At 37.8% G+C, this 60,948-nt stretch overlaps 1 protein-coding gene across 1 annotated transcript; it reads left to right on the top strand.

Annotated features, from left to right (window-relative positions):
- Positions 1-1,686: 1,686 nt before the first annotated feature.
- LOC111196431 (interferon-induced very large GTPase 1-like) lies at positions 1,687-36,539 on the top strand. Its single transcript, XM_049473440.1, has 5 exons — positions 1,687-1,893; positions 25,465-26,692; positions 27,008-28,105; positions 31,949-34,303; positions 36,523-36,539. The coding sequence occupies exons 1-5, from the start codon at positions 1,687-1,689 to the stop codon at positions 36,537-36,539; spliced, it is 4,905 nt and encodes a 1,634-aa protein (XP_049329397.1).
- Positions 36,540-60,948: the final 24,409 nt, after the last annotated feature.

Here is a 60,948-nt window from a genome sequence, read left to right as displayed (position 1 = left end):
GCTACTAGATCAAAAAGTTCTCTGACTTTTCTTACCTTTTCTTACCTGAATGAAATGAACAATAGTACACCTGATGATTAAACAAAGAATTTGGGAACAGTGGTTCATCCAATCCCAAGTGAGCCTCATTTTCCCTTTCTGCACTGAACAAACTCTATGCCTACTACATTGTAATGGGTAAAAAGGAGGAGCTAGCAAGAAAATACACTGGTTCCTGGCTTCTCTGCAGGTAATTGAATAAACAAGCTTTCTTGTGTGCAGTTTTTAAGACAACAAAGCAACAGTTTTACAAAGAATTTAGAGAAAATAAATATAAAATACAAAAGGAATTTACTGCTTTACAATAATAAAATGACGAATGACAAGGATTATCACCATATCATTATAATGTGTATTATTTAGTATAAGAGAGATTTATAATTTATGTTTATACTTTAGAATGAACAGAAACAGCATCACAGGTGTGTGAAGGGGGGTTTCTAGCCAATGGGGATTAAGCTCAGTCTTCATCAGGGCGTCTCTTGGCTCGCGCAGCTCCAAAAAAGCAACTACAAGAACTGACCTTAAAGCCTGCAGGCGCTTTGCACTCGCAGGATTTTAACGGTGGATCTAATCATTACATGGTGGAGGCACAGAAGCAAGACGGACGAAAAAAACTATATGACATGCACCAAGCCAAGGCAAGTGCTGATCGGTTTGTGCAGTGCGCATTAAGTCGAACAAGACTAATCACCTGAGTATTGATTTCACCTGTTCACTCCACTATATATACACATCCTAACTTTATTTAATAAAGTATTCATTTCTCATCTGTATGTGTCTGAGTTATGTCCAGCCATGACAAATTAACCAACTGATTTATTTGCACAGTGCAGTATGACTGTTGTCTGGTAAGATTGCTGTTAGTATAAAAAGTTAATATAAAAAGTCCAGTTATATATGTCATGGGGGAGTTTCCGGTTATGGCGGCTAGCTGAGAGGACGTGTGTTTATCAGCTCTGCTACCTTGTCAATTAAATCCTTTCTAAAACCTGTTTGGGGGACTGTTGTTTAATCCAGATTCATCACGAGACGAGAGATAATGCCAAACTTACAAAAGAAAACAAGCCAAAGCCACAAACAAACTCTACAATCCAAGCTGCTGGACTTCGCAACGCCGAGCAACATGTCTAGTGCTGGAACTACTAGCATAGCCATGGAGGCCGAGGGAACGGCTAACGCTAGTGTTAGCCAGGAACCCGAAGGCACAACAGGGGGCACAATCAACCCGGCGGCTACTGAAAGCTCACACGAGATAGCCGATACCATACTGCCAGCTATAGACAAAATGAAGTCGGAGTTTTCCACCAGATTCGACGGCATATTAATGGCTATCGAAAACGTGAGGAAAGATATCACGGACGAGTCACACAGGCGGAGACGAGGATTTCAACAACCGAAGACAATATCATCACGCTGCAAACTAAAGTGCAATCCCTGGAAGGTGAAAACAAAAGGCTGGAGGAAGAAGTAATAGACTTGGAGGCAAAAGCAAGGAGATCCAACTTAAAGTTAGTTGGTTTACCCGAGGGAGCAGAGGGCTCCGACGCGAGTGGTTTTCTCGAGAGTTGGATACCAGATGTGTTAGGAACGGAGCCCTCTACCACAAAATTCAAAATAGAGAGGGCTCACAGAGTTGGTCCAAGAATGGAGATCACCAATTCCCCAAGAACGGTGATAATGAAGTTTCTGAATTACAAGGATAAAGAAGCAGTGTTGAAAGCAGCCAAGGTGAAAGAGCAGATCCTCTATAAGAACCAGCCGGTGCGGTTCTACCAAGATCTAGCAGCAGGTGTTCACCGGAGGCGAAAGGAGTTTGACGGAGTGAGGCTGAAGAAGCTGAAGCAAGTGAAGGTAATGGACATCTTTAATAGAATCCGCCCATAGGTTACAATACCTAAAAGAATTGTACTGTTAAGGACTGCAAATACTAAGGTTTAGGTTATTATTGACAAAAGGTTGTTTTCTTCAAAAATGGACACTAGCCCTTATTCTTGGTTTAAGTTGTGACTCTATTTTAAATAACGAGTAGTAATTCTACATGTTCTTTTCAATCGGACATAATTTACTATTTAGTAAGGTGACGTGGTACGATATACAGTCCTAATAATTTATATATATTTTTGTAAAAATGTGTAGAAATAAGAGGCAGCAGACGTTAAATCTGGATTTTGGTAAGCAGTTTTGCTGATCCTCGTTTTAGAGAGGAACAGTTTGCTATTTGGGAAACCCTAAAGTTGGGGGTACTCAGTTTTTGGAAACTGAAAGGGAGTTCATGTTTGTTAGGGGTTGTAATTTGTTCTCTACCTTTTTTTTTTGCAGTTTTTTCTTTTTTTGTCATTGCAAAACATGAGTTGGGGTAAAAGTCAGGTTATCAGTTTAGACTTTTCTGCTTTTTGCATAATAGTGAAGGACTTTAAGAAATGGGGAAATCTGTTTCTTTATATGTAATATGTTTAAGGACCTAAACATTAAAATTACATCATGGAATTGCAGAGGGTTACGGAAACTAAAAAAGGTTAAACAAGTAATAAGTAGAATTAAACTAATGCAATCTAATGTGGTCTTTCTTCAAGAAACACATTTAATGCACAAAGAAGAGTTAAAAATTAAAAGAAGATGGAAAGGGAATATATCCTCAGCCCCCATTAACTCCCAAGCAAGGGGCGGTCATGATTTTGATTCAGGAGTCTATTCCATTAAAGGTGACTAAGCTAATTAAAGATAAGTTAGGACGATACATTATAATTCAAGGAACTCTACTAAAGGAGGAATTAATTCTATTGAATATTTATGCCCCAAATATAGACAAATCCTTCATTTTTTCAGAATCTATTTCTCACTTTATCTACACTCTCTGGAAGTTATATAATAGCAGGTGACTTTAACTGCACCTTAGACCCGGGGAGAGACAGGAGCTCAGGAGTAGACCAGTCACACCTAAGAAGTAGGGGGGTTATACACCATTTTATGAAAGAACTTAATCTAATAGATGTATGGAGGGTATATAACCCTAATGATACACCTTTTTCATGTTATTCCAGTACACACAAGACTTACTCTCGAATTGATTTATTTTTAATATCTGTAAACATAAAGCATAAAATTAAAGAATGCTCTTATGAAGCAATTGTAATTTCAGATCACGCCCCCAATTTCTTAGTGTATCGAAAGGCTAAATTGATGCAATGTACCTCAAGATGGCGATTTAAACAAAAATGGCTGGAGGATCCGAGCTTTGTCTCCTATTTGGATGAAAAAATAAAATACTATTTTGAAACAAATACATCAGAAACATCTGCTAGTACAAGGTGGGAAGCTTTTAAGGCATTTATTAGGGGCCAGATAATTAGTATCACTAGTAATAAAGCTAGGCAGATGTATCAGAAGGCTAAAATGTTGGAAGCAGAATTAAAACAGCTAGAACGGAATTACTACCATTCAAGGTCTCCTGAAGTGCACCAACAATTATTATTACTACACGCACAATATAATGAATTGTCAGCATCTAAAGCAGTGACAAGTCTATTGCGACTTAAACAAACTTTCTACAATCAGGGGGAAAAAGCAGGAAAAGTACTTGCCTTGCGTATTAAACAGTAGAATGCAGAATGGAAGGAGTATTATGTCGTTGCAGAATAATCAAGGGAAAGAAATTGTAGATCCAATTGAAATAAATGATATGTTTAGGACATTTTATGAAAAGCTCTATAGTTCAGAAATTACGCAGGATAACTCAAAATTAAAAGAGTTTCTAGAAAATATGCATTGACCCTCGATACCAGAAGCAACTAAAATTGATTTAGAGGAAGAAATAACTTTGAAAGAAATATCTACAGCAATTGATAGTATAAATGTAGGAAAAACACCAGGGCCAGATGGTCTGCCTATTGAAATATATAAAAAAAAAAACAAGAAAAGATTAAAAACTCCCCTTTTAGAAATGTTTAAGGAAGCATTTAGGGAGGGAATTCTTCCACCCTCTTTAAGAGGAGCTCTGATTACTTTACTTCCAAAACCATGTAAATTAAACAATAAATGTGAGAATCTGAGGCCAATTAGTCGGTTAAATTCTGACGTAAAGGTGTTATGCAAAGTCTTAGCGAGAAGTATTGATGAAATAATACCAGAGATATTAGGAAAGGATCAAAATGGTTTTATTATAGGCAGACAGGGCTTCCACAATGTTAGAAGATTGTTGAACATACTTTATTATCAAAAGAATGCCTCTGACACAGCTTTGCTAGCATTAGACGCTGAAAAGGCGTTTGACAGGGTGGAATGGCCATACCTATTTGAAATCCTTGAACGGTTTGGACTGGGAGAGAATTTTTGTAAATGGATACGTTTGCTGTATACAGAACCATATGCAGAAATACTGATCAATGGAAATATATCAAAATCTATTCAGGTGAAGCGAGGGTGTAGACAGGGGATCCTTTGTCCCCACTATTGTTTACTTTGGCTATAGAACCTCTTGCAATTGCAGTAAGAAATCATACCAGTATTTCCGGAATAACTATAGGAGAACAGGAACACCGTTGAGCATTATATGCAGACGATGTCATTCTTTTTCTAAAAGATCTGGAAACTTCTATTCCTGCTTTGCTGGAATTGAATAATAATTTTGGGGCAATCTCAGGTTATAAGATAAATAAATCTAAAACTTCTATAATGTTATTAAATCAAACAGAAAGGAAAAACCCACCAGAGGTGACACGCCAATTCAAAGTTGAGGAATGTTTTACATATTTAGGCATTCAAATTGTACCAAGTCAAGAAAATATAGTAGAAACTAACTACAAACACTAGAAGAGATTTCAAATTCACTTGACAGATGGATATCTATTCCAATGTCGCTAACAGGGAAAATTAACGTTCTTAAAATTAATATATTGCCGAAACTGCTGCATTTGTTTCAAAATCTGCCATTACCACCACCTAGTAATTTATTTTCTTACTTTTACTTACCCTTTTCCTTCGTTTTCTTTGGGGCAATAGACGATCTAGGCTGCGCATTTCACTGTTGTACCTACCCTATGAAAGAGGGGGGCTTAGGTGCCCCAATATTCTGTGGTATTATTGGGCAGCACAGATAAGGGGGTTAATGTTTTACTTTACAGAAAAGGATGCTCCTCTTTGGAGAGAGATGGAGGGCCATCTTTTGGGTGTACCTCTTCCCTTGTATCTCTATTCAGCTTCTAGTAAAAACCTAAAAAAAAAAATACTAAGAATCCTATAGTGAGAAACATGATTGCGGTGTTAAAAAAGTTAAAAAATACATTGGAGAAACGTCATCCCTCTCTCGGTTCAGTCCAATATGGGGTAACGATTCATTCTCAGCAGGGAGGTTAGATGGGGGGTTTAAAATTTGTGCTAAAAAAGGAATCCAAGCAATAGTGGATTTATACAAACCTGTATGTGAATGGCTTATGTCTTTTCAAGAAATAGCTGATAAATATGATATATCACGTAATCATTTTTTAAATACTTACAGTTGAGAAATTTTATTAAAACTCAGCAAAATCAGTCACTTTCCATCCCTGTTTTGTCCAAAATAGCAAAACTAATGGTTGAGAATGCTCAGGGGAGTGGCATTATTTATTTATTATTAATCCTCAGAAACATCCATAGAGCATGGAGAGGGGACCTACAGGAGGATATTTCCATTGAGGAGTGGGAGATGGCATGTACCAAAGCTCATTCACAGTTAATTCGCGACTCAAGCTATTGCAATACAATTGGCTATTACGTACATAACCCCTGAAAGGTTAAACAAATACAACAGTGCAGTGCCTGATGTATGTTCTAAGTGTGGTACAGAAAAGGGGACTCTTTTTCACTGTCTGTGGCAGTGCGTCCACATACGACAATACTGGGAGGCAGTGAGACACTATATCCAGGATATTCTAGAAATACCTCTCGATCCAAAGCTCTTCATACTGGGTGTATATCCAAGAAATTTTAAACTTAGACACAGACAACAACAGTTTTTAGATATTGGTATATTATTGGCTAAGAGAGTTATTGCTTTATTTTGGAAGAAAGTAAATGCGCCAGGGATAGCTAAATGGTTAGGGGAATTACTTACGCCATTAAAGGTAAATATTCTTCATTTTATGATATTTGGGGCCCATTCCTTTATTTCCTAGAGAACACAGATTTATCACATGTGTTACACGAGACAGTGACTGTATAAGTAATCCTCTGCAAAGTTTAAAATCGTTTAAAATATGTGTTTTCCCCTCCTGACGCAAAAAAGTTAGCTAAGGAAACAACGATAACCATAACACCCCTTACCTTAGAAACCCCTTTAAGAAAGAAACAATTTATTTATTTTATTTTTTTAAATATTATATATATATTTTTTTATTTTTTATTTTCTTTCATTTCCTTTTCGTGTTTTTAAGAGGGAAGGTTTGTTAAAATGTTTAGTGTTTAGCTGTGTTTTAAAACAGTGTTGTAAAAATCTAATTGTGATAAAACAATAAAGATAATGTTGGTAAAAAAAAAATATGTCATGGGTTTTCTGCAGCATTATCTCTTAATGCGAGGTTAAAGTTGAACCATGTTGAACTTTGATCGCAGTAGCTATGACTATGGGCGTGAGTGGAAAGCACCGCTTTCTGTGCTCCTCTATGACAGTGTCAAATTGCTCTGCCACTGTAGAAACAATTGAATCCAATGGGGGTCAGCGTACTGTAGTGCGCCTACCACGTGCAGTGTGCAAGCACTTTAAGTGCTCTGATTCTGGCCTTCCTCCTCCTGTTATCTCAATTTATGATTTTCCTGAACTTTAACCTTTCCCATGATTCCTAGCTGAAGCTGTTTTTTTGTTTCCAGTTAGAGTGTTTACATTATAAGAGAGTCAAAAACTGGGCGTTCATTGCTGCTTTATATAAAAAATATGGCCAGTAATACTAGGTGATTGCACAGTACAGGTGACATAAAAAATTGTGGTGACTTTTATAGGTATATATTTAAGTAAAATGAACATTTTGGTTATATTCTATAAACCACCACTGACAACATTTCTGCTAAGTTAAAAATACAAATATTGTCATTTAGAGCATTTATTTGCAGAAAATGAGAAATTTAATAAGGGGGTGGGGGCAAATGGCAGGTGGGGTGAAGTGCATGGAAAAAACAGTTCCAAACAATCTCTTAGAGGCTGGACTCTAGAAAAAAAACCTTCTTTGATGAGAAGCAAAGAAGAGCCTGAAGTTTGCAAAAGATCATAAGAATTGGACTATAGAGGACTGGAATAAGGTCATTTTCTCTGATGAGTCCAATGTTCAGCTTTGCTCAACATCTGGCCATCAAATGTTTAGATGGAGACCTGCAGAGGTGTACTTGCATTCACTGTGAAATTTGGTGGAGGATTGGTAATGATCAGGGGATGCTTCATCAAGGCTGGAATTGGGCAGGTTGGTATTTTTGAATGGCGCATGAATCAAGCCGCATACAAAGTTATCCTGAAAGAAAACTTGCTTCATGGCTGGGAACACTGGGGTTAACACGGGAAGCAGGTCACTAGGATTGTGTGGAACCTGAAATGCTTTGCTACCAAGAGTGTTGTCCAGAGGTGGAGCAGCCATTCCACCTGTTACTTCCCACCAGTGTAAATAGTGTATATAGTGTATAGTTTGATTTTGTGTGCTTTTGTTTTGTTTTGGTTTCTGTTTTTTGGGTGTTTTTTGCACAATAAACACTTTGAAAAGGGATCCTTACCTGTCTTCTGAGCCTTTTGGTGTCTCGCCAACCTAACCCTCTGGTAACCTCCTGACCTCTCATCCCCACACTACAACACGTTAATTTGACTGTTTCTCATTTTCTGCAAATAAATGCTCTAAATTATAATATTTTTATTTGGAATTTGGGAGAAATATCTGTAGTTTATAGAATAAAACAACAATGTTCATTTTACTTAACTATACTTATAGATAGTTAAATCAGAGAAACTGATTATTTTGAAGGGAGCAGCTCTAACAGTGTTTACGAAGCTGCTAGTGTTCAAAGCATGTACTTTCCAATAACAACGTAAAACGAGTAACAACGAGTTGTTGTTGTGGCACCCGACAATGGCACATGTTGAGCCTGAGCTCATATTAAAAGCACAAAGCCATTTCTTGGTTAGCTGTGCTGAAATGCTTGCGCAAGAGGAACCAAAAAAAACGAGCGGTGTTTCACTGCCTTACTTTTATGTTATTCGTCCCATAAAAAAAGAACAAAAGAAAATAAATTATTTAATTACTATTATTATTAGAAAAATAACAAGCGAAAATAAATCCAAAATGTTGACAAAAATATAATCTAACGAATTTAAAAAAAAAAAAGAAACGAAAAACTCCACACAACCAAAGAAAATGACTAAGACTTGTAATACTGAAAAAAAAAAAAAATGGAAAAAGCAAATTCACGTCTGGGGATGAAATTTAACAAACCAAACCACACTCAAAGGAAAAATGTATATATAAACAAAACAAAAGAATGGACAGAAACAACAATCTAATGACCGTTAAAATGGTATAAATATAACAGTTTAACAAATGGATTAAACAGCTTCACCAAGGAGGTAAAGAGAACACAGCAGCACCACAGAAACTGGAGCAGCTTTCTCCTTTGGAGAAAGAAAATACCATTCCAAGTTTAAATCGCTATAATATCTAACCAGTGAAAGGGAACAGTTTATAATTTTATATGGTGATTCTTTATGGATCTGTAAATAAAAAATAAATAAAAAGAAAATCGGAAAAGCAACTAAAAACATTCCTGTTTTTTACCATATGTTGACCATTACATGTTCAATTAAATAATTTTAAGTGTTTTCAATTAATTTTGTAAAGGCTTCTAAGTAATATTAATTCATCAGATTAAATGTTTTACCTTTTAAATCTTTATCTGATTTAAATTTGAATGAAACATGTTTAAGTGAAGGGTGTTCTGTTATCTTACCAACATATACTTGAACTTATATGCAATAAAAAGGCATTGTAAGAGCTAGCTGCTGTTTCATTTATTCAAATTCCTCCTCCATGGAAAAAGTGGGCCGGATTTGGGCATGAAACTCCCAGGCTGAAAAAGGGGCCCACTCCGGCCCTGACCACAACTGACCAGTGTCCAGCAGGATGGTGGGCAAAGTGAAAAGCAGCCTAAAGTTGCTTACACATTGCATGCAGTGTGCCACGTTGTTTTCTGCTCTGCTGGACGGTGGCCAGTTGTGGTTGTGCTGCTGTTTTCTAAAACCTGTCACCTCTGTGACCAGTGTACCAGTTTATACAGTATACCGGAGGGCAATTTAGAACCACATGCATTTTTCACATACAGAGGCACTGTGGAGTGCTGTGTAGAACAGGGCCGTCAAAGGAGCACAAAGGTCGCTAGATAATGCTAGCCAGTTAGCATAACAAGCTAATGCACTGCAGTGACTGGAGTGAGAGGAATAGAATTGCGCAATCAATCCACAGCTCAGAGAAAATATCCTCTCGTCGCCCAGACGAGCCTAGAATTGGTCCTGAGTCCGGAGTCACTTATTCAGCACAAGAGACAAAACTTTCTAAAACTCTGGATACGAGGAAGTAACTATAGGTCTGTTTAAATATATTACTACTGTAGCTTAAAGGATAATATTGATGCACACTGAGTTGAATTTATAAGTTTACTGGAGAAGGAAGGGAATTGTGGCTGATTTTAATACTGTAATGCCTCCAATTGCTTCAGAAAAACACTGTAAATGGATATTAAACTTGTGTCTGACTTGTGCAATAGAGCTTTTGAAAAAGGGCTCTAAAACACCATCGAACAGCATCTTTCTCTTTTGAGGAAATATTTATTTGTGTTTATCATCCATTTGGATGCTCTGTATCAGGATTAGCTACCTATCTAACTTGATGTGCCTATTAAACACATAGTACTGCACCTCAAAACAAGAAGAGAAAATAAAAACTGCACTGGGCTCAGTTTCCATAAAAGATTTTTATTATTAGAATAATTTTGCTAGGCACTGCTAGAACTGCTAGAGAGAGTGTTGTGTGTGATCAGGGTTGCCAGATCCAGAAAAATATCCTGATCTTTATCCTAGCTCAAAATTTAAGGTTGTCGCAAATGTTTGAAGCAAACAGGTTATATTTGGCAAAAGAACTGGGTAGAGTACACGTAAAACCTCTATTAATCTTACTTTGTTTTTATTGTATATTCAAATTCATACTGTTTGAAACATTTTGATTATAATGGTATTATTATTATAAATATTGCTAAATATTTATAATAATATATCAGCATATTATCAACCATATTGCAATTATTAATGTTTTTATAATAACTTTATTTTATAATTCGAGAAAAAGCATTTTCCATGGTCAGTAAATCACCAAATGCCAGTGCCATAATGATTTATTAGTGTTTCTTGTTGTAGTATCTGATGACTAAACATAATTTTCTGTTTGTGACATCCATGTTCTCCAAAGTTCACAATATGCCCTATATCTATTTCATTGCCCTGTTTTCTCTTTCCTACAAGCTCACGCATTTCTCCCATTTAGAAGTAGCCTGTGAAATTTGTATTTTCACCTGCAACTATTTTTTCAAACAAGCCCAATTTGACAAGAAAACTGCAAACCTGGCAGATCTGTGTGCGATGCTAGTTGAGAATAATTTCTTCAGATCAGGTCTGATTACATCCTGTAAACAAACTGCTATTCAGTGGTGAGAGACAGGGGGGTTCAGAAATGGGAATTTACAAAAAGTGGTTTAGAAGAAAAGGCTCTGAGCTAAGGGAAATGATCGACCGTTTGAGACTGAGCGGGATGTTGGCTGCAGAACTCCCCCCTGTAGGTGGTAGAGCTCGTTATAGACTTTTATTTTGAAATCTCGGTTTGCTGTCGCGCTACAGTCTGAGACTGATATAAGGCTGTGGAGACAGTGCAACTTTCATTCTCTGCTCTGAACTGATGGACAGCAGATGAGCAAACCAAGAAGAAAAGATGGCCTGTAGTGGTCCTAAGCAGAGACCTGCTGGGGTAATGTATATTATTTACCTACTTCATCATGAAAAGAAACATAGGATAAGCAATTGGTGATTTAATAAAGTCATAATTTAATTATTTATTTTGATGATTGTTTTGTTATATCTGAGAGCAGACGTTGGTATACATAGAGCTAACAGTTACAGTAAAGTTAGTTTCACTTTTGAAGTTTTTTGCATTATTTAGTTTTAGTTTTAGTAATATTTGCAAATTGTAGATTCATCAATGTAATTGTAGTTTTTTGCATCAATGAGGGAACACAACAAACTACTACCACAGTTTTTTACTGAAGATTGTATGTATTAAATCAGATTTAACAAAAATCCAGTTTGATTTGATGACGATTACTTCCAATGAGGATTGAATTCAATGCATTTATTTGATATTTAATTTATATAAAATAAGTGAACTGACTAATAAAAAAAATAAGCATTGCAATATGCAAGGAATAGCTGTACATGACAAAGTTGGTTTTAAATTATTACTTTTAATGATCATTGCGTTTAATGCATTTATTTAACTATTAAATTTATTATATAAAAAATAAACTGACTAATTAAAAAATAAGCCTTGTAATATGTAAGGATTATATATCTGTACATGATGATTTGATTTGAGACTATTACATTCATTGATAACTGAGTTTAATGCATTAGTTTGTATAAAATATAAATTAATAAATTAACTAAAAAGAAAATAAGGATTGTAATATGTAAGAGATATATGTTTGTAAAACGTAATGTTGGTTTTGCCATCATGAAATCACATTTGAGACAGTTTAATAGTTTTGTTCGTTTAATGTAATTGTGCCACGGTCCCTAAAAGAGCAGCACGCTGTTGGGAAGAGGAACAGATTAGAGCGCTCTTGTTGATGCTGGATTTTTGTTAAATATGATGTAATACATACAATCTTCAGTAAAAACTGCCGTTGTAAGCACGGTAATTTTAACGCCATTTTAGCGTTAATACCGAAAAACTGAGAGCACTTTCCAGTCAGAATGAAATACATGTACTTCTAGACCACCTCTACATTTATACACACTCATTTATTTACCTCCAAATTACTTCAGTGCATACAAACGCCTATTAATGTTCCAGGATAAGAATAGACTGCTTTAAGGAAAAAAAACACCAAAAGCTCTATATCCTTAGGATTCATACACATCAAAATAACGGGGATGTTTACCTTAAGTCATGGAGACAACTGCACACCCATTATTATTATTATGTAAAATTCGTACAACTCTATTATATATTGTATTTTATATAATCACAAATTCAATAGCATTTCAGCAACTGTGTATGACACAGCTAGGTGGCAGTAAACACACACACCCTTTATATTTACAATACAAGCCAAGTCTATTGCATATTAAATGTTATATATTTAAAACTTGATAGAATTTAAACCATATCATGCAGCTAGGTGGCAGTAAACACACACACACACTTTAGAATTTGGATTCACTGCCAATTCAAATGTATATTAAATATTATATATTTTAACTTTTATAGGAATTAAACCATATTGTAAATATAAAGAGTGTGTGTGTTTACTGCCACCTAGCTGCATCATACACACTTGGTATTAGTCTTCAGTGTGATATGGTTTAAATTCTTTTAATTTTTAAATATATAACATTTAATATGCAATAGACCTGGCTTGTATTGTAAATATAAAGGGTGTGTGTGTGTGTTTACTGCCACCTAGCTGCCACCTATTTTTTTCATCACATGTATCATGACAGAATTAAAAATTTAATCACTTAATTTGCTATTTAATTATTCACTCAAGCACAAGTAATTTGTGACCATAATCATGGTAATAATGTTAATCATTAAGGCCTGATTTGTCCAAGAAATTATAAACAATGCTCTGACACAGAGCCATCAACCTCCTAGGTTATGTGAAGCCCAGGGGCCTCATTTTTAAAACTCTGAGTAGCTTCTGGAGTGAAAGTGTGCGCACGCACAAAAACTAGGAAATGGGGTACGCCACGGAAGCATGTGTTGTTTGGCAGTTAGCTTGACAAAGCTTGTCAGATGGTAACTAAGTTGTTTCTTTCATTTCACTTAATAATTAATTGTTTTCCTTGTTTAGATAAGTTACATTTGTAAATTCACAATGTACATTCAAATTGCAAACACAAACAGAAATAAATAAAACAAATATAGAAATAAATACCACAAGTAAAAAATAAATTAAATTGAATTACTTTAAACTGTATGTATCAAAAATATATGTCAATCAATAAAAAAGACAAACATTAGCTTGTGTGTGTGTGTGTGTGTGTGTGTGTTTGTGTTCCTTTAAAGGAGCATTTGATTGCATTGCAGGACAGTAAGCATGTAAACATGCTCAGGGCTTAGGATTGCCCTCTTTTTTTAAAGCAATCTAAAAGATTGCTAAAAATTAAAAACTAAATGATTTACTTACCTCCTGCTGTACAGCATTACAGTACTGCAGCTCCTCATCTTGGTCTTCATCACTGGTGGTGGTGTCAAAGAACGATGTAGCCTCCTTGGCATATGTTGCTGGTGCTTCTGTGCTGGATGCTTCATGGATACATGCGGTGGGCTGTCTCACTTGCTGTTCGGCAGCATTTGCCATGGCTCGTTCTGCATTTTGCCCCTTGAATACTTCATCAGCAGGAAAAAAAAACTCAGTTTTTGAAACCTGGAATCCAAAGCAGCAGCGAGCAGGGTGATGTTTTGAGATTCAGGAGTAAGTCCTTCCCATTGTTCTGTGACCTGTTCTGCTGCATGAGTCTGGAATGACCTCACAGGTGCAGTCTCAGGTTCTGGCCTCTGTATGTTCTGCTTGAGTTTGTGCACAAGATGTGGAAGTGCAGAGAGTTTGACATATTGCTGTCCACTCAGAAACACTGTAGCTGATTGAAAGGGCTCAAGGAAACGGTTCAGCTCCTCAATCTGGTGCCACTGTTTTTAGATTTGAGGTCCAGGTAGTGTTTCTCTTTTGGAGTCACTGCTGGATCAGAGAGTGTGGCAGTCACCGACCATCTCTTTTCCTGTAGTCTGAACAACATGGCGTAGGTGCTGTTTCAGCGTGTACAGACATCTTGCATCAGCACCTTCTCTATGACATTCATTTGTTTCGGCTTGTCCTTCAACTTGGCGCATGAAAGTTTTTGAAGTGTTCTACAAGGCTTCTTGCAGCAGCAACACACTTTGGGATAGCCAGATAAATCCTCAGAGAGCTTTGAACAACCAAGTTAAGGGTGTGCTCAGCACAACACACTGATTCCCATCCATGCCTTTCCTACAAAATCTTCTATGCTGCAACATTATTAGCTTCATTGTCATGGACGACAGCTTTGATTTTCTCTGCTGTAGTGTCAAACTTGGTTATCACCTCCTCAATCCATTGTGCAATATTTGCAGCTGTATGTCTCTCCTCAAGGGGCATTGTTGTCAGGCGGTGGGACACCATTTTCCAATTCTTCCCAAGATAGTGGCATGTCACCCCATATAAGCTTCTGTTGCGATTCTTAGTTGTGAGTGCAATGCTCTCAGCCTCTTGCAGGGATTGCTTCATGTTGGCTTGACATCCTCATACTTTTTCTCCATTTGTTTGGTGAAGAAAGTTCTTGATGGAAGCTCATAATTGGGATGGAAAGTTAAAATCATTGCTTTAAAACTGGCATACTGCACTGTGCTCAGTGGGCGCAAGTCTGTGACTATCATGTTTAAAATGCTATTTGTTACTTCAGCTGCTTGCTCGGTTCTACATAATGGCGCTTTGTAAATAAAAGTCGTCCATCTAAGATTTATTGTTTATTTAAACTCCACAGTGCCCGTTGAAATAAACTAGCCACACATTAGGCAGTATTCCTAATAATCAGCACTCCACAGGGCTGTTAATCTTATTGATATCTAATAAGTTTAATTTACTTTGTCTCAGCTCCACCGCTCCATTCTGGGTGTCTTGGGCTGAGATGGTGCAGCATTCACGAGGTGCTATTGTGGTAGGCAAGAACCATGCTGTACCAAATACATGTCACCGAGTTGTTCTTGCTGTCAAGCCTAAAATGGCTCCCATACTTTGGACATTTTCTGTCTTTTCCTACTGCCCTTTTCTTCTTGTACGTTATCGCTATTTCGCCTCCCCCCTGCTCAACTAAAAACCTCCACCGCCTCCTTCTTTTTCTTTTGCGTGGGTGACGTAACGCTAAGTGCATTGTGTCAAAATTCAGCACGAAATTCTGTGCTGTGAGTTTTTGAATTAAATAAACGATTCCTCGAGGCACGGAAAATTACTTGTTATTTTTTTTTATTGAGTAACTCGAATTACTCAAGTAATCTTTTCACCCCTAACGTATATACAGTATATGGAATGTGTGGTGTGTTAGTGTGTTGTGAAGAGTGCTGTGTAGAGTGTATGTTGTGGCGTGTGATGTAGATTATGTATGTGGGTTGTGTTTATTCTGTGGTATGCTGTATGTGTTCTGTGGTGTGGAGTTTGCAGGGTGTGGGATGTGCGCTGTGTGTGGTAAAATGGTTGCTTTACTACTCTAGATGGTTGCTTTGGAGGTTGCTAAGATTTTGCATGGGAGATTCACATCCCAGGTATTTGGTAAGATGTTGCTAAGTGGTTGCTAGGCAGTTTCTATAATTTCTGAAGTGATTGATAAGCTGTTTCTTGGCAATTGCTAACGTATTCCAGGTGGTTGCTAAGGTGTTGCTAACTGGTTGCTAGGCAGTTGCTATCATTTCTGTAGTGGTAGCTAAGGTGTTTCTAACTGGTTGCTAGGCAGTTGCTAAGGTATTCCAAGTGGTTGCTAAGGTGTTGCTAACTGATAACTGATTGCTGTGGTGTGGTGTGGGAAGTGGAGTGTGTCTGGAGTGTTTGTAGTGTGGGGTGTGTGTAGTATGGGAATGGGGTGTGAAGTTTGTGTGGTGTGTGTAGTATGGTGTTAGGGGTGTGTGGAGTGTGGTTTGGGTTCTGTTGTGGGGTGTGGAGTGTGTAATCTAGTGTGTGGGTGTGTAATATGGAGTGTAGAGTGTCTGTGGGGTGTTTGTAGTGTGATGTGGAGTCTGTGGTGTGTGTAGTATGGGGAGTGTGATGTGGAGTGTTTATGTAGCTTGGGGTGGGGTGGGAAATGGAGTGTGTGTGTTTTGTGTAGTATGGTGTTAGGGGTGTGCGGAGTATGGTTTGGGTTCTGTTGTGGGATGTAAAGTGTGTATGTGTGTGTAGTCTGGTGTGCAAGGTATGATGTGGGGTGTGTATGTAGGCATGAAACATCTGGACCGTGAGGTTAACATTCACAGTGCCGGGTGGAAAAAATATGTGAACCTTTGGTTTTAATAACTGGATGACCCTCTTTTGGCAGCAACAACCTCAACCAAATGTTTCCTGTAGTTGCAGATCAGGAGAATTTTGAAGAAATTTAAGAAATACCAAAAGGAAAAGGGGAAAAAACACAATAAGACATTGTAACAAACAGTTATAAGGGAATAGTAAAAAGCCTTCAACTAAAAACTGACACATACACAGCAATCTTCCTTGCCTAAAATGGCAGTAAACTCAACATTTAGAGATGCATTTTTGGATAGTATTACAGAACTGTATAAAAAAATCATTAAAAAAGGTGCACAATAGGTGGGGACATCACAGTTATCTTTCCTCTGTATGGTCCAGAATTGGTTACCATATTTTTGCAAAAAAAAAAAAAAAAACTCTATCAGGTCTATCAGTTAGCTTCTGATTTCCACTGTTATTAATCTGTTTGCCAAGAGAAACTGCTTGTTTTTTAAATTTGTTCAGACATAGATAAGAATCTTTAATTCCCAATATAGCTACTAAGGGGTCTTGCACACTTATTAAACACTGAAGAAAAAAATATGAAACAGTGTTCATTCTTCGGTATTACATTTGCTGCATATGGGAGAAATCTCAGGGAAAATCGTATGTAATTTGGACTTGGAACAGTGAAGTCTGTGAACTATATTAAACTGCATCAATGTATGTATTGATTGAACACTTGATATTTTTTAGCGCATCTTCCCATTGTTCAGAAGTAATCTCTATACCAAGTTAATCCATCCATGCTTGTATGAAGGACTGTTGGACTGAATGATATTGTCCATATATGATATTATAAAAAACAGATAGTAAGAATCTTCTCCAAAGAAGAATGATGCGGTTTGGTTTTAAACTCAGTTAAGTGTGTTTTAAAAAAAAAATGCTGAATTTGTAAATATGCAAAAAAAATGTATTCTATTTATTTTGCAGTTGTTGGAATGTTGAATAGCAAAACTGTTGTCAATATAAAGATCTTCAATAGTTTTTATACCTTTACTTTTCCATTGCAAGAAGACAGCATTCTTCACTGCTGCTGGAAAGGTGTGGTTATTACATATGGAATTATCTATGTACATGTCGGGAGCTTTTTTAATATGTCTTGATTTGTCTCCAATTTTTCAGGGTATTGTAAATCATGAAATTATTGTAGTATAAAGATTTCTGTGTTTGGATCGGACTATTAAGTAAGCTTAATAAAGAGGTATTTTGACACAGAACTTTCAATGACCAGCCGAGAGGGAATTTCACATTCTTGATCTGATGGATGTTTCCGCCAAAACAAGAGAAAATTTAAATTTGCAGCCCAAAAACAAAACGACCTGCTGCTTTTATTCTACATAAATGCTTCTGTGAGATTCTGAGAGGCTGTTTTGTAATTCTATATGAATGTTTGAAATAACTCTGTGGGATGAAAACACCTGCAGATTGAAACAAATAGAGAAATCGAGTAAGAGTGACCATATTAATTGCATTGATTCTTCCCACCGTAAGTAAAGGTAGAGTTTTCCAAGCTGATATATTTTCCTTCAGCTGGTTAATTTTGTTCTGCCAATTCACTTTAATTAGTACTTCTGCTTTTTTGTTATCTCAATGCCCAAATATGTAAATCTTTCCAGTGCAAGTTTGAATGGAACTTTAGAAAATAACTGCATATCAATCTTTTTACCAAGAGGCATCATTTCACTTTTGTCCCAGTTTATTTTGTAGCCAGAGAAGGTGCCAAATGTATTAATTAAGTCAAGCACATGTGCATTGAGGTCCTCAGATTTGATATGAATAATATCACATCATCTGCATATAAATAAATGTTATGTAAAGAATTGTTGATGTTTATCACCGCAATGTCTGAACCGTTTCTGATGGCTGTAGCTAGAGGCTCAATACAAAGAGAGAACAGAAAAGGGGAAAGACCACAGCCTTGTCTAGTTCCTTTATAGAGGGAATGGAAGGAAAATATCATCATTGCTTATGACCAATGCTGTGGGTTGGGAATACAGGATCTTTATCCATCTTATTAACATAGGGCCAAAACCAAACTCGTGTAGTACTCGCAACATGTACTGTGTCTCTACTTGATCAAAAGCTTTCATAGTGTCACTGAATCTTCTTGATGTTTAAAATATAGGACATTAAACAGACGCCTTAGGTCAAAATGTATATGTCGACCTGGCATAAAGCCAGTCTGGTCCAGATGAATAATGGTTGTAATATCTTTGTTTAACCTGTTGGCTAGAATTTTGCTAATGAGCTTAGTTTCAATAGGAAGTAAAGAGATTGGTCGGTATACTGAGGCTTTCCCTCAGGGATTAAGGTGATATGGGAATTGTTCAAAAATGGGGGGAGTTTAAAATTTGACAGTGAATAATAAATAATACGTAGAAGAAGAGGACTGAGTTTTTTTTATTGTGTTTTTTGTAGAATTCTATGGTAAATTCATCTAGACCCGGGGCTTTGTTATTTGGAAAGTCCTTTATGGTTTCATTAAACTCTTCTAGTGTAATTTCTGCCTCAAGAACATCTATTACTTCGTTGCTGAGTTTGGGCAGACTCAAGCGTTCAAAAAAATTATTAATTATTTCAGATTTAACTCTAAATTCAGAGGTATATAGGTCGGTGTAATAATCTTTTAAAAGCTGATTAATTTTCACGGGATCTGTAATTACATTGCTGTTGGTTGAGTTGATTTTATGTATAGCTCGAGATGCCTGCATATGGCGCAGCTGCCTCGCCAACATTGTTTGCAGTTTGTTGCCCAGTTCTAAATGTTTCTGTTTAATTTTAAACATAAGGTTGGATATCTGCTTTGAGCTAATGATGTTGTACTCATGTTTGAGTGAAAGTATTTTATTTACTGTTTAAGGGGCTTCCTTGTACTCTTCCTCAAGTTCTGTGATCACTTTTTCTATATTTTTTAATTGCAATGCATATTCTCTTCTGGTTGAAATTTCGTACAATAAAATATACCCACAAATGACCGTTTTAATGGCTTCACATAGAGTTGAATCATCTACCTCACCAGTATCATTTGTGAATATTGCAAATGAAATGTTTTCATTCAGATATTACAAAAATTCTTGTCTTTGAGTAAAGCATTATTGACCAAAATATTTAATGTAAGTGATACAGGTGTATGGTCTGACATTAAGATAGGATGATTCACTTAGAGGAAATAATCAATTCTAGAGAGGGATTTATACACAGATGAGTAGAAGGAGTAGTTTTTACCTGTGGGAAATATAATCCTCCATATGTCAACCAGGTTCAAAGTGTTATTTAAAAAGATGTTGAAGTCTGTCACAACAGCAGGATGTGATGAATTCTTACATCTGTTTGATCTATATGCGGTATTTTGTTAGAAACATTTTTGAAAAATAAAGAATTATCAACATTTAATCATTAACTGACGTAATTGGAGTTGAATTAATGGAGCCTGAGGCAATGACGTATCTTCCACCAGGGTCTGTAATTTGACAGACACAGTTGAAAGGTATATATTTTTTGACCAAAATTGCTACTCCTCTAGAATTTCTTTGGAATGTAGACGGGTATATCGCACCAATCCAGTGTGTACACAATCTATTTTTTTCTGAATGTCTAATATGAGTCTCTTGCAGAAACATTATGTCCGCAGATAGATGTTTGAGATACGCAAAAACCTTTTAAGGGGGTTGAACATTCCATGAATGTTCCAAGAGATAATACGCAATCCCCCCACTGTGTGCAGATGTCTGATAATTCCTATCCGTCATAATATACCAATTATCTTTAAATGTACAGTTTTAGAGTCGCTGTGATGTAAAATAAAGGACTATGGCAAGTTAACTTGAGGCTTTAAAAATATATCCAACAAAAGAACAGAGATAGAGAAAGTATAGGTATACACAAACAACCTAACCAACTACTCACCCACCCACTTGGAGACACTTTCCCAAAATAAAGTGTTCATAGCAAAGGAAAAAAAATGCCAATGGACGTAGTCAGTGATGTCAGTAACGCGTTACTTAGTACTCTAATCTGACCCTGTTTTTCAGTAACGAGTAATCTAACGCGTTACTATTTCCAAACCAGTAATCAGATTTAAATTACTTATTTAAGTCACTGTGCGTTACTCTCTCTCTCTCTCTCTCCACCTCACTGACACACACACACACACACACACACACACACACCGCTCCCTTACCCATTCCCCCTCCGCTCTTCCCCAATCACACGCGTCTCGCTTTCTCCCCTGTCTCTCTCTCTCGCGCTCGGCGTGTCTTTAGTTTCCGCCCGTTTTCGTTTTTCGCCAGTTCTCGGGCTCCCTATCTCTTTATAAAGGCATTTTTTTTTCTGGCCGCGTCCCAATTCACTAGCCAGGGCAGCGGTCTGCCACAAATTTGATTGGCAGAGGAGAGCATTTGAAGATTTTACACCACACGTGATTGGAAGTTCAATGTGACGCAGAGCGCACATACCTAAAGACAAGAAAAGTTCCGGTGCTTTAAATGAACACTGTCAGAATTAAATCCTTCTCAGTAGTTGGGTCCGGTATGGGTCCGTATTGGACAACGTCTGGGTCCGGACCCGGACCGCAGTCTGCAAATATGTGATCCCTGGTCTAGACCATATACACGGTTCTGTTTTATAAAACCACTCCTTGCTGCCCTGCAGAGAACAACAAGTTCAGTGTTCAGTTTTACAGTGTTTAAATATGACAGGTCAAGAAAGACTTTCTTTATTTTCTATTTTTTTTTATAAAAACAAGTATTTATGTTTAGTAAAATCAAGAAAGACCATATTTTATTTTTTTATAAAAAAAATATATTTATGTTAAGTTAATTTTTTTATTTTTATATAAAAAAACTAATTTTTTTAGGAAATAGTTCAACTTAATAGAGATAAATTGTTGCTGTTAAAAATGCATTTTCCAATAAAGGGAGTATTGGCAAAACTGGTTATAGTTTTTATGTTAAGGCGGCACCGCGGCGGGAGGTGGTGTCTGCAGCTGCTGAAAGTAACTTATAAAGTAACTTGTAAAGTAACTTAGTTACTTTTAAAGTCAAGTAATCCATAAAGTAACTAAGTTACTTTTTAAAGGAGTAATCAGTAATCAGTAATCGGATTACTTTTTCAAAGTAACTTTACCATCACTGGACGTAGGGATCCAGGCTAACCGTGGATTTGAAGCCGTGGCAGGTCTCAGCGATCACCTTAACTGGAGCCGTGAAGTTATCCTCTCCAAGCAGTTTGGGAATGAGATTGGAGAAAAATTCTAGGTCGCCCCTGCTCTTCGTTCTCCTGGATACCTATGATTCGGATATTTTGCCTCCTATAGCGACCCTCCAGGTCCTCCATTTTAGCCAACAGGCGTTTATTGTCAGCGGCATTTGAGGAACACAAGTTCCAGTGCATGAATGTTTTGTCATGGTCATCCACAGCTTGATCTTTTTCCAGTACTCTAGTGTTTACAGTCGCCATCATCTTTTAAAGATTAGAAACAGAGCTTGACTCCCTTCTCAGTTAAAATTTAAAAAATGCTAAAAAAAAAAGGGAGGGGTAGTTTGAGAGAGGCACTGGGTGATGTATGGGTTTAGGGGCGGGGCAGAAGATAGAGCTGATTGGGCTGAGCAGTGTACCTCTGATAGCCGTGAGACTTCACCAGGACAGACATCAGACATCACCAGGGAGGTGATATTATCGATTGACTAATTTTTATATTGTGAGTGTCCGTGTACCAACACATCATCCACACCTATAGCACAGTTGAACCCGTGAGGGCGCTGCAGAGGCAGAAAAGACAAGATGGTCATTTCTGCAGAACTACAAGTCCAGGGGGTGGGGCTGGATCTAATCCAACTCCTCCTATGCTGTGTTTTCATTGGTCTGAAGCAGATCAGATCCTAACCCTAACCTTGGACTTATGGATGGAGTTGGATCAGATCCAGATCCAGTCACACCACCCTGGACTTGTGGTTCTGCAGTGAGTGGTATTTGGAAATGAAATTAAAAAAAAAAAAGATAAGGTGAAGTTTCTAAAAAGTTGAAGCAGGACTGGTATGTTTTATTACTTCAAAGGAACTTGTTTCAGCTATTAATGAACAAAAAATGGTTTAGGGTTTAGTGCCTCTGTAACACTTATACTTACAACACTTAATAACAGGGTATTAATGTTGTGTCATTTCAAAATAAAGGCTCCTAAAAATATCCAGTAATTAAAAAAATAATAATATATATTTAGAACGCTATTAAAGAAATACACCTGTTATCACAGAAAATGGTCACTTCATAATGATACCTCACTCCCTGTATTGAGAAGGCCAAACTACAGGAGTTGGTCATCAGAGAGTCATGTGACTGCAATCGAGGATAGTCCTCCATGCGCAAATTAATATTTAGTGATGGTCATTTTGAAGTTATTCGAAGCACTGTTAAAGCAATTGTGTTGATAAATGATTCAGTGTTGTGAATCTGATCCCATCTATTGTCCAGTCTAATGTCCTACAGGGAAAATGAATCCCGATTATTACGTTTTCATTAATGCTTTATTACAACGAAAATGTGTTGGATTAATATTTGAACACAAATAAACATTCCACTGACATGATTCTCCATTTTGTATTAACTATAAAAAACCTGAAATATGTCAAGTGAAAACAACAAAACATGTTTTTAGGTTCAACAAGAGTTTTTAAAAGAAAATAAATTAGTAATTTTAGGGCTGTTTAAAACGATTACAACATACAAAAGCAACTATAAAATAAGAAGTAACACAAAATCAGGTTTATTATAAGGTACATTTCTCTGAGAGATAGTTGAGATTTACATTTTAGAATTAATAAAATCTAGGTCACAGGTGTGAGCGAAGTTTCTAGCCAGTAAGGAGTAAGCTCTGTGGACACATCTGTCTCTCAAATGCGCAGCTCAGGAAAAGCAAATCCAGAGTCTGCTCCTATATCTTAGTCATCAACAAGCGGTGTACCTGGCTTAGGCCATCAAAAAAAACTAACTCACTAAGCCAAGTGCTGATTGGCTCGGTTCCTGACAGTTTTCATAGGTTATCACCATTTAAACATTCCTGTCCAGTTTCCCCAAACAAAACTAAAAAATATACTGAAAGGAGAATTTTAATTCTTGTCATGGCTAGCACAGAATACAGACACGTGCAGATACTGATAAAAACTTGTTTATTATAAAATAAACAGATGTAAGACGTAGTCGATACAGAAAAATGGGTAATCACCAATAACAAGAGCAATGAAGACAAAACCATACCATAAACGAGAGACAGTCCAGAGTTCATACACGAGAGATCCAATATCAGAGGTAATCCAAGAGGCAGTAGTGAAAACACAGTCCAGGTAATACACAAGCAATCCAAAATCAGAGACAAAGGCAATAATTGGCGTTGAGAAAACAAAGGGAAGGTCATACACAAGATGAACTGAAGACAAGAGATACAGAACGCTTTGTAATGAGGAGAACCTACAATACGCGGCGTGGGTGTTTGTGTGGAGTGCTCTTTTATAGTGCCAGTAATCAGTATTCGGGACTTCCTGGAGGAAGCAGGTGAGGTGTCACGTGATCAGGTGAGTGTGTGATGTCAGCGGGTGGTGCATTCTAGGTAGTGTAGTTGTTGACCTGAGAACCTCCGTTAGAGCTGGGTGTGGAAGGGACAGAGGAGCTAACAGCACCAGACGTGACAATTCTCCACAAAAAAACAAAGATTTCAGGAATATGCTCAATCCCATTAATATACCCAAAAGTCTATAGAATAAGTACCATTTATCTAAATAAGATTTACATATAATGCATGATTTCTAAATATTTTATAAAGTTTTTTTTTCCTTTTTTTTTTTTTTTAGAATGGAGGATCCAAGAAAATAGACGACCTCTTTGTAAGACTTGGCCTTGATGTGAACTTTTGGAACAAACTCACCAAAGGATGCTTCCTTGAATTATCCCCCTCATCAATACAGAACCAGGAGTCCAAAACTGAGAAGGATCTGGTTCACACTTTCATGCAAAGGCTTCTAACACTGGATTACACAGCAAAACATCTTTCTGTTAAAACTGAAGGACCAATACCAAAGTCTAAACACACAGCTGGAAAAGGTAGCTTTTAGAGGTGTGCCAAAAAATCGATTCACATAAGAATCTTGATTCTCATTTACTACGATTCAGAATCGATTTAAAATGTCCCAAAATCGATTCTGAGGGGCGGGTTTTAGACTGATTTTGGGCTGGGTATTTTTGTTGGACCTGGCAACCCTGGGGATAGCGCTTGTCCTTTCAAACGGAGATCTTCCAGACACACACAGAGCGTAGGTGTTTGAGAATCACCGGTAAGATGGCAGAACAAGCACTATATTACATTAGATTAACGTGTAGTTTCAATGTTTTATGGCAGAATGCTTCATAACAAGCATAAAAAAGATCGCTAGTAGTTAGTTTCAGTAACTGTTAGCTAGATAACTAGCTAACTTTCCAGTTCCACCTTAAATAACGCTACAGGTGGCAGCGGGCTGCAGCATTTAAGGCGGAACGGAAAAATACAATAAGCTAATCAGAGCTAATTTCAGCTCCTCATCACAGAGGAATTAAGGAATGGACCATATGAATTAATTTCTCCACCTCCTGCCCCCTTTCTGAAGAAATACAACGACCTTAAATTAACTAGTTAATCAGCAGCTGCTCCTGAACTTTAGCGCTCCACTGCTATCATCACATCAGCCCAGCAGCGTCACCTACACACCACCGCTAGTAGCTTGGTAATAAATCAGTGTTATTTATTATTTATTTATTGTTCATTAACGTCATTGTGATATCCCAGTGATTCCTCTGTCACTGAGGACCCACATTCCTGCACATTTTATTGTTTTTGTAACACATTACCTGCTCCAGGACCAGTGTATATTATGGAGGGTTTTTTTTTCAATAAGATTCATAAGCCAGAAGCAGAAATTTTTATAATTCAAATCGTTTTGAATCAAAAATCGATTTTGAATCGAATCGTGGCCCCCAAAATCGGAATCGAATCGAATCGTGAGATAGTAAACGATTCCCACCCCTAGTAGCTTTGTTGCATTTTTAAAGAAAAAGGCTGGAAACAAAGAAAACAAACTGACTCAAGTTCATCCAATGGATGTTCAGATGGCAGTGTTTTATTGTTCAGATAATTTTCTTCAGCAGATCATGGTAACTAAGCTCTCTCAGTGTCAGTATGCAGTTCCTCTGCTGCTTCCAAATCCTTTAACTGGAGATATTGAATTCCCTCTGTGGACGATTCGCCAGATCAGTAAGTACTGGAAGACCACGGATGCATCAGGAAAAGTCACCAGTAAGACCCTGCCCATGTACAAAGCTCAAACTCCAATGGTGGCATTCTTCAGGATTGGTTCAATTTTTTCATCCAAGTCTCAGCTGATGAACAGGCTGATCAATGAGAAGCACGACACGTTCTTCCACAGGGACTGTCCAGGCAGCAGCAGAGAGCGTCTACTGATGGATGGAGTGGTGGAGATCGCCTGGTACCTCCCATCTGGGAAAAGCACTGATCATTTCTCAGACTGTGTAGCGTTCTGTAATCTACATGGAGATTCCAGCATCAACGAGACTCAGATAAAGATTCTTACTGAAATGTCCTCTGTAAACGTTGCATTATTACCTCGTCTTGATGAAAACGACAACAATATGGTAATTGTACAAGAGCTTTTTGAGAGTTCAAAACCTCTAATTGTTGCTCTGACTGATGAAGAAGATGATAGTGAAGATGTGTGTGAGATCGGAGAGGGAAAATACAGAGTATCACTGAAGGGCAGAAACCAGTCTGATGTTTCTGTTGCTCTCAGAGAAGTTATCAAAAACTGCCTCTCAGAACAGCCTGTGACTTTCAGTGTGGAGAAGATAGCAGAACACCCAGAGAAGACAGAAGAACACACAGAGAAGACAGAAGAAGACACAGAGAAGACAGAAGAGCACACAGAGAAGACAGAACAGCACACAGAGGAGACAGAAGAGCACACAGAGGAGACAGAAGAACACACAGAGAAGACAGAAGAACACACAGAGAAGACAGAAGAAGACACAGAGAAGACAGAAGAGCACACAGAGAAGACAGAACAGCACACAGAGGAGACAGAAGAGCACACAGAGGAGACAGAAGAGCACACAGAGGAGACAGAAGAACACACAGAGAAGACAAAAGAACACACAGAGAAGACAGACAAAAACACAGAGAAGACAGAAGAACAGACAGAGAAGACAGAAGAACACACAGATGAGACAAAAGAGCACACAGAGAAGACAGAAGAACACACAGAGAAGACAGGCGAAAACACAGAGAAGACAGAAGAACACATGAAGGAGACAGAAGAACACATAGAGGAGACAGAAGAACACACAGAGAACACAGAAGAACACATAGAGGAGACAGAAGAACACACAGAGAAGACAGAAGAACACACAGAGAAGACAGAAGAACACATAGAGGAGACAGAAGAACACACAGAGAAGACAGAAGAACACATAGAGGAGACAGAAGAACACATAGAGGAGACAGAAGAACACACAGAGGTGACAGAAGAACACATGAAGGAGACAGAACACACAGAGAAGACAGAAGAACACACAGAGAAGACAGAAGAACACACAGAGGAGACAAAAGAGCACACAGAGAAGACAGAAGAACACATAGAGAAGACAGAAGAACACACAGAGAAGACAGAAGAACACACAGAGAAGACAGAAGAACACACAGAGAAGACAGAAGAACACACAGAGAAGACAAAAGAACACAGAGAGTTGAAGGTGGATGAGAATATTGAAGCCTGTCAGAATGCAAAGGAAGCTGCACAGGGGATGATGAGATTCCTGGAGAGAGAAGATCCATCAACAGTCAAAGAAAAATATCTGCCCTGCCAGGGGAAACTGTGGCATGACTGGAGCCAGAAAAACAAAGACTTGCGGCGACTCAAAAGTGAGAACATAGAATCTGAGAAAAGTGAGAAAGAGAAAGAGTTAAGAGAAATAAGAAAGAAACAGCTGGATCATGGTTTTAGTGACTTCATGGGCTTGTTTTTAGGGGGTTTAAGGTCACTGTCAGACAGTGAGAAAATGTATTTCCTCAAGTGGACGACAATCCTGCTGGATGACTTCACTTTAGACATACTTTCAAACATCCTTCAGGAGTACGACCAAAAATGGTCAGAAATGTTGGCTTTGCAGAGAACACACAAAAAAGAAAATGAAACTTTACAGAAAATGAAAACTGAACAACAAAATCTAGAAAAGATCTCAAACAAGCTTAATGCTGCCACATTCGGTTTGGAGCACATACTGAGAGAGATGGGTCAGATTTATGAAGCTTCAGTCTCTGAGAGAAGAGAGGATAGAGTGAAGGATGGAGATCTTACTTACCTTCCTGAACTTGCTGCTGAACTCATGATATCTGGCCACCCGATGGAGCTGATGGATGGTGATGCTGCTCATGTTCCTCTGGTCTGGGTTTCAGCAGTTCTGGATAAGGTCATCAGAAAACTGGGAGACCAGAGAGTCTTTGTGTTGTCAGTTCTGGGAATTCAGAGCTCGGGGAAATCCACCATGCTCAACGCCATGTTCGGACTCCAGTTTGCAGTCAGTGCTGGAAGATGCACCAGAGGAGCCTTCATGCAGCTGGTGAAAGTGTCTGATGAGATGAAGGGGGAACTGAAGTTTGACTACATTCTGGTTGTTGATACTGAAGGTCTCCGAGCTTTAGAACTGGCTGGAAAAGACACCATACATCATGATAATGAACTGGCAACATTTGTTGCAGGTCTTGGAAACATGACTTTGATCAACATCTTTGGAGAAAACCCATCAGAGATGCAGGACATCCTTCAGATTGTTGTTCAGGCCTTTATGAGGATGAAGAAGGTCAGACTGAATCCCAGCTGTGTGTTTGTTCATCAGAATGTTACTGATGTTGCAGCTGGAGAGAAAAACATGGAGGGAAGAAGACGATTACAAGAGAAACTGGATGAAATGACCAAGTTAGCTGCAGAAGATGAAGTCTATGATGCAGAATGTTTCAGTGATATCATTGCATTTGATGTACAGAAGGATGTGAAGTACTTCTCTCAGCTCTGGGAGGGCAGCCCACCCATGGCTCCACCAAACCCACGCTACAGTGAAAATGTTCAGGAGCTGAAGAGAGACATTGTTTCTCGCGCATCAAAAACAAACTGCATGAAATTATCACAGTTTCAGCAGCAAGTGAAAGACCTCTGGGAGGCTCTGCTGAATGAAAACTTTGTCTTCAGTTTCAGGAACACACTGGAGATATCAGTGTACAGGAAACTGGAGGAGGAGTATGAGAAATGGACCTGGAGTCTCAGGAGTGCCATGCTGAGTATTGAAGACAAGATGCTGAACAGAATCTCCAGTGGAAAAGTAGAACCAGTGGGAGAACAAGAGCTGATGAGAGAAATGTCAGAGACTCTGCTGAAAGTTCAAACATCATTTAAAGAGTATTTTGAAGACGACAGTGAAAAGGAAACTCTGATTCAGTGGAAAAACAGATTTGAGACACAAATACAACACCTCCATGATGACCTTGTAGATGAGGCCAAAAGAAAACTGGATGAGAACATCAAACAGAAAAACATTCGGAAATATCTGGATGAGCAGCTAAAAAATCATGAGAAGACTCTTTTTGAAAAGAGTAAAGAACTCGCTCTGAAGCTTAAAGAAGTTGGAAGTGAAAACAGAAACCCAAAATCAGAATTTGATTCAGTTTGGGGAAAGTGGGTCACCGAATTAACTAAAGATGTTCCAAAAATCACAGATATAAACATCTCAAATGATGTCATTAACATTTTGGGGGGGGTGTTTTCTAAATATAGTCTTGTTCTTGATCAAAAGAAGAGAGCAGAGTACAGAAAGATTCACACTGTGGATGATTACAGCAGTTATGTTTCTATAAAAAAGGTCAAGTGGCGACCCGTTCCTTTATGGGAAAAGTCTCTTATCCAAGAGGATCAGACATCAATACGACAGCTGATCTCTAAAGCCATCCAACAAATAACAGAAAAAATGGAATCGTTTCCAGTCTCAGTGCAGGGATACAGCTCAGTCTACATCCAGGAGATTGTACGAGATATTAAACAACTAGTGCAGGAGTTTAAACCAAGACGTGACTCCTTTGAGTTTAAGAAAGAGTTCATTGTTGATCTCTCTCTTTATGTGTGTGAACAAGCTGAGAAATGCTTTGTAGAACTTCACAGGAAATACAGAGAAGCAAATGATCCACTTCATCACTTCAAAAAGAAAAAAACTGAGTACTTTAAAGTTTTCATGAACTACTATCAGGGAGCAACATCAGCAGCAGTGCTTGGAGATCAAATCAGTTTTAAACTGAAAGAAACAATGCTGCAGGGTGTGTACAACATCACCGCTATCTTCATCTGTGATCAGATGAGAGGAAAACCTCCATTTAATGGGAACAGAGGAGATCTGGAGAAACACATTCTGAAGTCTCTGGCAGAGCAGGAGGGAGATAAGGAGGAGAAGTTTAATAACTTCTTAACATACATGTATTACCCAAACTACCACTTTAAACAGTTTATCAGAGACAGAGTTAGACAGTACATGGCAGCAGAAAACTCTCAGGCAGTTTCTGTAATAAAAGAACACATTGACCACAAACAGAGAATTATCATCAGTGCAGCAGAATCAGCAAAAGATGAGGTCAAATCTGTCAAAGGAAATGTAAACAAGTGGCTGGAGATTTTCTCCAACAGTCTTGTAGATGAGTTAGGAGATACCAGAGTTTACATGAGTGATGATGTCACTGATTATGATGTTCTTGTGGATTCTATTAAAAAGGAGCTCTCAACTGTTGCTGAACAACTAAAAGGACGCTTTACGAAGCTTTCAGACATGAAAAGTGACATGTTCAGAGAAAAACCTGAGCAGATTCTGATTAAACACTTCTGCAGGTGCTGCTGGGAGCAGTGTCCTTTCTGTGGAGCCGTCTGTACCAACAGTCAAGAAAATCACACTGAAAAACACCAGGCTGAATTCCATCGCTCAGGTGGAATGAAAGGACGCAATTTTAAAGATACAACTGAGTTTTCTATAAACTTTTGCACAACAAAAGTAGCAACAGATAAGCTGTTATTTTATGATGAAAATTCAGATGAGTTTTTCCCTTACAAAGAGTTCTGGACTGCAGGAGGAGAGTACGCTGAATGGAGCATCTCTGCAGATTTTTCTTCTCTGGCCTACTGGAAATGGTTTGTTTGTGAATTCCAGGAAAACCTTGAACAACACCACAACAAAACCTTTAGTGGAAGAGGAGAGATTCCGTCTGAATGGAAAACTCTGACTCAGTCTGATGCAGTTGCAAGTTTAGGAATAGATAAATCAACTGCATAAATTCTGATGCTTACAGAACATAGTTTTTTTAAACAAATGATGAAAAAGCCTTTCGATCTCACCTGGAAATCAAATCCTACTGTATTTAAACTGCAAAGAAAAGTACTTCGGTCCAGGAAATCACAGAAAATTGTACCAGATTATGATGAAAAATAAACAGGTTGCACTGCAGCACTTAAACACTGTTCATTCACATATGAAATATGGTTGTATAAGCTTTATCTCTCTTCATATTATGTACATAGGAGCTGTATTAAACTGATCATCAGTCATATTCAGAATTTCCAACGTGATTATTATAAATGATGTAGTTTTTGTGATTAATGAAAGCATGTTGTCCTAAATGCATTATCAGAAGTAATTGTGATAACTAAGCTGTCTCAGTCTTAGAGAGATATTTGCCCTGCCAGGGGTAACTATGGTATGAATAAGAAACAATTCACAGTTTCTTCAAAGTAACAAAAGCAGATATAAGAAGGAAATAGCAAAATAGCAGAATTTTTGATGCAATGAACGCATGGGGTTATTTGTAGGAAGTTCATACTCACTGTCAGAAAGTGAAAACATGTATTTCCTCAAGTGGACAATAATCCTGCTGGATGATTTCAGGACAGATACACTCTCTCCCCACCTTCAAGAGTACGAGAATGTTCAGAAGTGCTGGCTTTAAAAAACACTCACTAAAGAAACTTAACAGAAACTGTAAACTGAACAACTAAACCTAGAAAAGATCTCCAACAAGCTTAATGCTGCCAGCTGCAGTTTGGCGCACATACTGAGAGAGATGGGTCAGATTTATGAAGTTTCAGAAAAAAAGGAATGGAGAATGTAGATATTTCTAACCTACCTGAACTTGCTGCTGAACTCATGATATCTGGCCACCCAATGGAGCTGATGGATGGTGATGCTGCTCATGTTCCTCTGGTCTGGGTTTCAGCAGTTCTGGATAAGGTCATCAGAAAACTGGGAGACCAGAGAGTCTTTGTGTTGTCAGTTCTGGGAATTCAGAGCTCAGGGAAATCCACCATGCTCAACGCCATGTTCGGACTCCAGTTTGCAGTCAGTGCTGGAAGATGCACCAGAGGAGCCTTCATGCAGCTGGTGAAAGTGTCTGAAGAGATGAAGGGGGAACTGAAGTTTGACTACATTCTGGTTGTTGATACTGAAGGTCTCAGAGCTTTAGAGCTGGCTGGAAAAGACACCCTACATCATGATAATGAACTGGCAACATTTGTTGTAGGCCTTGGAAACATGACTTTGATCAACATCTTTGGAGAAAACCCATCAGAGATGCAGGACATCCTTCAGATTGTTGTTCAGGCCTTCATGAGGATGAAGCAGGTCAGACTGAATCCCAGCTGTGTGTTTGTTCATCAGAATGTTACTGATGTTGCAGCTGGAGAGAAAAACATGGAGGGAAGAAGACGATTACAAGACAGACTGGATGAAATGACCAAGTTAGCTGCTAAAGATGAAGTCTATGATGCAGAATGCTTCAGTGATATCATTGCATTTGATGTACAGAAGGATGTGAAGTACTTTTCTCAGCTCTGGGAGGGCAGCCCACCCATGGCTCCACCAAACCCACGCTACAGTGAAAATGTTCAGGAGCTGAAGAGAGACATTGTTTCTCGTGCATCAGAGACAAACTGCATGAAATTATCACAGTTTCAGCAGCGAGTGAAAGATCTCTGGGAGGCTCTGCTGAATGAAAACTTTGTCTTCAGTTTCAGGAACACACTGGAGATATCAGTGTACAGGAAACTGGAGGAGGAGTATGAGAAATGGACCTGGAGTCTCAGGAGTACCATGCTGAGTACTGAAGACAAAATGCTGAACAGAATCTCCAGTGGAAAATTAGAAGCAGTAGAAAAACAAGAGCTGGTGAGAGAAATTTCAGAGACTCTGCAGAAAGTACAAACATCATTTAAAGTGTATTTTGAAGAAGACAGTGAAAAAGAAACTCTGATTCAGTGGAAAAGCAGATTTGAGAAGCAAATACAGCAGGTCCATGATGACCTAGTAGATGAGGCCAAAAGAAAACTGGATGAAAACATCAAACAGAAAAGCATTCGGAAAGATCTGGATGAGCAGCTGAAAAATCATGAGAATACTCTCTTTGAAAAGAGTAAAGAACTCGCTCTGAAGTTTAAAGATCAGAGTGAAAACAAAAAACAGAATTTGGGAGACCTGAAAGCAGAATTTGATTCAGTGTGGGGACAGTGGGTCTCTGAATTAACTAATGGTGTTCCAAAAATCAAAGATATAAACATCTCAAATGATGTCATTAACATTTTGGGGGGTATGTTTTCTGAATATGGTGTTGTTCTTGATCAAAAGAAGAGAGCAGAGTACAGAAAGATTCACATTGTTGCTGATTACAGCAGTTATGTTTCTATGAAAAGGTTCAGGTGGGGAGCTCTTCCTTTATGGAAACAGTCTTTTAATCCAGAAGATCAGATATCAATACGAGAACTGATTTCTAAAGTCATCCAACAAACAACAGAAAAAGTGAATTCATTTCCAGTCTCAGTGCAGGGATACAGCTCAGGCTACATCCAGCAAATTGTACGTGATGTCAAACAACGAGTGCAGGAGTTTAAACCAAGAGATGACTGCTTTGAGTTTAAGAAAGAGTTCTTTGTTGATCTCTCTCTTTATGTGTGTGAACAAGCTGAGAAACACTTTGTAGAACTTTACATGAAATACAGAGAAGCAAATGATCCACTTCTTCACTTCAAAAAGAAAAAAGCTGAGTACTTAAAAGTCTTCATGAATTACTATCAGGGAGCAACATATGCAGCAGTGCTTGGAGATCAAATCTGTGTTAAACTGAAAGAAACAATCCTGCAGAGTGTGTACAACATGACCGCTAAATTCATCTGTGAGCAGATGAGAGGAAAACCTCCATTTAATGGGAACAGAGGAGATCTGGAGAAGCACATTCTGAAGTCTCTGGCAGAGCAGGAGGGAGATAAGGAGGAGAAGTTTAATAACTTCTTAACATACATGTACCTGCCCAGGGCATACTTTGAAAAAATCATCAGAGACAGAGTTAGACAGTACATGGCAGCAGAAAACCCTCAGGCAGTTTCTGTAATAATAGAACACATCGACCACAAACAGAGAATTATCATCAGTGCAGCAGAAAAAGCAAAAGATGAGGTCAAATCTGCAAAAGGAGACGTGAACAAGTGGCTGGAGATTTTCTCCAACAGTCTTGTAGATGAGTTAGGAGATACTAAAGTTAACCTGAGTGATAAAGTCACCAAGGATGTCACTGATTATGATGTTCTTGTAGATGTTATAAAAAAAGAGCTTTTGATTGTTGTTAAAGAGCTGAAAAGAAGCTTCTGTCAACTTTCAGATCTGAGAAAGGAGATGTTCAGAGAAAAGCCTGAGGAGATTCTGATTAAACACTTCTGCAGGTGCTGCTGGAAACAGTGTCCCTTCTGTGGAGCCGTCTGTACCAACAGTCAAGAAAATCATACTGAAAAACACCAGGCTGTATTCCATCGCTCAGGTGGAATGAAAGGATGGCATTTTAGAGATACAACTGAGTTTTCTATAAACTTTTGCACAACAAAAGTAGCAAGTGACGGATCATTTTACTCTGATTTTTCTGAGTCTTTTGTCCCTTACAAGCAGTACACAACAGCAGGAGGAGATTATGCTAAATGGCTGATCTCCAGTGATTTTTCTCAGCTGGCGTACTGGAAATGGTTTGTTTGTGAATTCAAGGAAAACCTTGAAAAGCACCACAAACTCTATTTCAGTGGAAGAGGAGAGATTCCACATGAATGGAAAAAGTTCAGTCAGTCTGACGCAGTTGCAAGTTTAGGATTAAGTAAATAAACTGCAACAGCTCTGGTAATTACAGAACATTGGTTGTGACACAAATGATAACACAAAATCTCATGGATCTCATCTGGCAAATTAAAACCTTGCTGTATTTGCCTTAAACCTTCTTACTGTACTGAGGCAAAACCTACAGAACTACAGAAGAATATCACAGATGATCATTCAATCTACAAGCAGTTCAGGCCACAACACTTAATCATTAAACATACAGTACAGGCCAGAAGTTTGGACACGCCTTCTCATTCAATGCATTTTCTTTATATTCATGACTATTTACATTGTAGATTCTCACTGAAGGCATCAAAACTATGAATGAACACATGTAGAGTTTTGTACTTAACAAAAAATGACCTGGCCTCCTCAGTCACTGGACCTGAACCCAATCCAGATGGTTTGGGGTGAGCTGGACCACAAAGTGAAGACAAAGGGGCAACAAGTGCTAAAAAACACCTCTGGAAACTCCTTCTGTTGGAAAACCATTTCAGGTGAACCTCTTAAAACTCATTGAGAGAATGATGCAGTAATCAGATTTTGGATTTTGAAGAAACTAGATTATAAAACATGTTTTCAGTTATTTCACCTTTTTTGTTAAGTACATAAAACTCTACATGTGTTCATTCATAGTTTTGATGCCTTCAGTGAAAATCTACAATGTAAATAGTCATGAAAATAAAGAAAACGCATTGAAAGAGAGACGGTGTGTCCTAACTTTTGGCCTGCACTGTATAATATGATTGCATAATCTGTATTCCACTGCTATAACTGCATAATATTAACTTGTTAGTTATATTAAATAAAGAGAGTAAAAGTTCGATTTTTGATTAATTAATATAGTAACCATACATTGTATCATACATTGTAACACAGGGATGCTTTCGTTCATGTAAGGAATACCATAATCAGAATAAATACAAATGACTGCTATTTACACCAGTATGAACTCAGAATACAAGACAATGTACTCAGCTATCCTACAATATATATTTTTTCCATATAGTTTAATATAGCTTCTTGTACTATTAATTTACACATGGAATATGGTTGTATCATCGGCATCTTTACTTTATGACTTTATATTAGAGCTCTATAAGACTAACTAAAGTCAGATTTAGGATTTCTTTGTAATCAGTAGTAATTATTGAATGTTTATGATTAATGATGGTGAATGCTTTAAAATAGAAATGATTGCTATTTACACCAACAGGTTCTTATAATAGACAAAGTACTCCTACATGTTATGGATTAACCTGTTTTTGCCAAATCATTTATCATTATTGTACTCTTATGATATCTTGTAATCAGATAAATAAAGTGTGAAAAATAAATGCATTAAGTGTTTTCTTCTGCTTGACTTCTCATATTGTGTGCATAACCCACATGTTCTGTATGTAACATTAAATGTAGTACTGTACAGGGGTTTTAAACACATTATTATAAATGATTTCTCTTAGCAGTAAGAGTGTTTAAATTATGGACTATATGTAATATATAGATGCAGTATAGAAAAGGAAAATTCATTAGTGAAACTCATTAGTGTTTAAAGCAAGATATTGTGAAACTTAAACTAAATTTATAAATAAATCTTAAATTGACAAATCACTTATTTGTAAAACATTATTCATAACCACTTTAGTGTTTCTCTTTAGTGTTTTGTGGTAGAAATAAGAAATAAGTTAATTGGTAAATGTAAGGACAAACAGACATACATAAAGTGTTTGGACATACAGAGAAAAGGCTAATACAGAGGATGGAAAGATGAGAGTGTGCACTACTATGTTACTCTACTACTATGTTCTCCTAACAGGACCTTTATAGATCATGAAAAGGGTGTGACAGAGCCTCTCCAGTACATGAAGTATTTATGCCCCTCTTTATCCACAGGTGCATGCAAAACATGACCAAATATAGGATAATACAAACCTCCCTCTCATGATGTTGACAGACATGGATTGGGGTTCAACATTTAAATGTATTAATGTTATAAAACAATGTTAAGCAGGATTCATTGTTTTGAAAAGGAATAATTGTTTCAATTTCCCTCACAGTTATTTATGATAATTTTAACAGACGTGTAGTTCAATTGATTTTTTTAACCTTTTTATTGAAGTCATGTCTAATATGATTTTTTTTTATTTATCTGATATAACAGTTCAATTCTAATTCTTCAGGTTAAAGGTGCTTCCTCCTTTAAACAGCTATAACATGTATTTGTATCAGGCTACAAACAGGGCTGCTTTATAAATTCATGCAACGCAACTATTTCTTAAAAGCATTTGACACTGTTTTACTCTTATCTCAGTCTGGGCATACCTTTTGCTAATATTACTTTTATATATATTTTTTTACACTTACTTTAGTCATGCTTAAATTGCAAAGTTTTTACTTATCATTTATCAGTTATTAAACTTGTTTGAGTGCTTTTTACGACATGTTGAACCACAGCATATAGAGCAGGGATGGGCAACTGGCGGCCCGGGGGCCGCACACGGCCCTCGTCATCACTCAGTGCGGCCCGCGAATAGATCAAAATAATTTCATAATTCCATAAAAAAAAAAAATAAAAAAAAAATTATATAATATAATAATTCTACTTTTGACCGCTAGAGGGCGCGCCGCTGCCAAATAATAGCAGGCACGGGCGCACAGTGAGGAAGAAAGTCAACAGCCATGGCCACTAGCAGTGGCATAAAGAGAAAACTTGACCGAGAAAATCGCATTTTCAGACAAAATGGGAAGAAGAGTACCTTTTCACCGAATTCAAGGGAAAACGCATTTGATGTGCACGAGGAGTTACTGAAATTGGCATCTCTGCACGACACCACTAAAGGCAGCGATATATTCAACGCCGTTACCAGTGCTGTGGGTGAATATGGTGGCTTTGAAAAGCTGTCAACTGTTGTTACGGATGGCGCACCTGCGATGCAGGGAAGACACAGAGGTTTCGCGGGGCTACTCAGGCAGAGCGGAGTAAACTGCCCTATACTGCACTGCATTATCCATCAGGTGGGTAGAGTCATATACACGCCCTGGCCCGCCGGCGGGCCAGAAATTTATGAAAAATAATATCTGGCTATGTTTATGAATAGTTATGAACAGTTATAGGCTCAATATAGACAAACAATATACTTTATATACAATATACTATATATTTTAAAGCTTAGAAACTCTGCTTTTCAGTTATCTAGCCTATTTAGCAGTATTTCCTTTCAGAAAATAAGTATTTAGGGCGAAATATGCCTAGTTTCATAAAGATATTAAATACTGTTTTCATATTTGCGTTTATCGCACGTCCATATTTATACACCATTCAAACCGTCTGGCTCTCCTGATTCCGGAACTGTGCTCCGTTTTACTGTAGGATGTACGGTTCCTAAATTAGAGCTGAACGCGCGCGTCGGAGCGCGTGTTTACAGTTAAAACCTGCTCGGGTTTTGTCCTGGGGTTACCTCAGGACACACCACACACCCCCCCAACCCCCACCAGCGCGTCCCCCAAACTCTTACCTTCAAAACGCGTCCAAACTTAAGATAATCCATCAATCCAGTCTCCTATAATCCCCATTTATATCTAATCAGTGCTGGAAATCATTTCAGGCAGAAAGAAATTAATAAAAACTTTAACTCCTTATTAAACGCGCTGTTTTCGAGGCTGCACGTGTTAACGCACGTGTGGTGACTCAGCCAAGCCTACTGCACGTGACGATATGCAAATGAGGACTGTCAGCCAATCAGGGGCCGAGTTCAGACACCTTCATACTGCAGAATAAAGTATAAAATGAGTAGTTTTTATTATTATAAAGTTTCCAGTCCTTTGGAGAAAGAAAATACCATTACTGCTTCAGATCACTATAATATTTAATCAATAAAATGGAGCAGTTTATAATTTTATATTTATAATGCATATTAAAATGCATTAACATGCAGAAAATAGTTGTTGATAAATGTTGGTGCTGTAAACATACAGATATAAATTCATATAAAATTTGTTCTTATTGAAAATAATTTGTAGCGTTTTTCATATTCAATTATTTGAAGTGCAAGGTCATGTGGCCCTCCAAGGGTCATGCTGAAAAAAATGTGGCCCTCTCCATCATGGAAGTTGCCCATCCCTGATATAGAGGCTATAAATTCAAACTACTATGCAACCTTTCAACGCAGCTTTAATCTAAATATCTAAAATGCTACGATGTAGCCAAAATGGATACTTGCTGCTCATCCAACACTTCTTAATCTTGACAGTTTTTATCAGAATAAGGGGCGTGGATGCCAGATTTTCGGAAGTATGCAAAAACTAGTGGTGTAACGGTGCAGAAAGTTCATGGTTCGTTCACACCTCGTTATAGACCCCACGGTTGGGTACATTTTCTGTATGTTTTCAGTACGCTTGGTTGGAAAAATTAGGAGGCTGGGCATTTTGTATAGCCTCACCATTATCAACTTCATAATAAAAATTTAACTTTATTATAATCATCTTCTGTATTTTGGGATGGAATGTTGTAATGGGGCTCGAGCTCTTTTATAAAATGCTTGAAACCAGGGTTCTCTCCTACTGTCATCATGAGAGGATCTCTTGATCTAGGTGGAACAAACACACAATGACCCTGATTGTGGCGCTTTATTAAAAACAAGCAGCATTACTTTAACTACAAATATTGTTTCCTTATTACTGGATGCATTTTAGTGTTAGAGTTCTTTTTAAGATATATCAGCTTTAGATTGTTAAAATTAAATTATATTAGTGGTGTCAATCACTTACATCAGAGAGAGAGAGAGCGAGAGAGAGCGAGAGAGAGCGAGAGAGAGCGAGAGAGAGCGAGAGAGAGAGGGGAGCGAGAAAAAGAGAGAGACAGTCAGAGTGAGAGAAAAAAAAGAGAGAGAGAGAAAAAGAGTTCTACTATTACAACTCCGGAAGAAATGTTGTCAGTTGCACGATTTAATGTTTTAACATATTTAGCAAAACAAAGATACATATATGAAGAGGTTATAATGAAACAGTCTTTTAGTAGAGTCTTTGGCATAGGCCCCGTCATCGGCCCAGGGCTTGATTCATCTGGGCTCTGCAGATCCTGTCCTACATTGGAGACAGGGGCGGAGCCAACCCCAAAAGTGAAAGAATATATATATATATATATATATATATATATATATATATATATATATATATATACCCCCCGGTAGATCTTTACTTTATCCTACATCCTGTAATAAAAGAAACGTTTGATTAATAATCAGCATAATAATAAACGATACCGTACTTTTAGATGATAGCTCTTTAGCACCGGTGACTGTGGACAGTGAAGCATTTCCTTTTATACCTTGGATATCCCCATGCATGAGTGAGTTTATTAGCATTTAACTCGTGGATTGTGTTAAGTGAGCACATGCTTGATGTAACTAAATGTGGGTGACCTGTGCAGTAACAAGCAGAGTTAACGTGGGTGTAGTGTCCAGTGATGCGCTTGCATTGCGCCAACTTTCCATGCTGTTAGTATGGGCCGATGCCCTTCACTCATACATACGCTTGCTACGAGCCTAAGCGGGGAGCGCCCCCGAAGCGTACGGGCACGAGCCCTTCACTCATACATTCACTTGCTACTAGCCCAAGCGGGGTGCGCCCCCGAAGCGTACGGGTGGCGAGCCCTTCATTCATACATACGCTTGCTACGAGCCCAAGCGGGGTGCACCCCCGAAGCGTACACTGTAAAAAATGAGGCTTTGAAAGAACTTAAAAAAATTAAGGCAATAGTTTGCATGGATCTTTGTGAGTTGAAATAACTTTCTGTTCTTTTAAGTAAATGGAACTTGTCTAAGCCACTTAAAATATACTTAAATAAATTATCATAGTGTAACTAAAAACACCAATTTATGTCAACTTATTTTTTTCACCTACCATTAACTTAAAATATTTAAGTTAATTCTACTATATTTTTTAAATAAACACAACTACATTGAATCAAAATTAAAATCTATGAATTTAAGTTGTTCTAACTATTTTTTTTAAGTTCTACAAACATAGAAAGATCCATGCAAACTATTGCCTTAATTTTTTTGCTTTGTATTTCTTAAAATATAACTCCACTTACTTACCACTCAAATAAATCAATTCTCAGACTTTTAACCACTTTTGCATTTATTGGCAGTTTTTGGTAACAATTTTTGCGTGGCATCATCAGCAATCATTAACAAAATAGCCTGTTTGGTTATACACAACCCAACACTGAGTTTACTATTTATCAACACGGTACAAAATGTGCTTAAATAAATTCACAACAGTCACCCTCTGCTGGTGATTAGAAATAGAAACAAGCACCCAAATCTGGAGCTGTAAACTAGAAAATACATATGCTGTTACATTTAGCTTTTAGGTAACTCAAACACTTGTGAACAACTCTCAGCAGCAGATAGAGGAGACACTGCTCACTCAGAACACTGAATACTTCTTGTGTCAAGAACCAAAACACTGGAACATGACATGTTTGTTGCGATGTGACTAGCAAAACCTGTATTAAAAAATTTCAACTCAAATCGGTGAACTGGCAAAACTGGCACTATTCATAGAGAGGGAAGAGAGAGATAAAAGAAGGGGGGGGGGATGCCATTGAACCTCTTAAAGGAGAACTCTGGTGTAAAATTAACTTTGAGGGTAGTAAAACATGATAAAAAAAAGTACTTACCTTTGTTGAATAGCCTACCTCCACTCTCCCCCACAGCTTTCTGAGCTCCAGTAATTTTGTGCTTTTTGTCCAGCATGCTGGACATTTTTCCCCTGCAGATAAATCGCTTTTTACATTGTTATCCAGTAGCTCCACACCTCTTTGGTAGAATCCGGAGAGCCCTGACATTTAAAACGTGGCATTAATTACTTTACAAGTGCATAAGAAGCTTATAAAAAAATAAAAAAATAACTGTTTACATCCCATAACGCTAGCTTTCAGCTCCAGATGCCACAATCACTGTACTGACAATGACAGGTATATACACAGACTCCGCATAGCCTGCCTCCTAGCGTAGCAGCCGTATATATGACTATCATTATAAGTACAGTGACTGTGGCACCCGGAGCTGAAGGCTAGCGTTACGGGATGTAAACAGTGTTTTTAATAAGCTTCTTCTGCACTTTTTAAGTTATTAATGCCTTGATTTAAATGTCAGGGCTCTCCAGATTCTACCAAAGAGGTGTGGAGCTACTTTGAGCTGGATAACGTTGTATAAAATTAAATAAATATGCCCCAATACGTGCTAGGTAAAAAGCACAAAATTGCTGGATCTCGGAAAACTGTGGGAAAGGGGAGGTAGGCTATTCAACAAAGGTAAGTACTTTATCATGTTTTACTACACCAAGTAAATTTTACACCAGTGTTCTCCTTTTAGGCTATTTGAGACAGCAAGGCTTAAGTTAACAGCTGGTTTTTAAGAGACAGCACCTTGGGAGAAAGTTTCAGTCCATCCAGTTCCATAAAAAGCTTCTGATACACTTCAAATGTGTATCTCAGTGGTTTAGGGTACTGCAAATTCAAGGCATATATGAACCCCAGAAGTGCAGCACATGCCTGCGGGACATTTCCAAGATCAGCCAGTACCTCTTGACCTTCAAGGACGATACCAATATCATCATAGCCTTCATCTTCTGTTGCACTCTCTTTCTTCACTACGAAGATGTTCATGATGTGCTGTGAAAAATCAACGTCACCCACATCCTGTTAAAAATGAAAAATCACATAATGTAGCTGGTTATCTACATAAAAAATGAAACATTTACAGACAGATTTGCTGCTAATTGCTGCACCACCCATCCCCTTTTGAAGACATACTTTGTCCTTAAATTAACTAGGGTTGCTGAACCTTAACGTTCTATTGATCACATCAGCCTGCAAGGGTCACCTATACAGGTTCTATAAGAATTGTCTCAATTTTTAGTGGAATGATTTCACCCCTTCTCCTTCTAACTCTGTTCCAAGGGGTAAGGGTTCAAAATTAAAAACAGGATTGGGCCTTAGTCTAAAAAAATAGGGATGCACATTTTATTGGAAGCTAATACTAATATTTTCCTATTTATTGGAAAATAATATCTTTCTTTAAATTACTTGTTAAACATGTTGTTCTTAGAGCTATTAACAGTGTTTTAGACTGGGTTATTGCAGACCTGGGCATTGTATGGCCTGTGGGCCACAACCGGCCCTCTGACTATCTCTGACCAGCCTGTGTGAGATTGTTGGTAAATTAGAAGAGAAAAGTTAAACTAATTTGCGCCATCAACACCAAAAACCTTCACATGCGTCTAAACAGTGTATTACGGTAGTATGTAGGTTTGCTCTTGTTCTGCAAATACTGAAAATAGAACAAAAATAAGTTTTACAGCTAAATATACATACTTTAACTAGGTATAAGCTACTAAAACAACTATACATATGTAAAAGTGTAATGTTTAAAAATGACCTATACAAAAAAAAAATAGTGCTATAAAATAAGCAAATTTAAGGGTTATGAAAGAGCACCACAAAAGTCTTAAAGAACATTAATTGTATTAATTATGCATGTTTCCAGTAATACTACTGAAAAATAAGACAGCTTGGAGTCCTTTAAAACAGATTTTCAGCCTGACCTTAATGCACTTCTCTAAGCCCAAAACAGACCAGATTTCTCTCACTGAGCTAAAAAAAAAAAAAAAAAAAAACTGAGGTAGAACAAACGTACAAATGCATTTATTGCTATTTATTGTATAAAGTGATGCTGGTCTTTTGAAAAACTTGTGTAGCTGTTAATGCTGTGGTTTTTAAACACTGTTGCACATTTTCAGAACTGTTCATAAATTTAAGTTAAATATTTATATAATTATGTGCTCCACATTTTCATTGAATCGTTGAAAATGTTTAATTTACTGTAATTTATTAAGATAAGGTGAACATGGTGTTTGAAAAACATGCAATGTTATGTTGTGCTAGTCAAAACAATGTTAAATGTTTACAGTTTTCTGAACTGAAGCATCACATGTCTATTCAATAATTATATAATGCACCATATTTTAAAGTATTATTGTAATATTTCATTTACTTATTTTTTTTATATAAAAAAACGATTATAAATGCTGTATAGCCCTACATTATATATGTATTGTGCAGAACCGAGCTATGTATATTAGTCTGGCCCTCAAAATTAATTGCCCTCCCCTGGATTAAATATTAGGATCAGGGAAGATTTTAGTTTGAAGTTACTGTTAGGTTTCGTGCTTATGGATGGATGAATGGATGGATGCTTTATTTATCCGTAGGAAATTTAGGCAATATAGTGGATAATTGAATAAATACAATAATTTACTGAAGTTATAGAACACCCTTAAGAAATAAACAGTTTCAGATGTGTCCATCAGAAAATTAATGCTATGGGTCTGAAAAATTGTGTCTTTAATGAGAAATTAAAATAAATGCACAAATATTTTGTTCCACACTTGAACACAATAGAATAAGTGAATACTTGGATTGTGAAAAGCAAAAACATCAACAAACGCCCAAATCTGGACTCTGCAGCTGTGAACTAGAAAATACACCTAAAATACAAAAAAAAATTAGATTTTACTTTTTTACTGATCTTTTGGGCAATGTTCTGCTCTATATTCTATGGTTTGTACTGGTATATAGATAAATGTTATTTAAAAGAAAGTTTATAGAAATGCTTTCTATAAACATTGACACCCCTGAGAAATGTTAACAAAACAATCACTAAACATAAATTTTGCATCACTGATCTTTACTTTAAAATATGAACAAAATCAAACATCTATTTAAAATGTTCTACTCCAATCTGTGCGCCAAAACTGTGAGCTGGCACAACTAGCACCCTTAAAAAAAGAATTCTAAAGAACTGCTGTAATTATGTGAGCATCTCATTTTTTTTTTTTTTTTTACTTACAAAGTGTTCTGTGAGCAGGCCATGTTCCCCCACATACTCCACCAGGCAGCGAAGGACTACTTCTCTTCTTTTTTCAGTGGAGACTGCTCCCTAGACAAACAGAACATTTTATCAATTTTATCATTTATTTTGAGAAATATATTTAATTACACTATTAACCCTCCTGTTATGTTCATTTGTCAGGTGTTCTTGGGTCAATTTGACCAGGTGCATGTTTAATCATCAAAAAGATGATCTGAAACCACAAAAACCATAACAATCAGTGTGAATATTTAAATTACTATATCCATTACGTATTTTAAGTATTCTATCAATATTTAGGGATATGGTGCTCCTTACCTTTAACAGATAATGGTTCAATTAGGATAATTCACTAGAACAAAACAGGAAGTGTCAAAATCCATAAAATGTGACTAAAGCCAAAAAATAAACACATTTTCTTAAACAGGCAATAAAAATAAAATTTTGAGAACTTCTGCCCTGTGTTTAAACAAAAAAATGTGTAAATAACATTTTCAATGTTTACATAACTTTTTTTTTTTAAAGGTCCTAATTGGAGCTGGGTATTCACATTTGATAGCAAAAAAGACACCAACCAAAATGTGTCAGGACTATTGATTACTGGAAATTTAGAGCAAATTTTTGCTTCTTTGCGTCAAACGAGTAGTGTGCACTCAACCAGGTAGAAAGAACCGCAATGGCACACAAACATTGCTGTGCTGAAATCTCTCAGGCACTTGCTCTGTCTCTCATTTGCTCTCACCCACGCCCTCACTTGCTTTCTCGTGTTCTCTTCCTCTCTCACACACACTCGCCCTCTCTCTTTGCTTTGAGATATTATTTTACAATAAAAAAAAAAATCTACTCTGCCAGAAGTAAACTAAAATATTATTATAATCCACTCCTAAAAATACAGGTAAATAACAGCATTACATAAATTAGTCATAATTTTAACCAATTTAAGTGATGCTATTACACCACTAACGTTAACAGAATTTAATTTTGCTTATCTAATGCTGACATTTCTTAAAAACTGAAGTACTGCTGGTGTTTTTGTTTTTAATAAAGTGCCACAAACAGGCTCATTGTTGTTCATTTCAACAAGATCCAACAAACATGGAGCTTCTCCTGGTGACAGTATGAGAATGAGATTACTTATGTCGGCTGCTAAAAAAAAATCCTTTGCAAGTTCATATCTCTCTTTTACAGTGTTCTCAAAAAACGTGAATTAAGATTATAAGAAAAACAAAAAAAAAATCCTACAGTACTGCACAGAAATCTATTGTCACCTTTAAGTACACTTACCTTGAGCAAACATCTCATCATGTCTTGGATTCTTCTTCCTGATGCTCCGCCCTTGGCGCTGAAGATGGAGAGAAGTTTTGGTGTATACTGGTCAAGCTTTAACAGGAATTTTGATTCCAGATGCAAAGTAGTTATGCGCTGGAACTCCTCTTTGATCTATAAATGAACATAAATTGCACAACTCAAAACAGTAAAAATAACTAAATCACTAAGTGGATCTAAAATACAGTCAACAGGCAAGTTCAATTTTGAACAAATACAAAACAAATTTTAAAGTTAAATTGACCTACCTGAGCAAAAGTAAACAGAGCTGGCCATCTTTCCTTCAAGTCTGCAATCAGTGGACACTGAGTGACAATTTCCTCCCTGCGTAGTGAAAAGGTTCTGGCCGTTTTCTCACGTACGATCTTTCCGTTGTCTCTCTTTTTCACTTCATCAATCAATTCTATCCTTACTTTTTCTAGAGACTCCCTCGTCTCTCCTGTTGGATAAGGAGGAAGGTAGTTAACCTCTGCTTTCTTCGGTTTTTTCACATTTTTTGCTGGAGCGGAATCACCTGGATGCTTGTGCTTGAGAGCGTTCACAGTAAGCTCTGGACACCCAAGGCTCCGTAGCTTTGTCCTGTAATTCCCCATCTTAAATTTCAATCTCGTCTGCCAGCCATAGTGGCCTGATGCCGAACCAGGCTCTTTCAGACATGGGTGCTTCTTGATGAGGGCCTCTGCAACAGCACAAATCTGTGCACTGGAAGGGTATGCTACATACTTGTAGATTGCTTCTGCTAATTTCTCAAGAATATCCGTTTTAATACTTGGTGCATTGAGGATACTTCCATCTTTAAGATAGCTTTCACTGGCCTTTACCAGGATAAGCTCCGTGTTGTAGGCAAATTGAGGAATGGGAAACTCTGATGGCCAAGGCACCGACCTCCTTGAACTACTATCAGGGGACAACACCACTGTGTCATCAGAGGAGCTGTTTGATGGACATGTGTTGTCTTCATACAATGTCAGGGTGACAATTTCTGAGGAATCGCTGTCTGAACAAGTAGGTGGACAAACAGGATCTGCTAGATGGACAACTTTAATAGTGTCTTTGTCCTGAATGACATTGGTTGAAGATAAGGTAAAGAACTGTCCTCCAAAATCACTGTCCATATACTGAAGGGCAAATTCTCCTTGTACACTAAATGCCTCTTGGACTTTGGACTTGAGGTTTTCTACTGTAGGTGGTATTCCTGTATGAAGAGTTAATTTCCGGATGTCATGGTCCTCAAGTATCACCCTCAATTTTGCTGGTTGCGACATTCCGGAAATGGTCCTCAGGAATCTGAAAGACAGTAGCAAAAATTTGATTTACTTGCATATGATCTATACAACATGACAACACAGGAAATTATCTATTACTGTCATCACATCCTGATCAGCAGAATGTTATTTATGAAAAAATCTAAGACAGGGGTGTCCAAACTATGCCATTTTAGAAATAGAATTAAAGTTGGCCTGCTGTTAAGCAGGTTTTTATAATGTGAGATTCAAGGTTTGAGAGCGTTTCGGGTGCGCTTTTCTAGCGCAGAAAAACAGACCAAAGAGTCTAAAAGCGGAGAGGGTGCGCTTTTCTAGCGCAGAAAACGGGCCAAAGAGTCTAAAAGTGGAAAGAGTGCACAGTTTTAGCGCAGAAAAAGGGCAAATGAGTCTAAAAGTTGCCGTAATTAAGGAGTTTAATATTAAGAGACATCATGAAATTAAACATCAATTTGAACAATCTTAGTTCACACAACACTGTCAAAGATAAAGATAGTAAGTCAAGTAAAATGGTGCGTAAATGAAATAATCAGGAAAAAAGTATTATTTAAAGTGGCAAGTTATATTTCATTATTTGTTTTATTACAGAGTGTGGTCCGTGACTTCAAATATATTTCCACTTCTGGCTCCCAACAAAAAAAAGTTTGGACACCCCTGATCTAAGACAATATACTGATGTTTTTAGTCGATGTGCAAGACATTAACAGGTTATGAATGATCGTCTTTTAAATTATTTCAAGCTCTATGCTATGGATGCATTGTAATTTTGATCAGGTCTTTTTACCCTCTTAACTAATAAGAAATCTGTTTTAAAGAGAAAATTAATAGTGCAGTTTTAATGTTTTTGTATTGCTATATAAATTACCTAGGGAATGATAAACAAATTTGCTCAATCTACATGAGCAAATAAAAATTTGTTTATTTACATTATTTATCCATTAGCATCCTTAATTGACAATGTTCTTAAGGGATGCACTAATGTGTTAACTGTCCAAGATCAAGCATGCAAGTATTGATATTGATTAGCATTATTACATTTTTATTTTGCCATGATTTTTATTATCATTGGCATCCCTAATTTTACATAATATTTACACACCTACTCATTGATGCAAATGTGTCGCTTCAGGGTAACCATGCGTTTTCCTTTTACCCTGTACGCAACCAAAGGGTACATGTCAGCAAGGTCCTTTTTGTTAACAAGAAGTACTTTTCCTGTCCCCTCCAACTGAAATGACCGGAGATGTTCAACATACCATGCACTTTGAACTTTCACTATAAAACTGACAGCCTCCTGAAAGACTACTATCTGAATAATTTCAACAAAATCTGGTAGTCCTGCTGTAGAGCCGTAAACCAAAATCATTCCAACTTCATATTTGGTTCCATGCGAATATACAAAATTTGACAATTGTGCACAGGTCTGGCTTGGATTCTTCCGAAGTATTTCTTCCTTGATGTCTTCATGTAATGCATCCAATGGCACACAAGATATTTTAGAAACACTCATGGCTGGTTTTAATGAAGTTGCATTTTGAAAGTGATAGGAGATCATTGATTGGTGTTTTGCAGAGAGGGACAGCAATACATTCTTAAAATTACTTAGATGCCTTACAACTCGTTTAAAGAAGCTGTGCTTTGCCTCAAAGCGAATTGTCCACAATGCAACAAGGGGACCAAAGGCTTTCATCAGAAGTGGATAGTGTTCTAGGAAATGGTGCTTTGGTATCAGCTTGTCCTGAGAAAAGATTTCAACAAACCTATGATGGTGTTCTGATATTTTAGAATCTAAATAACAGATGGACTCCTCAGTATGGACAGGCGACACAACAATCTCCACAATGTCTTTTAAGTCCATGATAAGCAGCCAGCTTGGCTCACTGTGAGGAATCCTGGATCCGATGATAAATGGCAGAAGTCTTAAAAGTGCCCAATTTTCATGTGCATTTCCACCTATATTTTTACGGGCAGCAAAATGAATGGGAACTGAATGTGGGCTGTTTACTTTGTCGGTCCATTTGTATGGAAAATCTTTGATCAAATGATTCAGCTCTGCCAAAGAAACGTACTTCTTCTTCATCCAAATGTCAAAGCATAGTGCCAATTCATATGGCACAATGCCTTCAAACAAATCATGTGTGATATCAGGTGGGTAGCCAGAAACAAAGTGGAAATTCTGCAGCTTTGCCGTCAAAGCACACTGCCTTTTGACACCACGAGAATGTGCCAAAGAAGGATTCTCCAGCAGAGCAGGGATATCCTGAGCATGAGCCTCCTTTGTTCTAGGAGTGAATGAGCCAGATCTCACTTCACTTGACTTGAATTCAGAATGTTGCACAAAACAAAACCTGCAAATATATGAGCCTGAAAAACTCTCAAGAAGTCCACTAATTGAATGAGCACCAAGATTATCAGCTGCCACACACTCTACAGTGCCTTTAATGTTTTTGCCCAAACTGGTGATGTAAACTCCCTCCTGTTCTAAAATGGCAAGGTCATTGAGTAGAGGTTCAAGGACTTTCTCATAACCAAATTTCTTCACATCAGTAGCCTTACTGAGCACAGCAAGATAGATAGATGTTAATGAAGACCTTAATTCTGGAGGGATATTTCCCAAAACAAAGTAAACAGCTGTTATTTTGTGTTTTTTTCTTGACGTCCCAAGTGGATTGCAAACTTCAAAATCGTCCACATAAAGAATCAGAGAGATTTTCAAATCATTGTCAGAAAAGAAACAATTGTCCCTATAATATTGTCCATCGTAATAAGTCTTATATATGCCACTGTCCTTATCCTGCGAATGACATGTCGAAAATGCAATTGTCGCAATATCTTTATTACCAAAAACTTGCTGCAAGGACTGTAGAATTGGAATATACTGAAAACTTCTGTTATCACTGGAACTGAGGAAGTATTCCACTGGTTCAACAATGTTGAACTTCTCTCTGAAATATGCTTTTCTCTTAAATGAAGAAGAAAACGGGCCGTCTTCACCAAGTGCTGCACTAACAGGGTAGCCTTCGCACAACTCTTTAGCTAATTCCGCTATAACTTTCCCTTCGACAACACAGCCATGTTGCTTTAGATTTACATCAACAATATCCTTGATGACAGGAATGGATGCTACAGATGAAATGAAACTCAACTCTTCTACAAGTTCGTCTATGCACTTTTTTGAAACATTGTATATGCTCTCTAATTTTAGCAATATGGACCCAACTTTTTTAACAATTGTATTCAAAACCTCTGCAGCTGGTTCAACATATTCTTGGACTGCTTGCTCCTCATCACCACAATCATTTGCAATAGGATCTTCTTGCTCTGCAATGGTTTCATCTGGACTTTTAAGAGTAATTACTTCTTCTTTAAAATCACTGCAGAAATGAGGGGTGTGCTTTCTTGTTTTGTGTGATGCAAATGTCCCATATACATTTGTCTTGAAGTCACAGTGAGCAAACACACAGTGCACTGTTTCATGCTTTTTTAAATGTTGACCAAGATGTGCAAAGTATTCCTTTTCTGTTGATTGAGAGTGAGACCCACATACTTCGCACGTGAAAGTTACTTTTTCTTCAGGTGTCAGAGATTCTTGAATTGTGTGGTACCTTGCCAGATGAGTATGCAACGCATTCCATGTTTTAAATGAACATGGGCAGTCTGAATGTGGACAAGGTACAGAATGGTGCTGAGAAGAGTCGTGTAAAAGTCTATAGTGTTTCAGAAGCGCACCCTTATTCGGCAGAATGCGGCAACATAGCTTACATTCCCATCTCATGAGAACCTAAAAATGAGAGTAAAAGCCACAATTGGTACTCACATTATTCTGCACTTCACATACAAGATCCTTTTCACTCCTCAAATAACAAAAACCCTGTATGTCACAGTTTATATTGCTTTAACTCTATTTTGCTGCTTTTACCTCTGTTTCTACTAAAATCTAAGTGCGCGCACACACGCACATACATACATACATTATATATATATATATATATATATATATATATATATATATATATATATATATATATAGTACTTTTAGGAATGATCTAAGTAAGACACCAAAAATATTACCAACTGTAGCTTATTTAACTGAAACCCATTACCATGGTAAGCAGAGGCTTTAGCTTCACTTAACAAGGCCGAACAGGCTCTTTAATAGAGAACCTATTTGAACTTTTATTGGAAACATTAATTTAACTCACAGCATATAGTATGTTCTAAATTTACGTATGTTTTAATTAACTAATTTGTTCGTCCTATAATATATGAAATACGTCTCACTGGGCCAAAATAGTTAGCGCCGCTTAATAAACGTGCATAATGGCGGCAGTAAGGCATGAAATTACTGAAATGAGTTAACTTATACTAGAAGGGACAACAAAAGCAGGCAAAAGCGTCGGCCAGGCGCGGAGTTAGCAGGCCACGTTAGCAGGACAGTAACAGAGAACAATAGCGTCGGCCAGGCGTCGAGTGAGCAGGACAGTAGAGAATAATAGCGTCGGCCAGGCGTCGAGTGAGCAAGACAGTAATAGAGAACAATAGCGTCGGCCAGGTGCGGAGCTAGCAGGCCACGTTAGCAGGACAGTAATAGAGAACAATAAGTTATCGTCGGCCAGGTGCGGAGCTAGCAGGCCACGTTAGCAGGACAGTAACAGAGAACAATAGCGTCGACCAGGCGTCGAGTTAGCAGGCCACGTTAGCAGGACAGTAATAGAGAACAATAAGTTATCGTCGGCCAGGTACGGAGCTAGCAGGCCACGTTAGCAGGACAGTAACAGAGAACAATAGCGTCGACCAGGCGTCGAGTTAGCAGGCCACGTTAGCAGGACAGTAATAGGGAACAATAGCGTCGGCCAGGCGTCGAGTTAGCAGGCCACGTTAGCAGGACAGTAATAGAGAACAATATCGTCGGCCAGGTGCGGAGCTAGCAGGCCACGTTAGCAGGACAGTAACAGAGAACAATAGCGTCGGCCAGGCGTCGAGTTAGCAGGCCACGTTAGCAGGACAGTAATAGAGAACAATATCGTCGGTCAGGTGCGGAGCTAGCAGGCCACGTTAGCAGGACAGTAACAGAGAATAGCGTCGGCCAGGCGCGGAGTTAGCAGGCCACGTTGGCAGAACAGTAATAGAGAACAGCGTCTGCCAGGTGTCGAGTTAGCAGGACAGTAACTGAGAACAATAGCGTCGGCCAGATGCAGAGCTAGCAGGCCATGTTAGCAGGATAATAATAGAGAACAATAGCGTCGGCCAGGTGCGAAGCTAGCAGGCCACGTTAGCAGGACCGAAATGGAGAACAATAGCGAATTTTACACGAGAAATAGCGACATACGGGCACAGTTACAGTGCGGAGAACGCTAGTAATAGAGCAAAAAATAAAAAATGGGATAGCGAAGGGCAGAAACAGTGCTACATAACCCTGATAGCTAACGCCAGAGCGAGAGGAAGGACAGCGTGGCGCCAGCCAGTCGCGCTGTTAGCGGGCAGTAGTAGCTAATTCTAACAGCAGCAAAATAACGCAGGAGCGCCGGTCAGGCGCGCGGCTAGCGGGCCGCGATAACTAATGCTACCCGATGCTGAACGTCCTCCAACACACAAGGCCATAGCAGCTCTATTTCACACAGCAAGACCTTCTAAAGTACACACAAAAACACACACTCATAACCTTATTATAGTGCTTTGGGAACATTTAAACTAGCACACTTTGATAAATTTCCCCACCTGGATAACAGGATACAGAAACACGGTGCACTCGTTTTGAGCTCTCAGATTCAACTGAGAACAATCTCCTGTTGCCCCCCTAAGCCACAGTCTAGCGCCCGCCCCCTGGTACTGCTCCCTCTACAGGGCTGGATGCTTAACATTACAATACACATAAATATATAATTAAACAATCACTTAAACGTACCCACATTTTACGAGTCCCCACGCTAGCATTTTGCCAGCTAAAAACGCCTCTCCAGACTAGCTAGCTAGCTAACTCTATTACCCGAGTCCTTATCCACACACTGAGTCCCCACATTAGCATTTTGCCCGCTAAAAACGCCTCTAGAGACTAGCTAGCTAGCTAGCTAAGCTAACTCTTATCCCCAGTCCTTATCCATACACCGAGTCCCCACGCTAGCATTTTGCCAGCTAAAAACGCCTCTCCAGACTAGCTAGCTAGCTAACTCTATTACCCCCAGTCCTTATCCACACACCGAGTCCCCATGTTAGCATTTTGCTAGCTAAAAACTCCTTGGCTAGCTAGCTAGGTTAGCTAACTATAATCCCCAGTCCTTATCCACACACCGAGTCCCCACGCTAGCATTTTGCCAGCTAAAAATGCCTCTCCAGACTAGCTAGCTAGCTAACTATATTACCCCCAGTCTTTATCCACACACGGAGTCCCCACGTTAGCACTTTGCCCGCTAAAAACGCCTCTCCAGACTAGCTAGCTAGCTAACTCTATTACCCCCAGTCCTTATCCACACACCAAGTCCCCATGTTAGCATTTTGCTAGCTAAAAACTCCTTGGCTAGCTAGCTAGGTTAGCTAACTATAATCCCCAGTCCTTATCCACAGATGGAGCCCCCACAATAGCATTTTGCCCGCTAAAACTCCTCTCCAGACTAGATATCTAGCTAAGCTAACTCTTATCCCCAGTCCTTATCCACACACCGAGTCCCCACGCTAGCATTTTGCCAGCTAAAAACGCCTCTCCAGACTAGCTAGCTAGCTAACTCTCTTACCCCCAGTCCTTATCCACACACTGAGTCCCCATGTTAGCATTTTGCTAGCTAAAAACTCCTTGGCTAGCTAGCTAGGTTAGCTAACTATTATCCCCAGTCCTTATCCACAGACGGAGCCCCCACAATAGCATTTTGCCCGCTAAAACGCATCTCCAGACTAGATATCTAGCTAAGCTAACTCTTATCCCCAGTCCTTATCCACACACCGAGTCCCCACGCTAGCATTTTGCCAGCTAAAAACGCCTCTCCAGACTAGCTAGCTAGCTAACTATTGTCGTGGAAATCGACAAATGACAGTCAACGAGCCGGGATGCCAAAAAGGAGAAGGTTTTTATTTTGAAGTTGCAAAAGGAAAAGCAAAGCAATGAATGAAGATGAAAGCCGTCAGGAAAGTCGGAAAAAGCCCCTTCTCTGTGTCGACTGGGCATTTTTATACAGCCCCCCTTGCATACATGAGGTAATGCCCAACTCGTGATCTGTTTGGAACAGGTCCCTACCAAATATAAAAAGAGGAACAGAAACTGCACGTACCAGAAGATAAGCTGGTAACACTTTATAATACTGTTCCATAGTTAATAGGTAACTAAGCAGGAACTAAGCAGTAACTAATTAATAGTGCTGCATTAACACCTAAATATTTTCTATTAACTACCAGGGAATATTGAATAATTACACAGTAGATAGTACTGAACTAATGATTATAGTAGTTCACTATTAACTTCACAATAATTACTGAGACTTACATATCTCCCAGAGAACTACTTACTAATTATGTCTCCTTTATAATAACTATTCATTAATTACTGCTCAAATCAACATTAATTACTGAAAACCGTTACATCCCACCTGGGGAACTATAGATCTAAATCAGGCATATTTGAGTTAAATGCATATTAATTGAAGGCATATTTGAATTAAGCAAGTGAAACCATTTGTAGTAGTGGTAACCTTAATTACCTTATTATCCTCAGTTCCTTCCAAATATTAGCAACATATAGTAAAATACTACAGTGTGTATTACTCTGCTTAACCATCATTTTTGGGAGAAAAAAACAACATTATAACATAATATTATTGCATAGAAGACATTGATGAAAGTTCTCCAGAAAGCATCTAAGACTCTAAGAATGACTGTAAGACTGTAATAATGTAACAATCATTGCTTTAATACTAGGTATCAGCCTTATAAAAGTGCATCTTCAGCGTTTGCAGTCTCACAGAGATTTATTTTACTGCGCATTATTAGGGTAATTACGGTAATTTCACAGCGGACGCAGCTCTCCTGGTCCATCGTGTAAATTCTCTGCTGTGCTGCTGCTGCTGCTGCTGCTGGAGGAGGATTAAGAGAAACTCTGCTGCTTTCATATTTCTGTATTTGATTGAAAATAAACTAGTAATCAAGATATTGAGATCTTTTCCAGCTTATTTTACCCCCGGATCAGATGAGGACTCTTTGTGGGTTGTTAAACAGCTTTAGGATGTGTGTTAGCTAGCTAAGTTAGCTAAGTTGTGTGTGTAGTTAGCGTTAGCCAGCTAAGTTAGCTAGGTTATGTGTGTGTTAGTTAACTGGCTAAGTTAGCTAGGTTATGTGTGTGTTAGTTAACTGGCTAAGTTAGCTAGGTTATGTGTGTGTTAGTTAGCTAGTTTAAATGTGTGTTAGTTAGCTAGGTTATGTGTGTTCGTTTGCTAGCTAAGTTAACTTTTATGTGTGGGTTAGTTAGCTAGGTTATATGTGTGTTAGCAAGTTAAATGCGTGTGTGTTAGTTAGCTAGGTTATATGTGTGTTAGCAAGTTAAATGCGTGTGTGTTAGTTAGCTAGGTTATATGTGTGTTAGCAAGTTAAATGCGTGTGTGTTAGTTAGCTAGGTTAAATGTGTGTTAGTTAGCAAGCTAAGTTAGCTAGGGGAAATGTGTGTGTGTTAGCTAGGTTAATCGTGTTAGCTAGTTTAAATGTGTGTTTTAGTTAGCTAGGTTAAATGTGTGTGTTAGTTAGCTAGGTTAAATGTGTGTTATTATTATTATTATTATTATTATTATTATTATTATTATTAATGTATAGTTCCCTTTATAATACTGTGACATGATCTGCAGTAACTCTGGTAAAGAAGAACTCAGTAACTCCTCAGTAATTAGTAATTAGTTACCATGTTTCTCACTTTATAATACTGTGGTATGATCTGCAGTAACTCCTCAGTAATTAGTAATTAGTTACCATGTTTCTCACTTTATAATACTGTGGTATGATCTACAGTAACTCCTCAGTAATTAGTAATTAGTTAACATATTTCTCACTTTATAATACTGTGGTATGATCTGCAGTAACTCCTCAGTAATTAGTAATTAGTTACCATGTTTCTCACTTTATAATACTGTGGTATGATTTGCAGTAACTCCTAAAGAAGAACACAGTAACTCCTCAGTCATTAGTAATGGGTTACCATGTGCTGCTGTTAACTCCCGAAAAAAGAAGACAGGGACCCCTTATTAATTATCTATGAAGAACACAGGGATGCCTAGTCCGTTATCTAACACAAATATTTATTAATTTAAACATGATTTCCCCCAGAATAAGGATGTAGGACACAGCCTACAGTAAAGCTGTACGTGAGCCATCACTTCTACTGAGCACATCTCCAGGAGGACTGAAGAAGAGCACAGGTTTAGAATAAACACCTGTAACACACTGACAGAACATTACAAAAATGGGGGTTAAGCAGATTACTGCACATTTCAGTGTGTCTAACATTTGGAAGATATTGAGCATACTAAGGTAAGTAAGGTTAATATATGATAAGTGGTGTCACTGACTTTAATATCACCACTGAATAACCTGCAGCAGCAGACAAACACACTGATAGAGGCCAGCGGTCCGGCGCTGTGGAATTACCGTAATTACCCTAATAATGCGCACTAAAAGTCTGTGAGACTGCAAGGCTAAAGATGAACGTTTATAAGGTTGGTGCTGAAAATTAAAGCAGTGACCATTAAAACAAAATTGAGTACAGTCAGTCTTAGAGTCTTCTGGAGAACATAAATAATGTCTACTATGTAATAATATTACGTTATTTTTTTATTTTATTTTTTTATTTTAAAAATGGGGTTTAAGCAGATTACGACACCCTGTAGTATTTTACTATATGTTGCTAATATTTGGAATATAATGATGATAATAAGGTAATTAAGGTTACTACTACTACAAATGGTGTCACTCAAATATGCCTTTAATATCACCACTGATAGAATAATTGTTTGTGTAGACTGATTTTGATCTATAGTTCCCCAGGTGGCATGTAAGGGTTTTCAGTAGTTAATGTTGATTTGAGCAGTAATTAATAAGTAGTTATTATAAAGAAGACATCATTAGTAAGTAGTTCTCTGGGAGATATGTAAGTCTCAGTAATTATTGTGGAGTTAATAGTGAACTACTATAATCATTAGTTCAGTACTATCTACTGAGTAATTACTCAGTACTCCCTGGTAGTTAATAGAAAATATTTAGGTGTTAATGCAGCACTATTAATTAGTTACTGCTTAGTTACTGCTTAGTTACCTATTAACTATGGAACAGTATTATAAAGTGTTACCGATAAGCTTTTTAGGAGAGAATAATTCATAAATCAGAAAGCTCTATTTTACTATGACCCGCTAGTCTCCAGGCAGAAGCTGCTTTTATAATCTTTGCCCTTAAGTCTGAATGAATGGCCTTATCAGAGAATATAAGTTCACATAACACTCAATGATAAAATACAAGAATATAGTGTAATACAAGAATTCATAATCAACTCTGTTACAGGGAGTAATAATACTGATTGAATGAATAATCAGTGTAATTGATTATGAATACATGAAGTAAATGTTGATTTTCCCTCACATTTCCCCCCTTTTAATCAAATTTTCATTTTGATTACACAATAAGAAAAAATAATAATAATAATAATAATTTTCAACACATAAATGCTGATTACAATGATATCTGTGATGGTCAAAATCACAATGTCCTGCTGTTGTCCTGCTCCCAGAGCAACAAGGAAAAAATACATGAAAATCATCGTCTATAGTGCTTTGGCTTCCTTTTTCTCGTAGACTACCTCAGCCCCACGTACGAAGAGCTTTATTCTGGCTCTTGATGTCTGCAATATCAGTGAATGAAAAGTATGAGTTGGTGTGTGATAAGACTATGTGTGTTTTTAATGAGATGTGTTAAGAGTCTTTGTATGTAGTGTACTTTGACGCAAACGAAACGTTGCTGAATGAGTTACTTCCTCAATTCCTCTCCTCGTCACAGCCAGGCACTGACGGCCCCTGCTGTGTGCTGTCTGCTGCTGTGGGCGATTCACCTGCCCCTCCTTCCTGCTGCGGCCTGCTGAGGGTCAGACGATTCAGCTTCTGCTCTCTCGTCTCCTCCTGATTTCTCTGTGAGCGATCTCTGTTGCTGCACAGCTGTAGAACCCTCGCCTATCAGTTGATCTGCGTGCGTTGTTCTCTCAGTCACCTGGAAAAGCTCAATCCAGCCATGCTCGTTCCCCTTTCGTGCGCAATGGCAGAGGAGCCCTCACTCTGTGTCTGGACTGGTCCACCTTTGCACCACGTTCTCCTTCTCCCCCTGTGTAAAACAGATCTGAAACAAGACTTTTGATTCGTTATAATCATGTTTAAGGTTCTCTATTCATTTTGGAAGTCTGTTAAGGGGTCCTCCGTGTCTCCTTCCTGCAAGTTAAAATACATGGTTAAAATACATTTATCACACTTAACTTGAGCTCTAATTTCCCCTTGGAAGTTAATTATTTCATATTTAAATTTTGTCTGTGCACAGATTTCAGCCCAATTTTTGTTGTCTTACCTTCTTCAGTTGTCCTGATTTTCAGTTATACTCAATCATGATCTTTACTGTCAAAAGTGCTTTAAATCCCTAACATTTAGTCATTTTCAATTTTAAATTGCAACATTTAATTATCAACACCATTAATTACTGTCTTTTACCTTACTTTTGTTCACATCCCTTTCCCTTTCAGTGTAACTGCTTCCCCATGGCTATAACTAATCTCTTATAGCCAAATTAGCTTTTACAAACACCTAGTTTACCACTAGACACACACTATGTCTCATGCACACACACAAACGCACACAACTTCACCCACACAAGTACACATAAACAAACTCAAACACTTCTACTTCCATTCTCACAAACACTAAAGATCACACACCTCAACTCTGCAGCATCATTGTACAGACCATATTTTACTGCTTCACAGCCCAAAGCTGCTGCTTTAAACGCACCTGCTGTTAAACCTACCACTGAATGCGTCCTGCATATCTTCTTATATTGTATTGATAGTAGTACATAGATACTAAATAAGGAACAAACATATGGAAATATATCTGAATCATGTTTATTATCATTGCTCCATGCAAAGTTTTAATGATCAGCTGCTCTATTCTCCCATTCATCTCCACACTGATTGATATAATATCAGGGCCCAAAGTTTTAAACTCTGCACAAACTACACATAATGTGGCTTCTGTCTCAGGAATGGTTCCATGTTGATGTACTGGGCTTTCTTGGGTTACTTTTGCTTGGACTTTAGCATCACCGCTTGTGGCTATATTATTTTACCTGCCACTTTAATTTTCTGCGGTGTGCTATTTATTAAGAAATTATGATTCTGACTTTATTCAGTTCCCAAGATTTTTATAAAGCCTTGATTTCTAGATTTAGTTGATTTTATTTAGTGCTTTAAGAATTGGGATAAGTGGAACGTGATTATTTTTCTCTGTATCAATCGTTCCATTACAGACAATAATATTATCAATATTAATAAACACAGATGTTATGCTTTGCTTTGTCCACGTTATTATAGCAAGTAAATCCGAACAATGCTTTACATTTACTTTTCAATATTTTCAATATGTATTTATGCATATACAATGCCAAGCAGATTGCTTTTCACAATTATCAACAATACATCTATTTCCTTAAACAATTTATCAAATCTCACTTACTGTTTCCCTTGCTCAAAAAGTGGCTCACATGTTGAATAGTGAAAGTTCAATTTTTTGATTTCTAAGTTTCTTATTTCTTCCTTTTAAATTAGGACTGAGTGTGTCTTAAAGTTAAGACTGTTACAATATTGCTGAAAATAATTGCTCATCTGCATAGAGGTTGTTTTAAAACCAAACTTTAAAAGATAAAACAAGCTAAAAGTTTAAAAAAAAAAAAATGCTCTATATCTATAAAATAATTATTGGGCAAATAATGGTGGCAATAATGATCATCTATTTACCTCTCCCCCTTTTTCTGAAACAGAATTTCTGTTTCAGAGAACTTGACACAAAATTGCTTCACCCTCTTTACTGTCCATTGGGCCGGTCTGCCCTGCCCAGGCCTCCACTGAACACACACCCCATCACGTCGTTCATCCACTCACTCCCCCCTGGGCTGCGCTTCCCTTCCACGATGTTTTCTCCATTTTCTGTTGAAATGCATGTGGTGGTCAGATCGAGACTGTGCCTGTCTTAGGTTGTCCCTGTGTAATATGTTGGGATCTTACCCGTCTTTGGCTAACCAGCCTAGCCCACTGAGCCACACACAGCGTAGCAGCACTGCTTTATCAACATTCAGTGCTGTAGTGTTTCTGCAGGGAGCACAAACCCAGGTATGTCACACTGTCATAAATTCACACTCTGGTGTTTACCGTGAAAGCCTGTGCAAGGCACCGAGTACCCATGGTTTATTATTTGTTATTATTGTATACAGATTTTCCTTATTACCATCAGGTATCACCCTTTTTCTCCCACTGAATTTAGCTTAAATTATTTGCTTTGATAACACTGCTCTGGAATAGACCCAAAAGAGTGCATGTCAATGAATAATTATGCAGATTTGGCATCTGTATCTCACAGATGTACCACAAAGTTAAATTTTGGTCCAGGTTTATTTAATATATACATAAATTATATTGCTGGCTCTGCTTCTTCAGATTGCAAACTTTACCATTATGCAGATGAAACAATTTTATATTGCTTAGCTGATTTTGTTCATGCTACAGCCAGAAAATTATGCATTTG

The sequence above is a fragment of the Astyanax mexicanus genome, unplaced genomic scaffold, assembly GCF_023375975.1.
Source record: "Astyanax mexicanus isolate ESR-SI-001 unplaced genomic scaffold, AstMex3_surface scaffold_38, whole genome shotgun sequence".
In the NCBI taxonomy this organism is placed as follows: Eukaryota; Metazoa; Chordata; class Actinopteri; order Characiformes; family Acestrorhamphidae; genus Astyanax; species Astyanax mexicanus.
Note: the sequence above shows the minus strand (reverse complement) of the source record. Positions and strands in the feature narration are given on the sequence as shown.

Coding starts and splice junctions, on each gene's coding strand:
- LOC111196431 (XM_049473440.1), top strand. CDS start 1,687: ATGGAGATCACCAATTCCCCAAGAACGGTGATAATGAAGTTTCTGAAT. Junction 26,693..27,007: donor AGAACACACAGAGAAGACAG/GCGAAAACACAG, acceptor AGAAGACAGAAG/AACACACAGAGGAGACAAAA. Junction 28,106..31,948: donor TCTGGTTGTTGATACTGAAG/GTCTCCGAGCTT, acceptor TTGATACTGAAG/GTCTCAGAGCTTTAGAGCTG.